The sequence below is a fragment of the Erythrolamprus reginae genome, chromosome Z (genome assembly GCF_031021105.1).
Source record: "Erythrolamprus reginae isolate rEryReg1 chromosome Z, rEryReg1.hap1, whole genome shotgun sequence".
Taxonomy (NCBI): domain Eukaryota; kingdom Metazoa; phylum Chordata; class Lepidosauria; order Squamata; family Dipsadidae; genus Erythrolamprus; species Erythrolamprus reginae.
In genome coordinates this window covers 92,959,389-93,024,755 of record NC_091963.1, presented here as the reverse complement: position 1 = coordinate 93,024,755, position 65,367 = coordinate 92,959,389, and the positions used below count along the sequence as shown (strand labels likewise).

At 39.4% G+C, this 65,367-nt stretch overlaps 2 protein-coding genes and 1 non-coding gene across 7 annotated transcripts; 2 read left to right on the top strand and 1 right to left on the bottom strand.

The window, feature by feature from the left end:
* The first annotated feature begins 1,191 nt into the window (after positions 1 to 1,191).
* Positions 1,192 to 1,265, top strand: TRNAN-GUU (transfer RNA asparagine (anticodon GUU)). The gene has a single exon. It is a non-coding gene; the product is annotated as a tRNA-Asn (tRNA).
* Positions 1,266 to 10,737: 9,472 nt separating this feature from the next.
* On the top strand, positions 10,738 to 19,577 carry PSMB3 (proteasome 20S subunit beta 3). The gene is made up of 6 exons (XM_070729483.1): positions 10,738 to 10,834; positions 12,950 to 13,134; positions 16,055 to 16,162; positions 18,024 to 18,201; positions 18,700 to 18,794; positions 19,441 to 19,577. Exons 1-6 carry the CDS (start codon positions 10,832 to 10,834, stop codon positions 19,487 to 19,489), a joined length of 618 nt encoding a protein of 205 aa, XP_070585584.1. The 5' UTR covers positions 10,738 to 10,831; the 3' UTR covers positions 19,490 to 19,577.
* A 1,694-nt stretch (positions 19,578 to 21,271) lies between these two features.
* Positions 21,272 to 60,434, bottom strand: PIP4K2B (phosphatidylinositol-5-phosphate 4-kinase type 2 beta). Of its 5 annotated transcripts, none has more exons than XM_070729726.1 (10): positions 59,419 to 60,192; positions 55,719 to 55,816; positions 47,778 to 47,874; positions 44,634 to 44,786; positions 42,521 to 42,667; positions 39,630 to 39,668; positions 36,613 to 36,726; positions 35,980 to 36,238; positions 33,663 to 33,766; positions 21,272 to 22,625 (listed from the first exon to the last, which is right to left on the bottom strand). In XM_070729726.1, the coding sequence occupies exons 1-10, from the start codon at positions 59,593 to 59,595 to the stop codon at positions 22,596 to 22,598; spliced, it is 1,218 nt and encodes a 405-aa protein (XP_070585827.1). In that variant the 5' UTR covers positions 59,596 to 60,192; the 3' UTR covers positions 21,272 to 22,595. The 5 variants fall into 5 exon arrangements, with proteins under 5 accessions (XP_070585827.1, XP_070585826.1, XP_070585824.1 ...); XM_070729725.1 differs by having other exon boundaries at positions 33,663 to 33,769; positions 59,419 to 60,191; XM_070729723.1 differs by lacking the exon at positions 21,272 to 22,625 and adding an exon at positions 27,257 to 28,364 and having other exon boundaries at positions 33,663 to 33,769; positions 59,419 to 60,434.
* Between the last annotated feature and the right edge of the window lie 4,933 nt (positions 60,435 to 65,367).

The following is a 65,367-nucleotide window of genomic DNA, read 5'->3' as shown; positions in this document are numbered from 1 at the left end:
AAAGAAAGAAATGCCCCAGACAAATCTGGCGGCGTTTGGTTTGACCCCGCAGAAATGTTGCGCGAGGCTGTCGCGGCCACGAAACGGCCTGTCCAGTTTCGGGCTCTCCGAATGCGTGGTGTTACGGCAGCCGCTCTCCGCGGTAGCAACGGGCCGCCAGCCAGACCGACGCTCGCTTGTGGGGACAGGAAGAGAGACAAGGGAGGGACTCCGCAAGGCAAACTTTCCCAACCGGCAGATTTTTCGCTCACGTTGTCGGGTGAAATGGCTTTGCCCAGATACTGCCACCCATTCAGGGCACCGTAATCTTTGTAAAGCGTGTATTCTCTTCGGACTACAAGAAAATAAATAAATCGGATTTTTAAACCGCCCCGAGTCCTCGGAGTGGGGGGGGGGGCAATAAATAAATAAATACATGAATGAATGAATAAATAAATATATACATGCATGCACATACATACATACATACATACATACATACATACATACATACATACATACATACATACATACAGTACCAGGGCTGGGCTACTGCCCGGATGGGGGGTAAACGCAGTGGGGTAGCGAAAATGGAGCTCCACCCCAGAGCACCCAATTTGCACTGAAAGATGTTGAAAGAAACCGCCCACAGTGTGGTAGTAAGAGTTTTGGTAACCCTTCAGTGCATACATACATATATACATACACACATACTGTACATGACGAGTTGTTTCAAGAAATGATCCACCGCCACTTTGTATGGAAAGATTTGACAGTTGCCTCAAAGAGCGGCCAAAGCTTTTCAGTTTTCACTTTAGTTTGATTAATTTTTTCCCAAATGGAAAACTCACAGAAACCGAGTCTGGAGAGCCCCCGTCTTTTCCGGGAGAGGGTTAAAGTAACAACAACAACATGTATTTTACTGAAGGGGGGGGGGAGACGATTGAGACAAGGCCATTTGCAGGGCAGTTGCAAACACTTAAGTTCCGTAAGGAGGCTTTGAACCCTTTATCTGACATGGAATCGTCTCATTTGGAAAAAGCTCGAAATCAAAAGAAACTTTTTCCTTATTTTTGTTCCACGCTATTTCATATCTCCCCCCCCCCCCCCCATCTTCCCCGCGATTTGTTCTGCCCCCAGCGGCGATATGTAGAAAGCATATTTCAGGTTACAAATGGCTACTCCAAAGCAAAAATAAGTGCCTTTAAGGAAGTCTCTGTGGCGCAATCGGTTAGCGCGTTCGGCTGTTAACCGAAAGGTTGGTGGTTCGAGCCCACCCAGGGACGCGAGTCACTTTTGGTTCCTATTTATTACCCAGTTGCCTTAATCCAGTAACCTCTTCCAAAGAGAGAGAGAGAGAGAATTCAAGAGGAAAATGTAAAGTGTAAATTCTTTGTTGTCGGTAGCCAAATCTACCAGCTCCTGCTTGTTACACTGGAAGTGCATTTTAGTGACAATTCTTATAGTAATTTTATTCAAAATTACTAATGCACACTGAAACACTAAAAAGAAAAAAAGAGGCACAGGAAGGGAAAAAAATGAAAAAATGGAAAATAAAGACAAAATAAGAATGTAATAAAGAAAAAGAAAAATATATAAAGAAGTTACTTCCTATTTTCATCACGAGTATAAACAATTATAGTAATATCTTGGCATATTCGGTTTCTTCCCATGTAAGTTTCAGAGATTTCTTGCAACATTTTGACAAGGTCCCACTCGTCATCTTCAGCCTGGTGCTTTTGTCCTTGTGCTAAGTAGTAGATCCTTTGTTCCAAGGATCTACTACTCTTTCAGTGAAATAATGTTTTCTCATGTTGCTTTTGATCTTTCCCCCAACTAACTTCAGATTGTGTCCCCTTGTTCTTGTGTTCACTTTCCTATTAAAAACACCCCTCCTGAACCTTATTTAACCCTTTAACATATTTAAATGTTTCAATCATGTCTCCCCTTTTCCTTCTGTCCTCCAGACTATACAGATTGAGTTCATTAAGTCTTTCCTGATACGTTTTATCCTTAAGACCTCCCAGCATTCTTGAAAACTGTCTTTGGACCCGTTCAATTTTGTCAATATCTTTTTGTAGTTGAGGTCTCCAGAACTGAACACAGTACATTCCAAATGTGGTCTCACCAGCGTTCCATATAGCGGGATCACAGGCCCTTGTGGCACACCGCTTGTAATCTGTCTCTGCTCAGAATACTCGTCCTTAACAACTACTCTCTGATGTCTATGCTTCAGCCAGCTGCAAATCTACTGAACTATCTAGGGATTAAGTCCAATCTTCACTAAATTATCTATCAGCTCTTTATATGGAACCGTATCAAAGGCTTTGTAATAAAACAAAGCCAAAATCTATTACTATTAAAACTATAAAAAAAGAGCAAAAGGAAAAATAATATTAATTAACTATTAATTAATCCATGCTTTTAAATCTTCATTTCTTAAGCATTTATCATAATATTTATAATAATCTAATGATATTATGAAAGTCTATCTGAACAGCAATGCATCCATTAATAAAAACTGTTTTGTAAGGTCAAGCATTTTTTTTTCTGATACAGTATGTGGATTACTGTTTTTTTAATGTCACCAGTATATTTCCTATATTTTATAATAATGATGCTGCTCTGTTGAAACTATACCTGCTACAGAAAAACTATATACATTTTTGAAACCAGAACAAAAACTTATTCAGAAAAGTACAAGGTCAAGTCCAATGATTACAAAAAGTATTTTTTGTAAACCTGTGATTTGTGCAGCCTGGAAGGCAGAAGGGAAAAGGGGGGACGTGACTGAAACCTTAAATATACAAGTTTTCTTTTTCTGCCATCACTTTTCTGCATTTCTACCTTTTTTTTTTAATACAGTTGATTATTTAAAAGAAAACACAAATTTATACAGTATCACCACCGTGTTGTTACAAATATACATATATAATCATATGACATGAAAAACAAAAACAAAAAAAGGGAAAACATAAACACAGTTAAAAACAAGAGGGATATTCTTATTCCCTCTTCACTATCTTATTTTTACTATATTTTATGCAGTTATACATATCATATCGTATATATATTTACAGTCTCACATGTTTGGTGTACTGTATTGTGATTTTATAATCCTAATAGAAGTTCTTAATTTTAATTAATTATACTATAATTAGTAAAGTTGACCTTTATAAATTACTGGTAGGTCATCCTTAGTTCTAATCTTTTCTGTCTGTCCGCTCTTCTGTTCTCTATTTAATCTTTCTATCACTATGTATTTTCCATAAAGGTTTTCAGAAAGCGCTTGGGGTTTTACCAGACTCATTTGTACACAGTTCGGCAGAATCACTTCCTGCTTCCAGGAATAGAGCCGGGGTGACGCAGCAGGTAGAGTTCTGTATTGCAGGCCACTGAAGCTGACTGTAGATCTGAAGGTCAGCGGTTCAAACCTCATCACCGGCTCAAGGTTGACACAGCCTTCCATCCTTCCGAGGTGAGTAAAATGAGGACCCGGATTGTGGGGGCAATATGCTGGCTCTGACCAAAGGCTGGCAAATGCTTATGTTAAGACTTACCAAGTAGCACTCAGGGCAACAAGATGCGGGAATCATGTCACCTTGATTGCATCTGTGCAATCCTGGTCAGCCACCCTGTTTAGGATGAGTCGCTCCCTCCTTAACCAGGGTGGGTGGGTGTTAACAAGTTTTTCCCAGATAAAATTGTTCAGATCTGAACAAACCTTGACTCCAAATGAAACACAGTGTCGGATGACAATGAGTCAGTCAAGATGACAGGGACTCGTCTTAGTCCTGTTGTGTGTGTGGAGTTTGACCTGGTAACACCTGATGAAGTGGGCAAGGCTATGGGAGCTGTGAGCTCCATCACCTGTTTGTTGGACCTGTGTCCCCCCTGGCTGGTTTCGGCCAGCAGGGAGGTGACATGGAGCTGGGTCCAGGAGATTGTCAATGCTTCCTTGAGGGGTCCTTTCTGGCTCCCTACAAGGAGGCAATTGTGAGCCCCCTCCTCAAGAAGCCTTCCCTGGACCCAGCTGTATTTAACAACTATTATCCTATCTCCAACCTTCCCTTTATTGGGAAGGTTGTTGAGAAGGTGGTGTTGCTCCATCTCCAACAGTCCTTGGATGAAGCCTGGGCCCTCAACAGTCAGGATTCAGGCCCGGCTACAGCATGGAAGCTACTTTGGTCATGCTGATGGATGATCTCTGGCAGGCCCAGGATAGGGGTTTATCCTCTATCCTGGTGCTCTTTGACCTCTCAGCGGCTTTCAATACCACTGACCATGGTATCCTTCTGCGCCAGCTGGAGGGGTTTGGAGTGGGAGGCACAGTTTTACAGTGGTTCTCCTCCTACCTCTCTGGTCGGTCAGAGTTGGTGTTAGCAGGGGATCAGAGGTCGACTCCTAGGTCCCTCCCATGTGGGGTTTCTTAGGGGTCGGTCTCTGCCCCTGCTGTTTGATATTTCCATGAATCTGCTGGGTGAGATCATCTGTGGGCACAGGGTGAATTACCATTAGTATGCTGACAATACTCAGCTATACATTTCCACCCTGTGTCCACTCAGTGAAGCAGTGAAACTATGGAAGTAATGTGCTGGTGTCTGGAGGCTCTTGGGGTTTGGATGGGTGTTAACAGGCTCAGACTCAACCCCAATAAGACAGAGTGGCTGTGGGTTTATGCCTCCCAAGGACACCATCTTTCCATCCATCACTCAGGGAGGAACTTTTGACCCCCTCAGACAGGATCCGCAACTTGGGCATCCTCTTCAATCCACAGCTGACCTTAGAACACTATCTTTCAGCTGTGGTGAGAGGGGCATTCACCCAGGTTCAGCTGATATGCCAGTTGCGGACAGGGACTCTACTCACAGTCACTCATGCCCTTATCCCCTCGAGGCTTAACTACTGCAATGCTCTCTACATGGAGCTACCTTTGAAGAGTATTCGGAGACTGCAGGTAGCACGGCATGCAGCTGCAAGAGTGATTATAGGCCTCCCGAGGTATGCCCATGTCTCTACACACCATCCCGTGGGCTGCACTGGCTACTGATTACCAGTGTTCCCTCTAATTTTTTTGGGGGGTGGTGGAAAAGTATAGTGTCTGAGCGGCAGTCCCTTCGGGACTGGGCGGCACAGAAATATTAAATAAATGAATGAATGAATGAATGAACGAACGAACAAACAAACAAACAAACAAACAAACAAACAAACAAATAAAAAACCCACCCTGTTTTGCCTCAGAGAATTTCAAAATAAAATACTGTACTGTGTGTCTATAACAGTGAGCTCATAATAGGGCAACTCTATCAATATCAAAATGCCACTTAAATAGTTGAGCTAGTTTCAAACTAGATTTTGATTTTCTTCCTCTCTTCCTTACTCCCATTCTTTTTCTTTCTCTTTTCCTTCCTCTCTTTTTTCTATCTGTTTCTCTCTCTTCCTCTCTTCCTCTCTCTCTCCTTCCCTCTCACTCTTTCCCTCTCGGCTTCTGGGCAGGTTTGGAAAACTCTGAGTTGATGATGATTTTTAAGTGAGCGATTGCTCACTGCTCAGCTTAGAGGGAACTATGCTGATTACTATAGTATATGAATTTTGGCACAAGATTTCTTCACATTATTGAGGCAATATATAAAAAGCAATTGGCTAGGATATTGATTAATGGAGAAATGACACTGAGGCTCTTATCCGGATTGTGCCGTTATGACCTGTCTGTGGCACTAGACCCCGGAGAGCTCCTTGGTTCACTGAGGAACTCCAGGAGTTGAAACGCCAGAAGAGACGTCTAGAGAAGCAGTGGAGGAAAAGTAAGTCTGAGTCCAATCAAATACTTGTAAGAGCTCATATTAAGTCTTACAAAGGGGTGCTCAAAGTGAAAAGATGCGTGCATCATGCCGTCTTGATTGCATCAGCGGAATCTCGCCCGGTCTCTCTGTTTAGGGTGACCCGCTCCCTTCTTAATTTGGGGGGGAAGTTAGGGAGCCCTTGCAGAATAGTGCCGAAGATTTTAATACATTTTTTGCTGATAAAATTGCTCGGATCCAGATGGACCTTGACTCCGATTGGATAGCAGAGTTAGCTGACGAGTCAGTCAAGGCGACAGGGGCCCGTCTTTGTCCAACTGTCAGGGAGGAATTTGACCTGGTGACACCTGATGAAGTGGACAAGACCATTGGAGCTGTGAGTTCTACCACCTGTTTACTGGATCTGTGTCCCTCTTGGCTAGTTTCGGCCAGCAGAGAGGTGACACTGAGCTGAGTCCAGGAGATTTTCAATGCTTCTTTGGGGAGGGGGCCGTTTCCAGCTCCCTACAAGGAGGCACTTGTGCGCCCCCCTCCTCAAGAAGCCTTCCCTGGACCCAGCTGTACTTAATAACTATCATCCAGTCTCCAACCTTCCCTTCATGGAGAAAGTTGTCAAGAAGGTGGTGGTGCTCCAGCTCCAACGGTCCTTGGAAGAAGCTGATTATCTGGGCCTTCAACAGTCGGGATTCAGACCTTGCTACAGCATAGAAACTGCTTTGGTCGTGCTGATGGATGATCTCTGACGGGCTCGGGACAGGGGTGTGTACTGTGTCCTGGTGCTTCTTGACCTCTCAGCGGCTTTCGATACCAGTGACCATGGTATCCTTCTGCGCCGGCTGGAGGATTTGGGAGTGAGAGGCACTGTTTTGCAGTGGTTCTCCTCCTACCTCTCTGGTCGGTCATAGTTGGTGTTAGTGGGAGGCAGAGGTCGACCTCTAGGTCTGTCTTCTGTGGGGTGGCTCAGGGGTCAGTCCTCTCCCCCCTGCTATTTAATATCTACATGAAATTGCTGGGTGAGATCATCCAAGGGCATGGAGTGAGGTATCATCAGTACGCTGATGATACCCAGCTGTACATCTCTGCCCCATGTCCAGTCGGCGAAGCAGTGGAAGTGATATGCCGGTGCCTGGAGGCTGTTAGGGTCTGGATGGGTGTCAACAGGCTTAAACTCAACCTTGATAAGACGGAGTGGCTGTGGGTTTTGCCTCCCAAGGACAATTCCATCTGTCCATTCATTACCCTGGGGGGAGAATTTTTGACCTCCTTGGATAGGGTCCGCAACTTGGACATCATCCTCGATCCACAGCTAACATTAGAGAACCATCTTTCAGCTGTGGCGAGCAGGGCATTTGCCCAGGTTCGCTTGGTACATCAGTTGCGGCACTATTTGGACCGGGAGTCACTTCTCACAGTCACTCATGCCCTCATCAACTCTATGTTCGACTACTGCAGTGCTCTCTACATGGGGCTACCTTTGAAGAGTGTTCAGAAACTTCAGATTGTGCAGAATGCGGCTGTGAGAGCTATTGTAAGGCTACCTAGATTTGTCCATGTCTCTCCAACAGTTTCTAGTCACAATTCAAAGTGTTGGTAATGACCTATAAAGCCCTACATGGCATCGGACCAGAATACCTCCAGAACCATCTTCTGCCGCATGAATCCCAGTGACCAACTAGGTGCCACAGAGTTGGCCTTCTCCGGGTCCCATCGATTAAACAATGTCAGTTGGTGGGCTCCAGTAGGAGAGCCTTCTCTGTGGCGGCCCCAGCCCTTTAGAATCAACTGTCCCCAAAGATTAGAACCGCCCCCACCCTCCTTGCCTTTCGTAAATTGCCTGGAGGCTGTTGGGGTCTGGATGGGTGTCAACAAGTTCAAACTCAACCCAGACAAGACGGAGTGGCTGTGGGTTTTGCCTCCCAAGGACAATTCCATCTGTCCATCCATTACCCTGGGGGGGGGATTATTGACCCCCTCAGAAATGGTTCGCAACTTGGGCGTCCTCCTCGATCTGCAGCTAACATTGGAACACCATCTTTCGGCTGTGGCGAGGACGGCGTTTGCCCAGGTTCGCCTGGTGCACCAGTTCCAGCCCTACTTGGATAGGGAGTCATTGTTCACAGTCGCTCATGCCCTCATCACCTCGAGGTTCGATTACTGCAAGGCTCTCTACATGGTGCTACCTTTGAAAAGTGTTTGGAAACTTCAGATCGTGCAGAATGTGGCCGCGAGAGCTATTGTGGGGCTTCCCAGATTCGCCCACATTTCTACAACACTCCGTGGCCCGCACTGGCTGCCGATCAGTTTTCAGTCACAATTCAAAGTGTTGGTAATGACCTTTAAAGCCCTACATGGCATTGGACCAGAATACCTCCGGAACCGCCTTCTACCGCACGAATCCCAGAGGCCAATAAGGTCCCACAGAGTTGGCCTTCTCCAGGTCCTGTCGACCAAACAATGTTATTTGGCGGGCCCCAGGGGAAGAGCCTTCTCTGTGGTGACCCTGGCCCTCTGGAATCAACTCCCCCAGGAGATTAAAACGGCCCCCACCCTCCTTGTCTTTAGCAAATTACTCAAGACCCATCTATATCACCAGGCATGGGGGAACCGAGACACCTCCCCCAGGCTTTTATATTTTATGCTTGGTATGTATGTGTTGTATGGTTTTAATTGCGGGGGTTTTATATATCTTTTTCTTTTAATATTAGATTTGTTTTCACTGTTATAATGTCTTTTATTATTATTATTATTATTATTATTATTATTATTATTATTATTATTATTGCTAAAGACCCACCTATGTCGCCAGGCATGGGTGAATCAAGATACACCCAGGTATATACAGTTTATGCTTGGAATTATTGTATTGCATGGTTTTAATTGGGATTTTTAATGTTTTTTAATATTAGATTTGTTATACTGTGTTATTTTGTTGTGAGCCGTGCTGAGTCCACGAAGAGGGGCGGCATACAAATCTAATAAATTATATTATTATCATTATTATTATTATTATTATTATTATTATTATTATTATTATTATTAAAAATAAAAGACTATTGGTATTAGAAGGACCCGATTTGCAAATGGGATGGCTTGCATTTATGTGGTATGAGAAGAAGAAAATACATAGTTACTTTCAGAGACATATTATAAGGAACTCATTGGCAATTTGGAAAAAGAAGAAAGTATCATTTTGGATTTTGACAATAGAGGTTTTTATGTACCCCAACAGATTATAGACTCACATTTTAAGATATAAGGATATAACAACACAGTCATTGAAGTTAAAATCATATCTACAGTTACTTATTTATTTATTGTTGGAGTTGAAAGGGATCATGCAGGTCATCAAGTACAACCCCCTGCCTGAGCAGGAAATCCTATAGCACCCCAGCCAAATGGCAGTCCAATCTCTTCTTTAAAATATCTCACGCGATCTGGCTAGGCATCCGTCCTCGTCGCCATCTTGGATCCCTCCAATATATCTATCCGCATCTGAACCGCCAGGGCTTGGCCACTAATCAGTTACCGATTTGAGCTGCAAAGCTCAGGACGCCTAGAAAACCCCCTTTCCCCCGCGCACCATTGACACAGTACTCCAAAAATGAGTTAGAAAAATAAAGTCTAAAACTGTACTGGTTTATGTTCTTACATTTACAGTCAAGGTTGAAAAAGATGTTAAAACAGAAGGTGTTAATTTGCAAAAAAACAGAACTAGATCAAATTCTATTTGGTCAGGATGATAATTTGATTATTTTTTTAAATATATACTTATCTATTGAATTAGAATTTGAGCAGCTCAAGAATACAATGATAAAATGGATGAGAAATATAGGTTATACAATAGATATGGATAATAATAATAATAATAATAATAATAATAACAACAACAACAACAACAATAATAATCATAATAAATTACTAGATTAGTATGCCGCCCCTCTCCGAAGACTGAATAGCTGGCAGCAATTATTGGAGAGAAACTATAAAACAATAACATCAAGTGCATTTAAGGAAAATATGTATAAGATGTTTTATAAAAGGTATATGTCACCAGAAAAAGTAGCTAAAATGTTTAAGAATTTGTCAAGGAAGTGCTGAAAATGTAGCGAGTTACCTGGCTCTTTTTATCATGTTATGGATTAGTGTAAACATTTTACTTTTTAGATTATGTATTGTATAATGAGAAGCTTCCTTTACTTTATATATATAGAATTTTATTAGTATAAGATAAGCTGATATTGGACTAATTAGTTTAATGGCAATATGAAAATTTGAATTAAGATTCGGATAAATGAGATTTTGTTAATGTATATGTGGTAATATTTTATTGTAAAGTAGAGAAAATATTTTTTTGGGGTTTATAATTTATAATGCCGTATAAATTTTATAAAAATTTTAAAGAGGAAAGAGAGATAAGAGCCTCCATTGAATGATCAACAAGAAAAAGAATAATTTTTATATACAGTATGTTTCAATCAGTGAAAGGCTACCAAAATTTTCGCTACCCCACTTTGTCCGCTCCCACGTCCGGGCAGTAGCCCACCCCTAGTTTGAATATAAGCATTGTTGTAGTGTTTATAGTCATTTTTTTAAATTTTATGGTGGAGAAAAAAAATATCACAGAATTTTCTTTCTATCTTTTATTTTTCTGTGGTATATTTTGTATTGTTTGTTTTTTTTCTTCAAGAAAAGAATCGGAGCTCGATCTTCTTTTTTAAGGGCCACTAATTTCCGAATTGGAAATGTAAGGATGATCTAAAAATGGCGCTTTAAAAATTCGAGCTACAAATCCCGTGTTCATAGACTGCAACGAACTACTGTACTCTTAATATTTTATCTCTATGACCAAAAGGTATGACTCTTCATTTCCTCTACCCGAGAGCTCATCTCCGGTCTTAGATTGACAGAGGCAGGCCGTCCAATCGCAGGAGTTTATGTTGAAGTACCACGTCCCGGTAGAGGCGGGGCTTAGTAATAACCGCGGAAGGAAGCTTGACTTGCGGCGGAGTTGTGCGTGAAGAAGGGCTATTCCCCCCGCTAAGGCTTTCATCATGGTGAGTCGATGTTGGAAAAAGAGGGCGGGGGAGAACGGAGAAGGAGAAATGGCTTAAATCTAAGGAGGGAATCACCGGCCACTTTCCCCTTGATGGCGGTGTGAGATATTTCTCAGCACCATCATGCTGCACCGGGGTCGTCGGATCTGTTGCCCCAACTCTTGCTGATTGGCTTCTCAGCGATGCCCGTTGTAGAAGCCGATCGAAAATTGGGGGAGCGTGAGGGAAGGGGAGGCTTTTGCTTTCTTTTCCCCCGATTTTTTATGGAGGCGATAGCGAAAGCGGTTTGCGCGCATGGCCTTGCCTGATAATTGCGCGCCTGTGACTTGGTCTTAAAAAATAAAAATAAAATCTGTGTTAGGGTTGGAGCAAGAGCCAGATTTTTTTCACCATTGCTTTAAAGCCGATGGTCCCTCACACTCAATCAGCACATTGACTCCTTTATGAAGTTTCAAGTTGTTCCTCGGTACCTCACCCCCCACCCCCAATCATCTATTATATGAAAATAATGTAATAAATACTACCATTAATAATACTACAAATAATGACTATACAGTGGATAGTCCCTTGGGATTAATATTAACCATTTTAATAAGAACTCTGCTTGGAAAATATAATTGTTATCAAAGGTATTCTGGTTTGATAACAGTGATTTGGATAACCTGTGCTTCACCACAGTTAATTTACATCAGGAGAGATTTAAATTAGGGACTGTTTCATTATAGCTAAGCCTTACAGAATGCTTTCCTTCCATCTCTGACTCAGCAGAAATCTAAATTGGCATAGATTTTGTTGTTTCCATTACCAATCCAAATTGCTTCTGTTCTGCCCTGAAGCCAGAGGATAATGCTCTCAGTTGCTCTGCAAGGAGATCTTGAATCTCCTCACCTTTTTAATATCCACCAGTAGTAATTGCTGATCCCTACTAGAATTTTGTCTACTTATTTTTCAAAGTTATGCAGCATCTTAATCCTGTTAGACTCTGTCAGATAATTTATAAGGTTTTGACAAATAACTACACTCACAATATTAGCCATTTATTAGAACCTGCCCTGGCTTCACCTGCTATCTTTCCCTGAATGAGCTAGGACAGTGATGGGAACTTTTTTGGTTCCGGTGCCAAAAGAGTGTGCACGCACATGATACCATGCACTTGCGTGCCCAAGCCCATAATACAATGCTCTCCCCTGCCCATGTGTACAACCCCCACACTACCCCCTGCACTGCCCCCCCACACATGCGCATAGGCCTCACTAAAGTCTCCGGACTTCCAGTAGGCCCATTGGGCTCTTTTTTACTGTCCCCAGGGTTTAGCAGGCTTTCCTAAAGCCTGGGGAGAGCGAAAATGGCCAAAAAAGAAGGCTGAAAATCAGCTGACCAGCACACAGTTGCATGCTGGTCAGTTCACCAGCTATAGGTTTGCTGTCACTAGCAAGAATAAGGAGAGAAACTTTATTCACCAGGTTTCCAAATTATCCCTGGTTTAGACATCCAGATTAGCCAAATTGCTGATAGGCCAGGTAATAGTTTACTGATTTGGAGGGAAGGGATTTGAAGCAGTAGAGAGAAGTCTCTCTCCCTCCCTGTTTTTGGAGGATGATGTCCAAGACTGGAAGTGACAGGTGTGTCCACATGAGCCTATACTGGTCAATAGACACCATGCTGATCCCACTTTCATGAGGTGATTTTACAGTACCACCAATTGTATTGGGATTTGTAATATTATATTCATAATTGACTACTTGGGGCAAAGGCATTTTTAAAATAGGAAAGCTAAGGATAACTTAATGCTGTCTGGAGCATGATTAGGCATTGGTTGAAGGCAACATCATGAGAACACTGAAAAAAAAGTACTAGAGGTTCTTTGTACTGTGATTACAATAAAGTGGGGGAAAACCTAGTCTCTGAACCAAAATAGAACATTTCTTTTAGCCCATTCTATCTGTGTCCAGTATCGGAATTAAATTTTGGAATATTTTGCACTGTGGTTCAAATATGCTTATTCTAATGTTCTTCATATTCATAAGAATAAGCCTTGATGTGTGCAACTTAATAGCCTCTAGTAAAAAAAAGTGTTGCATTTGACATTATTTCAATTAAACTTTTTCCCTCTAGTCTATTATGTCCTATAATGGAGGGGCTGTTATGGCCATGAAAGGAAAAAACTGTGTGGCTATTGCAGCTGATCGCAGATTTGGTATTCAAGCTCAGATGGTGTCCACAGACTTCCAGAAAATTTTTCCAATGGGAGACAGATTATTCATTGGCTTGGCTGGTCTTGCCACAGATGTGCAGACAGTGTAAGTATTGCATTAAATAGATATAATCAGAATACTCATAAGTGCTGTAGTTAACTTGCAGTTAGTTTCTTAGTTTATTCTTATTTATTTTTAATCTTATTCCAAATTGGGAAATGGATACGTCATGATTGGCCAAGTTACTGAAAAGTTGAAGCTAGGTCAATTTATTCACATCCGTAGTGGTAGGCAGGAAAGTAAATCAGATGATGGTTTTTGAATCTCTTGCATCAATCAAGAATGGCTAAAATGGCTCTTGGAAGAGAGCTTACAAATATCAGGAGTTTGCAGAAACAAGTTAAATTCCAATACAATGTTTTAAAGCATAACAATATAATTTCTTTCTTCACCTAAAGTGCAGATAGCAATCAATATGATGACTTTTTTAGTTCACAGTTCTTGGAAAAAATGACTTACCATCTGTTGTCAAAGTTGTAAGCATATGATTGCAGTTCACGAGCCTGGCAATCAAGTCACATATACAACAGTTGGAGCATCCTGTAGTCATGTGATCATGTCCAATGGGAAAATTGGACCATAGTAAAATGATCGTAAAATCATTCTTGACATCTTGGCAAATATTTATAATCCAATTTATAGTGTGGTATAATGGTCCAACAAATGAAAAGGAGGAATAACAGGCAGCCAAATTAATCCCATAAAAAACTGCTATAAGGGGGACGAAACCCACAAAAATTAAGAGAGAAAAAGAAAAAACAAAGAAGAAAAAATAGTAAAAAATGATTGGGTTCCAATATCAAAGTCCCAATATAGATATCAAGAAGACGAAAAGAAAAAATTGAGGGGAAATCCAAAAAATTTAAATGTAGAGGAAAAGGAGAGCTCTAAAAAGGGAAAAGGACAAACAACTCCAAAAAAGAGGACAAATATATATAGAAAGAACCCCCCCCCCAAAAAAAAGAGTTTAAAAGATTCCAAATATTCAGGCTCTTCTTTTCCTAATCCATTTTTGCCAAAAAGTAATAGTTAAAAAAAGAGGACCCCCCCTCCCAGAAGAACTCTAAAATATAGTTCAGAGCATCAATTTAAAAATACAAAAGAAAACAATCTCCAAGTAGTAAAAAGCCGTATGTTTGCAGCCACAGAAGTCAGGTTTCAAATATGCTAATACACTCTTCAGTTCAAAACAAGTAGATATCTCTCAAAAGTAAAGTAAAATAAGAGTTGCATAATCCCCAGATGTACTTTAAGGCAAACGTGTATCCAAAACAGACACTAGATGTCACTGTATTTAAATATGTCTGCTACAGTGTTTCAACACAGTATCAAAAAGGATAGAAAAAGCTGTAAAAAATTCCAATAATAAAAGTGAAATGCCGTAGTCCAGTAATTAATTATAATGTTTTAGTGGCCAAGGTTTTATCCTTAAAATGGTCCAGAGTAAAATCTTTTATTTTATGAAGCTTTTTCCACCACTTAAATCTGGAAGTGGATCAAATTTCCACTTCCCCTTTTTGGGATCCTTTAAATTTATTGTCCAAAGTTAAATATATCTGTAAAGTTATTCCCATTATTTAAATGTTTTCCTCCGCTAATATTATTAGAAAGGTGTTGTCACCCAGATGACTCCAATCTTCCGGTCCTCGTTTCCAAAGTTTCACCGTCAGAGGTAATGGCGTTCCAATCACCTCTGAAACAGCTGATGGGTGGGAAGCTAGGCTGTGGCTGTCTTAGGGGTCTGCGATAACCCCCTACAGCTCACCACAATGTGCTTTCCTTCTCCGATGCTCACCTGAGCGGCTCTGACCCTAGTTAGGGTCTCCAATCAGCTGGGGTTCCGCACTTCCCGTGGAGCCTTCGAGGAGAGCGACCGTACCAATGCTGGCTCCACCTCTCAAATTTTCATAAAATCAGCCCCAGTCATATGCTTAGTCCCAACTGTAGTTGTAAAGTTCTACCTGTAAGTAGCTAAAACAGTGGTTCTCAACGTGAGGGTTGGGACCCCTTCAGGAGTCGAATGGCCATTTCACAGGGATCGCCCAAGACCATGGAAAAAGGCAAATTTCCCATGGTGTTAGGAACTAAAGCTTCTATTCTGGCGCCTTGGCACATATTTGACCAATCAAGTGTTTACAGTAGGGTGTGTCCCTCTGATCTTCCTGCCAATCAGCTTAAAGCTCAGTTGGGAGAATTAGTGCTAGACTTATGGTTGGGGGTCACCACAACATGAGGAACTGTATTAAGGGGTCACGGCATTAGAAAAGTTGAGAACCACTAAGCTAAAATGAAAAAATCTTGCAGTAGCTAGGGATAAATATTTATATGAAATAAGCTACAAGTTTACTCCTCTGATACTCGAAATAAATTTGCAGTCTCTGTATTCTCAGGGTCATACTTTAACTGAAGGCATCTGGCGGGTGCTAACCCTGGTCATTTCTGCATATGGTTTGAAATAGGATGTAAACTATTCAGAATTGTGGGTTTAATATTCTAAATTTCAATGTCCTTTTCAGAATTAAACTGGTTGCTTGAATTTAGAAAAATTTAAATTGTAATTATTATTTTAAAAACCTCTAAGCAGTCATCTCTAGATTCTTTACATGTATTTCAAACTCTACAATGAAAAGTGAGGTACAGCATATTGATTGCTTAACAGAACAAAGTTACTAAATCAAATTCCCCTGATATTCCAGAATTATAAACTCTGGTTTATATTGATTTATTACTTTGCCTTGATCGTAGTAAAGGATGTTAGGCATGTAGTAATATATTTATATGTTAATCGCATTAGTGGGAAATAACAGATTTGAAGAAATTCTTCTTCATCACATTTCTATTTTATAATTGCTTTCTGGCACAACTAGTAGATTTTAAACTATACTTCTGTGCAACCTGGATGGTAAATAGAAGGATCATTTCACCTTAAAATGGATTTGAAACTCTCTTGATTTTTTTCTTGCAGTGCTCAAAGGCTCAAATTTCGACTCAATCTCTATGAACTAAAGGAAGGGAGGCAAATTAAGCCACAGACCCTAATGAGCATGGTGTCTAATCTCCTATATGAAAGACGGTAAAGAGGCAAGACTTCATAATATTTGGATATAGTTGTTTTTATTAAAAATAAATTTCAGTAATAGATTTGATAAGGCAATTATTTTTGAACTGAGAATCAGGTAGCCTTAGGAACTTACTGTATTTTTGGGAGTACAAGACACACCAGAACAGGGGTCCCCAAACTTTTTACATAGGGGGCCAGTTCACTGTCCCTCGGGCTGTTGGAGTGCCGAACTATTAAAAAAACCCTATGAACAAATCCCTATGCACATTGCACATATCTTATCTTAAAGTAAAAAACAAAATGGAAATGTACTATTTAGAGGGGGGGAAGAAGTCTGAAATTCATATATGTTTATGTTTTTAATTTTCTTTTGTTAACATCTGATTGGCTATACAAGATTTTCTTGGCTTATAGAAAAATGTATAAAGAAAGAAGGAAGCACTTTGGCATAATGGTTAATAAGTTAGAAAAATAATTGGTATTGTACTTTTTGAAGGAACATTAAGGAGGGAATTTAATTTAAAAAATGAATGTAACTGGATGACAAAATTAGAAAAAAAACTTTTGCAACTTTTTGGATGATTGATATTAGTTACTAACAAAATACTGCATTTTATTCATGGGAAATTAGATGGCACACTGTATTGTTTGAATGTATGGTAAGAGAAAAATTTAAAAAATTACCCCCCTCCCCAAAACAGTCCTTCCTTCCTTCCTCTGTCCCTCCATTTCTCCTTCCTTCTTTCCCTCCTTCATTCCTCTCCACTTCTCTTTCCCTCCCTCTCTTTCCCTTTTCTTTTTTTCTTGCTCTCTTTTCCCTGTGCTCCTGTCAATCACCAGCGGGCCGGATAAATGGCCTCAGCGGGCCTCATGCGGCCCACGGGCCGTAGTTTGGGGACCGCTGCACCAGAATATAAGATGCACCTTATTTCAGGGGGAGGGAATTAGAGAAAAAATTACCTGCCTACCAGGTATTCATCTGGCTTGTCTATAATCTGGTCAGCTTCAGCACATTAGTTTGCTAGTTTTGAGCCCATGTGCTTGCTTTTTATCCCCTGGTTGAGGATAAAAAACAGTTTCTAAAACACTTCATTTCTCTCTGTCTCCAGAGAGAAACAATGAAAAAATTAGGCAAAGGGACAATCGCTTCGCTAGCAAAACAGCAAAGAAGATCGTGTTAGCACCTTGTTAGAGCTTTAAAAAAAAGCTTAGTAAAAGCTACATTAGGAGTATAAGATGCATCCAAATTTTCAGCCTCTTTTAGAGGAAAAAACAGTGTGTCTTGTACTCCGAAAAATACAATACTTGGACGGGCACTATTTTTTAAAATTGACCAGGCTCATATAGACAAAGTGTCAGAACTTATTCTAGGCTTTACTCCTCATGTTTGCATTATTGCAAAATGTAAGACCCCTGTGATCAAGGTATAAATATCAAAATTGGTGTATTTCTTACCTATCACTAACAGAATCATTGCTTTTAATCATGGCTGTGTGGAGCATACAAATTCATTTATTTATTAGACTTAATGTTTTCCACCTCAGGATTTACTTTCTGAATATTTGTTTGTATCAGGATTATTGCTACATTAGCTGGCAGTTTTTGCACCTTCAGATTTAGCTGAATTCTAGTTCCTATCAGTTGCATGGCTAAGATCGAGAGAAGATGGGGGTTGCAATTAATAACAATATTTCTCTGCTTGAGATGATAGTAAGTAATTTTCAAAACTGATGAGGATCTTCCCCCAGCTTCTTAGTATTAGAGATAGACAAATTGGGGACATACTTTAAACATTTTTCTAGTCATGCCAAGAAAAATTTATAATTTTAAAATGCAGTTAATTGTAATTATTTTATTTTCTTGCTGCTTTCAGGTTTGGACCTTACTATACAGAACCAGTAATTGCTGGATTAAACCCAGTCACTTATGAACCCTTTATCTGCTCCTTGGACTTGATTGGTTGTCCGATGGTAACAGATGATTTTGTGGTCAGTGGGACCTGTACAGAGCAAATGTATGGCATGTGTGAATCTCTTTGGGAGCCAGACATGGTAAGAAAAATACAGAGCTGGTCATAAGAAATATAACAGCATTAGCTACTTTAATAGCACTTTTAATAATCCAGCCTTTGGACTTCAAAAAGTAGGTGTTAATAGGCCTTTAGGGCATATGTACAAGTTCTTCCTAGTATTTTTCACTTTATAAACCTCTCCTCGGCACAAAAATTATATTTTAGTTTAAAATAGCTTGTTCATATGCTGCTTTGCTTAGAATTCTGCTTTATCTCTACATACTGATATGGCCCAGAGATAACTTGTATGAGAAGCGTCATAGCTGTATTCTTACATTATCTGTAAATACCTTAATAGAGATCTAATATGTAATTCCTCTCCATCCTCATCAAACTTGTTCTGTAGGGACTTTCAAAGAGACAACATGGCTATATTGTTTCAGTCCATTCTTTTTATACTGAATATATTCACTTAAGTTGAACAGATGCTTAAAAATTAGTCTCTATAATTAAAGTTAACTCTTTTTTTTTGATGCAGGAACCTGATCACCTTTTTGAAACCATAGGACAGTCTATGCTCAATGCTGTGGACAGAGATGCTGTGTCTGGTATGGGAGTGGTAGTGCATGTGATGTAAGTAGAAATTTGAGTGGATAAAGATCAGTTCTAAAAAAATTATGTGAGATAGTATCTTTGGTTAATGTTCATGGTTTGCCTGGAAAAAACAATAGCTGTAATTGGCTTAAAGCAAGGTTAAGCCAGTGAAATTATTTTCTCGATTAATTTGGCCTTCCCTCTGGGTGTAGTACTGCTATTATGGGTAATTCTTGGGAAAACAGCTATGGTTTTAGATATCTTTTTTACCTGTTGATGGATAAAATTGAGATTTAACTGTTAGACAATAAGAGATAATTCTTGACTTGATTGCAATTGGGACTGGAATTTTGATTATAAGTGATAATGGTCATTGACGCACCCTCGTGACTGGCTGATTTTACTAATTTTTATGGCAGTCATTAAGCTGTTGTAATTTTTGGGAAAATCAGAAAAAATATAGTTATATATAGTTATATGATGGCAGGAAGCTGCAGCCGGTTGTAATATCTGAAATGCAGAGGAATGTGGCTTGATATTTCATGATGGCTGGATATTTATTGAAGGCATAAAGAACTCTTTCTGAGGTTGTCATAAATCTGAATGGTCATTAAATTACTAGTTGTTAATAGAGGATTAACTAGTATAATTTTCATCTTGATTCTCTCCTTTTTCTCTTTACCAGTGAGAAAGACAAAATAACTACTCGGACATTGAAAGCTCGCATGGATTAAGTTAAATTCCTACTAAGAAAACGGATTATCTCAAAATAGCAAATAATGTACTGTTAATGGAATAAACTTTTTTTTCTTAAAAGTACAACTTTTTCATTTTTATGCATATATATTCTGATTTATTTAAAATCAAAGATAAAGGGTTGCTTTGAAGAAAATAATTTTCAGATTATGTAATAATGTATCCTGTCATACCTACCATATTTTCTCGGAGAGGGGCGGCATATAAATCCATTTAATAAATAAATAATAAATGAATTTTTCTGAGTATAAGAAAGACCTTCCCCCATCCCCTGAAAATTTGGGTGTGGCTTATACCTCCCAGTTCTTAGGCTTTTTTCATTACTACTCCCTTCGAAGGTGTTTTTTCTTTCCCCAGCCCTCAGTCTTTGCAGGCTTTTTTTCATTGATACTCCGGAGGAGGTTTTTTTGAAGTCCTAACGAGGGATAAAATAATGTGCTGACGCTGACCCGAATAAGGATGCTAGTCATGAATACCTGGTAGGCAGATTTTTTCCCCTAATTTCCTCCCCCAAAACTAAAGTGCATCTTATACTCTGAAAAATGCGATCCACCAAAATCTGCAGATCTCATTTTTTAATGCTACATACTGTTAATGTAACCTGAGAAAAGTCCTGCTGAATTCAGTGTGTCCTATTGCATGTACTTGAGTAGGATTGCAATAGAGATATTCAGTGTGAGATTGGATCTAAAGTGAGCAAAAGTGCTTCTGATTTTACTTGATCATTCTTTCATGCCAACTACAGACTGCTGAGGAATATATTTGAGTTTAGATAGTAGTGGTAAGGGAGCCACCAAGGAGTTGCTCATGGGTAGTGGTGGTAGAACCCAATTTTGGTACAAAACTGTACATCTACAAGTTGCAGAGTTAATATACATCCAAAAAATATGATGACAGCATCAAGGTAATGTTTGTTGAGCTAAGCTAAGTTCAACAAAGTATCTTAATTTCAAAAGTTTATAATTGAATTGTTTTTTATATGCTTGGAGCCTGACTTATTTGCTTTCTCATTTCAATACACGTTTAAAACTTGGGCATACCATAAAACAGCTCATATTTAGTTTTCTAATCCCATTCCCTAGTTAAATAAAAAAGCTCATATTTCAAGAACACTAAATAATATATAGCTTTGAAAACCCCAAATGCTGCATTATAAAATAAGCAGAGATAAATGGTGCCCTTAAACTTTTTATTCATTTCAGTGGGATTCTTTTCTAGACTAAGCTGTTACCGGTAATTTGTTAAAGTTCTTTTGAAAGTAATAGATAGCTGTAGTTTTCAAATGGTGGGCAAGTCCTTTTTTCTTAACTTGATTTATTAAAACAGAATGCCAGCATTTAGAGGGAAGTCTTATTAATGGGGTGAGTGAACATGGCTGGATCAATGGACCTTATATATGCGTGGGTAAACTCATTTGCAAATCAACACAATTTTGTGGAGATATTCTTTGCTTACCTGGGAACAGGCAGCTAATCCTCAATTACTAACCTGAGTGATTATTAATTGTCCTTAAAGTTGTGGCCTTTGTAGTGTCCCCATAGTCTCATAATTGTGATTTGGGTATTTGACAACAAACTTGCAATTATGATAGTCGCTACATCCCTACTCACAAGATTGCCGTTTATAACCTTTGCTACCAGCAACTAGTAGAAGGTTGGAATGATTGTGTGATATTGAACCCAAGAGCCACAACTAGCACCCACTAGCAAGCTTCTTCATTCTTATAACTCTTGGGGAGAAAAATAAAACCCTGAGAGCAGTTTTACACAAAAAAAATCATTTTTATTTTGTTTAACCCACCTGAGAGACTTCACACCTTATTAACATACATGCATTTCAAAACAGTGTCTCATACTTTATAAGCACATTGACTTAAAATTTTTATTTTAAAAAGGTAAGAAAAACCTAAATTATTTTTTAGTAGTTGGCGAATCGAATTTGTAATTGCCTGCTTGCCATTATGCACCAGCTTTTATAATATATTTAAATGCCATATGATTATATGTATTAATATGTTGAATATATTCATATGGTATTCAAGCATACGATTAGGAAGAGATTGATAATGGCTGGAACACAAATGTCTTGTTTCCTTTATCTTTTAATAATATATGGTTTCACAATTAATACAATTTTGAAAAAGTACCTGGGATGGCATTGCACACTCATACCAGGTTCTCAAAGACTTAGATAATGAAGAAGTGCAAACTTATACCTAGCCATCAATATTTATGTGTGTTTATAAGATTCCATTTTCACCCAAGTGCTTTCCAATGATACCCTCCCCAAGCCCTTTCTCTACACATGAAAATAACAGACATGATTAAAGATGATTGTCACCATCTACTGCAGTTTAGCCCTTAAAAATCCCACATTCAACATTTTTCCAGTGCAGGAAATTCCAGCTTAACTGCCTGGATGTAACCACCTAACAATATAGACCGTGGGGATACATCAACGATTGCAGTGAAAGTTACTATATACTGAACAAAATTAAGATATTCTTCCTCAAACATGATAACCAAAGCTATAGTTATTCCCCTGAAGATACCATAATATTTTTAGATGATGAACAAAAACATTTTAGAATGTGAGTTCCATCTCACTCTAGAATGGGCATGTTAACAATGCTGGGAACTTTGCTACAATATATCTGGAGAACCCTGGGTTGGGGAAGCACATTCCACAAAACAGGAAATGAAGAATCTAAGACTACCATCAACACCACACATTCTTTGGCTAGACATGATCCAACTGAGAATGTACATGTGTAAGTCTACTTGAGAAAAAGACTAACACAGGCCCTCAAATCTTCCAAATAGGTCATTAACTTTCTTAAGCTATAAATCTGCTCCAAATATGTATTTTTAAAAAGATAAAATCACAAATGTACTGAAAAAGTACTTCCTTTCTGCAATGTGTTAGCAAGATGCACACTAGGAAGAAAAGGTGGCTATTGACATTCCCTTGCATGAATTGGTGAACAAGAAATCTGTTCGATTTCCAAAGTACTTGACCTAGAAGATTGTAGTTCTATGCATCAATGGCCGTACATTACTGCTAAATCTCCAAATAGTTTAGTATTCATCTGCTTCTGATCCAATATGGGCTCTTCTGCAACAAAACAAAGGATGGGGACAATTTTCAGATGGATAAATGATGGATAAATTGTGCCAATATGCATGTCCTTTATACGAATGAAACTTGGGGCAGAAAAGCAAATTAATGTGTTTTAAAAGGTCTCTTGGGCATATTAAATTGGAAATAAAATTGCATTACCGGTGCTATTCTTAAGAGTTACAGGAAAAACATGTATAAGCTATTTTTAGAATGATTTCAAGATGTTTGGCAGGGAAGAATAACCGATATGGAAAATAGGATCAAGGAAGGAAAAGCAAAAGACCGATCAGGTCTAGGTTTAATCACAGCTCTTCTGTCAAAACTAATAATACTCTGAAGAGATTGTATGTGTTCCTTTTCTCCCACATCTCTTGTAGCCTTACAGGCAATGCTTTGATCAAAATTTAGTGTGTACATCATGCTCACTGTATTGCCAGATTAATATTAATAAGGGGGTATTCTAATATAGTGTTGTAGAAACAAAAGGTTTACATCGAGTGCAGTTAGTAGAAATAAAAAGAGGACACATTTTCTTGTGGGTGACTCGACTGTTAGAGATGTTGATTTCGGACAGAGTAAGGATGTGGTGAAGCTGATGAGGTGTCTCCCAGGGGCCACTGCCAGCAGGGACAGGAGGAGGATTACAAATATTGTCAAGGCTGTGAGTCAAGGTAATAACGTTGATGTGGTGGTGCATCTTGACACAAATGATTTGTCCCAGAGAAATGTTAATGTAGTAAAAAGAGATTTCCAATGTCTAAGCGTGGAGCTGGGCAGAATAACTGATTCAGTGACTTTTTCAGAGGTGTTACCGGTTTGTGGCCAGGAGGATAAAACAACTTGTATCAGAGAGTTTAATGTGTGGTTAAGGCAGTGGTGTAAAGCTGAAGGTTTTGGCTATGTAAGTCATGATGTCAGTAGGTGGTCTAATAGGGAGTTGTTTAAGAGGGATGGTTTGCATCCATCATACAGAGGTACCCAAGTGCTCGGTGAGGAGTTCAGAACTTTTTGGGACAGGCATTTAAACTAGGTAAAGGGGACAGAGATGTAACTGATGTGGATGATTTCTATCCCTGACCAATGAGGATAAATCAGTTTCTGGAAGCTTATGAAAAAGGAGCTGTAAATAAAATAGATGTAGTTGTTGATGATGAGGGGCAAACTAATAATGAAAATAATTTTCTTTGGGTAATGTGCTCGAAGCTTGAGCAACAAGCTCCGAGTTAATGGCCATAATATCTAGAGATAATTTGGATCTGGTTGCCATAACTGAGACATGGTTTAAGTATTCTAATGAATGGAAAATATCCATACCAGGATATGCATTGTATAGGAAGGATAGAATAGAGAGAAGGGGAGGTGGAGTAGCCATTTATGTTAAGGAAAATCTAAAAACAACACTAATTCAAAATACATGTAAAGATCTGGACACTCTCTGGGTTTGCATGCAAAATAAAGAAGGTTCTGTCATTAGAACTGGGGCCTCCAGGGCAATCTGAGGAATATGACAACAAGATATTAGATGAAATTACCCAAATGGCAGTAAAGGGAGATATTGTGGTTATGGGTGATTTCATCATGACTGATGTTGACTGGAATATCCCCAGTGCTCTTACATGCAAAAGTAAGAATATACTAAAGGCCTTTACAGGAGCAGCTCTGGCACAGCTGGTTAAGACACCGACTAGAGGGGAGAATATTCTAGATTTAGTTTTTATGAATGGGAATTGGGTTTGAGAGGTTACGTTGGGAGAAAATTTAGGTTGCAGTGACCATCTGTTTGTGGTTTGATGTAAAAACTGATTGTGAGCAATCGTATACTGCAATCTAAGTATTGGATTTCAGAAAAACAAATTTTAATGCAATGGGGGAATATTTAAATAATGAATTAAAGGGGAGGGATAAAATGGCAGGAGCGAGCACCCAGTGGACTGTATTAAAAAAAGGCCATCTTAAAAGCCACTGGACTGTATGTAAGGCAAATAACTAAAGGTAAAAGGAAGAAGAAACCGCTATAGTTTAGCAATGATGTAAAGGCTATAGTCAATGCAAAAAAGGCTACCTATAGGAGGTATAGTCTGGAAGTATAGCTGATAGAGAAGTCTATAAAATGAGACAGAAGGAGGCGAAACAGATAATATATGCTGCTAAAGCCTCAAAAGAGGAAGAAATTGCCAAATCTGTAAAGAAGGGGGATAAAACCTTTTTCAGACATATTAGTGATAGGAAGAAGAAAAACTGCAGCATCACGAAGCTTAGTACCGGGAATAATACATGCATTGATGAGAACAAGGAGATCGCTGACCACTTCAATAGCTACTTCTGTTCAGTTTTCTCAAAAGACACCTTACAAAATAATACTATAGAGGGATATAGCATTGCTTCCAGCTGTACGGATTCAGCTCCAGTGATGTTAGAAGCCGATGTCTTAGAAGAACTTGAACGATTAAAGATAAATAAGGCAATGGGTCCAGATGGCATCCACCCCAGAGTTCTTAAAGAACTCAGATTTGTCATTGCTACCCCTCTGACTGATTTGTTTAACAAATCCTTGTTAACAGGATATATTCCTGAGGATTGGAGAATCCATTTTTATCCATCCTAAGATAAAAATACAGGAAATAATATAAGGGCAGACTAGATGGATCATGAGGTCTTTTTCTGCCGTCACTCTTCTATGTTTCTATGTGATTCCTTATTTTGATTAGAATTTTGGGTGTAAATGGCAAGGGACAGGAATGTTAAAAGTTGTAGAAATTATCAGTGAACAAATATCAAGTGTCTGTATATGGGTATAACAAAAAGTTCCCTAAAATACATTTTCCAGACGTATAATGTCTACAAATCCCATGTTTAGTGGAATTGTAAACTAGAGCATCTCAATGATACTTGGTTTAGGAAAACCTGAGGTAAAAAGGATGATGATATACCTCTTGATCTCCCCACTATGCTTTTTCTGTATCTTTTAAAGATTTCAAATCTTTTAACTATTTTTCTATTAAGCAAATAATTCAGAGGGAAAAATTCCAAAACAGTTGGTAGATCCAAGTGTCATATGGATCTGAGCATCACCCCAAGGCAGGGCTCAGAAGTGAATATTAAGTTAATAGAATAGGGAAAGGATAAAATGGGACTAGAGGCAACAGGCAGTTGTACTTTTGCTGATATAGGACATTAAGATGAATTCAGATGAAAGCCTTAAAAGTTCCTGATAGAGGGCAGCATAACAAAAGGCACAAATATGGAAGTGGGAGATGGCAAAGAGGACATGTGGGCAAAATGATAGTAGTAAGAAGGAACAAGTCACTGCAATGTATGACAGAAAACAAAGTCAAGCGGAGAGTTAAAGTTTAGGGATATATTCCCAATCATCGTGAGAGATATATGAGTAAAATCAAATTCAACAAGCACAAAGTATGCACATCAAAGAGGACTTTGAACAAAATGAGCCAGAATAGAACCAGCAACAAGTTAGATGGGGGTTGGGTGGCTTTTGTCAGGGAATGAAGGAAACAAGACAAAAAACAGGATGTTAAAGCTGTTGAAGAGAAAAACCTCTGATGGGAGTGGATTGAGGAATGGAAAGTGTAAAGATGACAGACAAGAGAGGCAAAGGCCAGCGAAGATTGCGAAGAGAAAGTTAAGAGGTGGCCAATATGAAGTTTGGTTTTTTTGTCTGAGTGCCCATTATTGTTTGTTTCAAGTGTCTTCTATAAATGAATCCACATCTTTTCATGGTCTTTTTAAACTGTGTACTACTAGATTAAGGTAGGCAAATATTTGTAAAATATGTAAAAAACAACACTTTAGGTTGATGTTTACCAATTTTCAAAAAGAGATGATAATGAAATTTCCATGGGAGGGATAGATTCTATGGGAGGGATAGATCAAATTTTCTATTTTACATTGAACATCTTAAGTGCATCATTTCCTTTGAGTTTCAAGAAAAATATACAACCTATCAACATACCCATATCCATGGCTGCCTTTTGAAATAAGTTCCTAAATTCACATTAATGTTATCACAATCTTAAAATTGGGAAATCTAAACATTGTGGTTTCTAATAAAAGAAATTTGCTTTGAAATCTAGGTGAAAAGAGGTGTTTCAAATATCTAATTTATGCTTTAACAAAATCTTATGGTATGTACAGCATATTCCACAATTTTTAAGTCTTGCAAATTATTACATAGCTTTTGAATTGTGGAATGCTTTATGCATTTTTTGTTGTTCATAAATGTCAAAAATCCCATCTGAAAAAATGTGCATATCTGAGGACGAAGGAGAAAGAAAAATATTTACCTTACTTCCAAAAAAGATATAATCCACAAAGCAGAAGGCACAGGACATTAATACCCGAACAATAACATTTAAATAAAGCATGTGTAAGAAACGCATTCAGAAAGAGTAAGTGAAGTGTCTTGATTGCAAGTTGATGGTTCATAATTTGCCAAATTCCTCTTTTTTTAAAAAAGCCACCTATGTATGAACAACCCATCCTCACAAGAATACTGAAAAAAATGGAATGAATGAATTCAAAATCTTGAGTTTTGACAAGTACAGTTGTGAAATCCAACATTAGTCTGTAGATTACAAGAAATTCAAATGAGGCAAGAACAGTTTGGATTCTTTTAAGAAAATTGAGCTAGTGCAATTTATTCCAAAAATCTGGATTAGCAGGACAATCTGTCCTAGTGGTTAAGAGCAGTCATCTTCAGCCATTTATTATATTTCCCCACATTCTGAGACTAGATTCTTCCCCAATGGAATGATCAAAAGCTAATATTTCTAACACAATGGTTCACAGCATAAGATGTTACAAAGAAGTGATACCTTTTTTTAAAACAGTAAAATATCATTTTACAGCATTTACAAGCAGATCAAGGTATAAAAATTTGAACTCTGAATAATTTAGATCTGGTAGATCATTATATGATAGATAACTTAATCCAAGTTGTAATCCAACTCAGTACAAATGTATCTGCATAAAGTTATCTCATGTCTTCATGATCACCAAGAAATTGTATCGTATTTCATTAGAAATGTGGATTCTTCTGAAATTGCTTTTTTTTCTCCCTTGATTGCATAAATTTTTAAGCCATCTTAAATTGCTTAAATTAAAATTTAAAATTCCCTCATATTCTCTCATCTTTTTTTGAAATAACAATGCAAAAAGAAAATGAGATATCAAAAGACCACAAGTAAAAAGTCTTTGTTCAACTAATTTAAAATGGCTTTCCTTAATCGTTATAACAGTTCTTGTCCTTGAAATGACAGGTCATCTCTTGTCCAATCCTTAGAGAAAGTAACAAAGAGAATTTGCTCTGAGTGAACAGCCATAGTCCAATCGAAGAAAACCATTTATATCTTCTGTTTTCAAAGAAATGTGCAAATCTTAACACTACTTTATTCCTCAGGTTTACGTTTGGATATTTATTGTAGCAACCAAAAAAGAAGAGAGTAATAGTCTCATTTTTCACCAGGTTTGGAGGCCCATATCTAGAGGTTAGTTTTCTGCTAGGTCCGACTGTCATCCCATACTCACAGAATATCATATCCAACAGACTGGGCTGCATTCCTGTAGAACTGGAAACACTACCACCCACCCTCTACTATTCTTCTCCCTCCTCTTTTGCCAACAACAGGAAGACAACTATGTCAGGATATTGGACATAAATTCATTGAAGCGTTTTGAATACTGTTCGGGATTGACAGTGGAAATTTCTGCTCCAGCCTAGAAAACAAAATAAAAAACCTAAAGCACATATAACTTAATTCAAGCATAAAAAGTGGCATCAGTCATTTCTTTAAAGAGATTGACCCAAGTTGGTAAAACTTTGAGAGGTAGCAAATGGCTCTATACACATTCATCTTCACCAGAATCTGAAGGAAAAAAGGGCTTAGAATTTACATGTTTCCCATGGACATTTATGAAGAAAAATTGCTCAGCTGATGTTTCAAACATCTTCTGACTATCCTAGTCTTTTGGCAGCAGAGAATGTTCTCTAGACCCAGTGCTGTTTGAACATTCTAAGGGGCAATGCTTTCTTCCTGTGTTTCCGCTCAGTTTACAGATAACCAAATAATCACTTGCAGCAGAGAGGCAGAACACCTGAACAGGCACTTATATAGCCATCAGAAAAACGTGGTTACAATGTCTCTAATTGTGGTTACATCCTCTCTTTCATTCTTTTTGCGCAGGCAGAGGAACAACAAAGGCACTTGCCTGAAAGATGATGCAGCCTATTTTAGGATTATCGAAAAAGTAGGACTGCCTCCCCCAAAGAGATTTTATCACCTGCACAAAAGTATATTGTTACAGTGTTCAATTAGAATGAAGGGCTGAGAAGGAAAAAAACCTGGCATTTTATTAGAAATAAACAGGAAAACAATCAGAAAACCAAGAGACCTCTTATTGCTAAGGCAGATGAAAAGAAAAACTGAGCAGAAAGGCACTGGAACATGCCCATCTGAACAGGTAAATTGGACTGGAAAAGGATACATTTTTATCCTAATAGTCTCAGTTCCAGCTTCTGAATGTTCCAAAGATTCTTCTGCATTAATTTCATACCGGTTCTTATTTAGCATTTTGTAACCTATGGCTTTGGATGATGAGGCCCTGATGGATGGAGCTGAACTGGACAAAGTTATTTAACAACGAAACCATGTACACTGGCTAGAGATTCATTGAAAGGAAATATCTTGTGGATGGTGGTGATGGTAGTAAAAGACTCAGGAATAGACAGAAATAAAAGACACAACAACAACAACAACAACAGCAACAACAGAAAAATATCAAAATGTATATTTGGTGTAGTCATATTAAAATATTCCTGATAGATTACTTAGAAGCTGCGGGATGGTCAGAAAACAACAACCAAAATTATTGGAATACAAAGGATTATAATGTACCTGTGTTTTCTGGAAAAAAGGACCAACTTCTGTGTGCTTGCTGCAGAGCAGGCCATGCAATGTGCCAGTGCTACCACCATAAGGCAGTAGAGGTGGAGCTGCCCCATGTGCCCCACACCGACTTATCTCAGGGCCCTTGCAGCCAGGCCACTCACCCTGACACCTGCTTCACGTCGCAGTCATGGCACCAGCACTTCTCTAGACCTCCTCCTTTGTGGCCATGAGAAAGGAGAAGAAGAGGGCTAGTGACCACATGGACTCCTGCTGCACATGATTGCCAGTACTGTTACTGCAAGACAGGGTTTGCAGCATGGATGGCCTGGCTATGGGAGCCTTGAGATAAGCTAGTATGCATGGGGTAGTTCCATCCCGCCTCACCTTGTGGATGTGGCACTGCAAGCAATCAGAATGGCCGGTTGCATAGGCTCTTAAGTAGGGCATATTTGGGGGCAAGCCTTATATTAGATGCACACATTAAAAATATGCTAGGACTAATTTTCAAAATAAATCTTGTTTTGGGGGAAAGTGCTGGTGGATTACTTGGTCTTCTCTGTGCGCTGTGTGGAGAGTCCAAGCAATGGGATAAACTTTGATCGGTTATCAAGGGCCTCAGTCATTATAAGACTGAAGCATGCCCACTCTGTTCCACTGGGCCTAACTTGTCAGTTTCAAAATGAAGACAATAGGAGTCACAAAAAAAGGAGGACGTGCAGGAAAAAACACCTTTGGGACCTTGGACTGCAAAGCCAGGGTGGGTTTGGACTTTCCATGCAGCGTACAGAGAAGACTATTCAAGTAAGCCAACGGCACGTCTCCTATGCACTGCTAAGGAGAGTTCAATCAATGGGATATGCCCAATTTTAAGTCTCATGAGCAGGAGACCCATGCAGGGAAGCTGCAGTGGAACAGACCTTCAAAGTACCTGCCTACCAAATGCTGCCTCAGCCAAGGCAAACAAATCCAGTTTATAGTTCTTAATGAAGGGCAATGGTGTAGATTACGTGGCAATCCTACAAATTTCTTCAAGGGAGGCCTGAGTGGCCCAGGCTGCCAAGGTAGCCGTGCTGCAGGTGGAATCTGCAATTATCCTGGCCAGAACAGGTCTCGACTGCCCCTCGTAAGCATGGGCAATGCATGCATAAAGCCAACTGCTGATGGTCTGGGATGTGACCTTATAACCCATGGAGGCCAGTTGAAATTCAACGAACAGTGTTTCTAATCTCAGAAATGAAGCTATTTATCTGAAATAAATCCGGAGTGCTCTCCTTATGTCCAGCTTAAGCCTAGTAGAATCACCTCTTGGACACGGTGGAGCTAGGAGTTCACCTTTGGAAGGAAGGAGGGGTTCAGATGGAGAATGATTCTGTCCAGATGGAAGTGGCACAAGTCTTCACACACTGAGAGCGCCGCTAGCTCGGAAACCCTCCTGGCTGAAGTGATGACGACCAGGAAGGCTGTCTTGAATGACAGGAATCAAAGTGAAACAGTTTGAAGCGCTGCAAACAGCGAAAAAGTTAGCGCTTGCAGCATGAATAAGAGATCCCAAGAAAGATATCTATGAACAACCGGAGGTCTCAAATTGGTCGCCCCTTTTAAGAAAGGAGCCGATGCTCAGGTGGTAATAGAGAGAATGCAAATTGTCAAATCTGATAACCGTGGACAAGGCCGTAACCTGTCGCCTGAGAGTGTTGGCAGTCAGGACTTTGTTTAGTCCTTCCTGAAAAAAGGTCAAAAGCTGAGGAATCGACGGAGACAGTAGATCAAAATTACATTGGCTGCAAAAGGCAGACCATGTAGCGTTGTAGATGCATCGGGTAGATTCCTGTTGAGATGCCTGTATGGTGGCGATCACATCATTTGGCAGGTGGTCCGCCTTCAGGAGATTCCCCTCAAGTGCCAGATGGTCAGATGTAGCCAGTGACACTCTGGGTGCAATAGAGGCCCCTGAGTGAATTCATGGAATTGGGAATCCACCACAGATACAGAGAGTTCAATCAGATCTGATTACCAAGGTCATCAAGGCCAATGGAGAGTGACAAACAGGACCTCTGCCCTCTCTGCAATTAGCTCCTGAATCACCTGCAGAATGAGAAGAAGTGGGGGGAGAAGCATATAACAGTCCCAGTGGCCAGGGACTATAGAGGGCATTTCCCCCTTCTCTCCCGCTGCTGGAAATCTGGAGAACCTCAGCAGCTATGTGTTGGTTGGAGTGGTGAACAAGTCCGAACACTGCAGATAAGGTATGGAATAGCGACAGATGCAGGCGCCACTCCACCAGATCAATTGTGGCCCGACTGAGCCAGTTTGCCTGTATATTTGAGATCCTTAAGATATGTTTTGCACATATGACTCTGCCCACCATCTGGTAGTCTCTGCTTCCCACATGAAGCATTTTCATCTCATGCCCCCTTGATGGTTTACTATTCATCAGTACAAGAACATGACAGTTCAACAGAGTTGGCTCGAACTATCATAGGGCTAATGTTATCGCCTGAAGCTCCAGCACTCCAGTTGGTGTTGACAAGTCCATCTCTGTCCAATGACCCTGGGTCATTTGAGAGTCTGTGTGTGCTCCAAACAAACTGGCATCAGTGGTAACAGTCACTCAGGTGGGTTCCTTAAAATGGCAACCTTTCTGAAGAGCTGGAGAAGATCACCAGCTGAGCGAATGAAGGACCTCAGGGGTTACTTTGACCAACGTGCAAGAGTGGCTGGTCCTGACTAACTGATATGGGAGGAGGTTCCATTGAAGACGCCGAGTGTGCAACCTTGCCCTTGTACCTTGATGTACAAGGTGAGTTTTCCCAGCAGTTGGGAAAGCATAGATAAAAGCACTGATTGTTATTGACAAACTGTGGCTGGCTCGACACTACTGAGAGAGCAACACCTCACAGATCACCATATTGATGTAGGAGCGAAGTGGGAGTCAGGTGACTTTCTGTAAAGTTCACTGAGAAGTCATGTGCCTGCAATGTTTGAATGGTATACAGGAGGTCCTCGCATGCTGGGGCGACGATGATAATTATGTCATCCAAATAATATTGGAGATGTAATGGACGTACGCAAAGATATACTGTACTGCCATAACATCAAGAAGTTTAGTGAGGGTCCTGGGTGCCAATAAAAGGCTAAATGAGAGGGCTCGATATTGAAAATGAGCCCCAGTGAAACAGAACCTCAGGAATCTCTGGTGCGACGGACGTTTTGGTATATGGACATAGATTTTCCTTGTGATAGTGGTCCATAGGGGAGGAACTCAAAATGTGTTGTGCTTTAGGAAAGAGTATAGCCTCATGGAGCAGGGACTCCAATTTGTCCTCCAATTCGTCCTTGCTCCATTGGGCAGGTGTATAGCCTGTGGGGCAGGGACTCCATGATCATTTTGCTCCTCTGGAAGAGTATAGTCCTATAGGGCATGGACTTAAGCTGCCTATGCTGTTTGGTGGTGGCAGTTCTCTTTGGCGTACTGATTAACTGCACACCCACCGGCAGCATATGGTTCAATTGTTGAAATTCCTGAAAGTGAGAATCCAAGCAGAAATTTAGTCAATTGTAAGTTAACTGAGTTAGAGAAAGGCATGTCTCTCTTACTGAATTCTGAAACTGGCAATTACGACCAGTGGAACAGAGAAGGCATGCTTCAATCTAAAAATAACTCAATCGCTTGACAACTGACCAAATTTTATCCCACTGCTTGGATTCTCCTTAGCAGCATACAGGAGAACAGGATATCTTTCTTAAATGATAATCAGAATGGTAATTCAATTACATTTAAACTACTGAAACCTAGAATCTATTTTAGATGTAGACAAGCCATGCTTCTCTGATTGAATGTGGCTTTTATTTAACAAAATTTCTATTCCAACTTTTCATTACTTTTTGGAAATTCCAAAGCCTTTTACAATCAGATTTCCTGAAAAATTGCTATCAATTTGAGTGATACACACATAAAACGTTTAGTATAACAAACAAGTATCACATACTGAAAGGGGAAAAAATTAAACTCAGGGAAGTTTAAGCCCCATCAATTTATATATGAAATGGTTGCATCATATTATGAAACGTAGCATTGCTTGATTAAGCACAATGCGATAAATGCAAACAAATAGTTCTTTCTTACCCCATGTTTCACAGTTTTGGCAGCATGTGCTGCTTTTTTCTTTGTGTCATAAGGTGTAAGGATATCTATAATTGCCATGAAATATACTTCCTTCTTAGGGCCACCTGCTTAAAACAAAATACAGAAATTATTAGTACTGGAAGATACAGAACTATTTTTAGGGTTTGCTATTCTTATTAAACTACAAGCACAACTAAAGCACTCCAGAATTTTTACAGTAATTAAATGATCCAAGAAATAGATTTTTACTCAGCAGTTGTTTCAGGAAACACCTAGAACAGTGAAAATATTGAGAAAAAGGGGAAGAAGTATCTGATTTTATTATATGTAGAGCAGTTTTCTATTCAACTATGGTAGACTTGAGAATTATTTTTTAAAAAAACTTTGGAATATAGATAGTTCTCAATATACCATCGGTCATTTAATGCCTATTTGATGTTACAGTTCTGAAAGGCTACCTTCTGGACCTTAAAGCACTTCCAGCCATCAAAAAACATGGTGTCATTCCTCCTGTCTCTCTACCACCTCCAGTCTCATAATTGTGCAGATACTAGTCAACCTGTTCACATTTACAAGTAATTGTCAAGTGTTCAGTGACCATGCAATCGCCATTTATAATTTTCTCTGCTGGCTTCCTCAGAAAGTTAATGAGGAAGTTGGCATGGAGGTTAGACATTGCTACTACTTGCTGAAAAATTTACACTTTCCTCCATATAAGGTATGAATTGTTCTGGTTAATCCTTAATCAGGCTGCAGAACTAAAGATCAGATTTTTGCCCTCTCTGTATCATATTTCCAGTGGAGCACTCACGTTCTCTTCCACTTCCACTCATAGAAGTTGTGCACTAGGGAGGAGAGATGATGCAGAAATTAAAATCCTCATCTCATCTTTCCCATCCAACACTAGTTCCCTTCTATATATGGAGGGAAGAAGTATTTGTGCAAAGAGGATCTTTCTGATTTCCCCAGCCCAGCATATGAGTTTCCTTCCATATACAGAGGGGTGTTAGCTTTTCTCTTTCAGCAAGTAGCTCTTTTGCTCTCATTTAACAACTACAACTGGGAGAGCTGGGATTGTAGTTGTTGAGGGAAGCGGTCACATGGGCATCTTGCTTAATAACCATTTAATTCAATGAGATTCCAGTCCAAATTGTACTCATAAGCTGACTATACATCAGGCCATTTAAAATAAATGTAAATAATCCTCAATTTATGAGTAGATGTGATCTCAGTTAAGAAAAAATGATCATTAAACAAGACATCATGGGATTGCTTTGTTCAATGACTGCTATCTCAGCATTCCAGTTGTGGTTGTTAAATAATCATATTGGTTGTTAAACAGAGGGAGATAAGGAGGGGAGACTTGAGAGGTCTTGGAAGACTTTTACAAGCTACACTGCGCACTAAATTGCACATTTTTGGGATGCTTCTAAAGTATCATGAGAGCCAGCTCTATTCTCACAATCCTTTGGAAGTTTTCTTTTATAAATTGGACAACCTGAAGAAGGAGAATTTGAAAGAATGGTGCCCATCTGGAGAAAGGTCAAGGTAGTCTTAAAAGGAAGGCTGTACCTTACATAGACTGCATGATATGCTTGTCAGCAGTAGAAGAAAATTGTGAAGTTAAATAGACTGCTTTGTATGAGCTGATGGGCTAGGTAGCCAACTAAGTCCTTCGGGGCTACAGCATTTTTTTGCATGCTGGTAGGCACTGTAGGAAATCAAGGCTTTCTGGGCTGTGGAAAGTTTCCATGTACTGGTGGCCTACAGAGGTTGGGGGCAGATAGATGGGTGCAGGGAAGAAGCTGTACCTGCCTCTGGAATCATATCTGCTAACAAGCTGTCAAATTTTGTTCACACAATCACAGAGGAACTACAATGGACATAACTTTGGGGCATAACTTGTAAGTTATTTAATTCAGGACTGTTATAATTTCAAATGGTCGGAGATCAAGGACTACCTGTAGGCATAGTGAATACTGGGCAAAGCTGCTAAAGGACATGAAGATCTTCTGGACATTTGTGTATTAGAGAAGACATTCAAATGATTTTGTCTATCATCTGATTCTCAAATAGACACTCCTACTCTTTACTGTGGCTTCATGCTATGAGGAAAATTAAACTGGAAGCCATGTCTGTAATTAAGGCAACTTTATTGGATATACTGTTGTAGTTTAAGAAGTCAAACAGTCTTAAGATTTCCCAAAGAGTGAAGAAAATAATGTTGATCAATAAAGGCTTGCAATAAGACTCTGGCTTTTACAATTTTACACTTGTCTTCCATTCCCACTACCAGCATCCAAATCTCACTACTTACTTTCATGGCTTTTCATAGCATAGACATCCACAGATGGATCAAACTCCCCAGGCCCAAAGAAACGTGGGAAGTTGAGAAGGTTACCAGGACTGTCAGGTGGAGTCCCATAGGAACCAATTGGATTTCCACCTATGCCATCGTTTTCACATTCTTCATCTTCTGCCCGGTTTTCAACTTCCATCTCTTCTTGCTCAGCTCGATCAACATCATGAATTCCTACTAGCAAACTGTAATCCATGATTTTTAATTGTGCAAGGAACTGGAAGCGAACAGAAAAAAAAAATCCTTCTCATTTTCAATGTCTCTCTATCACCTCTGGAATTTGATTTAAACCATCTTTCATTAACTTGGCAGCATCTCACTCACTTCTATAGATGTTAAGTTATGGCAAACTCAGTTACTCTTGAATAAAATGAAATAGGAAATCTCCAAAGTGAGTGGAAAAGAAATAAAACTCCTCTGCCTGCTTTCTTTAAAAAAACAGATTTTCACTTTAGAGTCTGAGACAGAGTCTACCAGAAATGTCTACCTTATCTAGTTTTTAAAGAGTTTGAAAATTGTGGAGGGATTCTGTCAATCCCACTTCTTTAGTTATGCCCTGATTCCCAAAAATCAACAAGTTAGCTATCCTACCTCAACATCTCGCTTCAATTTCTCCAGGAAATTTTTTTTACATTCCTCTCCAACATGGAGCTTTTGGCCTTCATTTAGAAAATCGTTGTCTTTAAAGGTTGGTAGATCCTTAGCCTAGAGAGGATTGAACTCAAGTAAGTGCAAAACATTGCTTCCATATTCTACAATCCAAAGCAGCTCAATATACTATTTGCTAAAGTTGGGGCAAAGGCAATTCCAATCAACTTCAAGTAAATAATTAAAAAAATATAAAAATATTGAATGACAAACTGCTGGCTTAAAGTAAAAGTTTGTGAGAGATTGTGGGAAGGAAATAGAGAAGGAATGCAGGTTAGGTAAGAAGAGCAACACAGGACAGTTGAAGAAAGCATTTCAAAAAGAGACTCGTCCTAGGAACTGGTCTTTCCATTTTGTTGTCAAGACTCACACAGCTAGCAAGCCAAAGAACCAAAGCCACCTAGATTTCAGCATGTTTCTGCAATAAAACCAGAAACTTTTAAAGGCAATTCCTGCCACACCTATTCTAAATTAACTATGGTGGAGTGTCTTTAAAAAACCCTATCTTCTTTACCTACACATGTTCTTCCTATCTATCTGATGGGGCTACATAATAAGGACATCTTTTGGATTCCTGGATGATGTTGTCCATTTTGAACACCTACACATCAGGTTTTCCATAATTAGAAAGGCTGTAAAACTCCTAGTTCAGGACAAGTTAGTCTTTGTCTTTGTTTTCACTAGTTTTTGTTGTTATTATTGTTGGACAAGTTCTTGCAGTTTTATCAACAAGAGTTTTTAGATCTGGTTTGCCATTACTTCTTTCATAGGGCTGAGAGAGCATGACTGGCTCAAAGTCATTCAGCTGGCTTTGTGCTTAAGACAGAACTGGAATTAATGGTCTCGTGTTTTCTAGCTGATGCCTTAACCGCTACACTAAATTGGTTTTCTTTCACCAATTAAGTAATTAGGAAATATATTTATTGCTCTTGAAAGTGCTTGTCCTCTACTTATAGTATTAACTTCAGGTTCAGATTTCAATTATATATTATTATCCTACCCTATTGTCTGTCTAGATTGCTTACGTCTAACAATGCAATAGTATTTCAATGCTCTTATTCTGTAACGTTTGGAAGCCTTACTGTCCCACCTCAGAACGGGGTTGCAAAAAAGCAATAAAATAATAATTATTAAACCACTTTCCTTGTTTAAAAAAAGTTGGATTCATGAAGCATAGAACTGGGTCAGTTAAGGGTCTATATGTTAAGGGATCACACTAATACTAACTGCCGCAAGAAAAGCTAGGGCAAAGGATGGATACATTTAGAAATCAATCTAATTCAAATAATTCATTAAAGAATATGGTGGCAAAAGTAACATAATTAGAAGCTCAAAACAGCAATAGAAGGAACAAACACTGTTTTGGCTCTTTACATTTATAATCATGGATGTTTATAGGTGGCACATTCAGTCAACATAAGGGCTTCAGTTGTCCCTCAAGATGCATTCTTTCATTTCCTACTTTATTCTTTTCAACTGTGCTTTCTCTCACTGTTAAAACCTGCAATTTCCATTTTCTGTCTCAACTAGAGAGTCCAGAATGATTTCTAGAGCTATTTGACAGCTGTATTCATAGTGATGTATGGAGTGAAATGCAAATAATTTTGAATAACCATGTAATTTATAATACAGGTAGTTCTTGACTTATGACCAACTGCATCCAGAATCTCGAGCAAAGTGTCTGTTAAGCAAGGTGTCACTTTATTGCTTCACTCAGTGACCACAACTTTGGTACTCCTGGTAGTGGTCATTAAGCTATCTCACAGGTTGTTAAGTGGACAGAATCCCAGGTAAGATTGCATGAGACAGTTCTTAGGCGATCCAGGCCAGATGTGAGTGCCCCTCAGCTCTAAATTGTAAATTCTTTCTGCTGAAATCCCAGCAGGATTTTCAGGCCCTGAGGAGGGAAACAACTTGTATCTAAGCTAATGGTATAATGTACTGCAATGGTTAGGATGGCCAGCTCAATTGAAACCACTATTAAGAGAACAGTTATAAGTTGAGGACTATCTGAAAGGGAGAAGATCCAAAGAGAAAAATGGTGTTTAAATTGCCTTTGTCTGTACTATCTGTATTGCTCTCAATCCCAACAGGAGGAATTACTGAATAAATGTATTTTGGGGAATCTCAGAGGCAGACCCACTGACAGTTTTTTGTGTATAATTGGAAAGCCACAATCAATGCTAGCATGTTTAAATGTATGTCTGGGTATACATGCTTTTCTATAGGAGAGAAATGGAGCGAGGATATCCATTTTTGACTGATGTCTGAGTTTCTAATACTGTAATCTTTTATATGCATTTAGTCAACTCTCAACATTAAAAGGATACCCTACCCTTGCTTAGAACAAATATTCTACCCACAAATAACAGTTACAGCCATACAGAAGAATAGAAACATGTTTATTTTGATAAGCACTAATTGTTTTAAGAGATAGTTAACACTTATTTTATTATTATATCAAGCTTCTAATGTTATTACTACTGCCGGAATTTATTAAACTTTAATATTTTATATATGATTTTGATTATCAAATTCAGTGTTTTAAAAAAAACTGCAGCTTTTTTTAAAACCAAAAATTAAACTGAATTAAAAAAGAATACAAAGTCATAGGATAAGAACACAATCATTGTATGCTCTTTCCCATTTCTATCCCATAAATGTTGCAAGATAGCTATCCAAATGCAGTTTAATGCATCTTCTCAGCCCCTCAAAGTCACTTTCCTCTATTATCTAGCACAGGCTAATCCTTCCTAAACTGTCACTTTCCAAAACTTTGCTGGACTACAATTCCCATCATGCTCTCTGTGAGGAAATTGGGTTAATTTGGGGACTTGTATAACATAGGACCTTTTGTCTAATCCTGTTTGAAGAACTAAAAATACAGAAGTAACATTTTAGAGGTTTATTCAAAACATAAAGATTTTTATTTTAAAATTTTCATTAACTTTGACTTTTACCTTTTCTTTGTCGCTGGCTTCTCTTGCTACTGTTGAACCCTTTAGGAGAAAGTAAAAAATAGAAAGTGATTATGTATTTAAAGCCAAATGGTTTAAACAAAAAACCAAAAAAAACCTGACTACGCATTTGTATATTAAGGGCTAAGTCAATGCACTTTTTTTGTCTTATTTACTCTAATTTCATTTTCTAAATATTTAAACTGTTCTGCCGGGCTCTATGGAAAATTCAAGGGTAAAATTTTTAGACACACACACACTTGAAAGTTCAAAAACAATGTTCTTTATCACAAAATTCAAAAGAAACAAAGCACCGTTTTTGTAATTGCAAAGAGCACTCGTCCCAAAACAACCTTGTAGGTTGTACAATCCCCTTAATCAGTCCTTAAGTACTTAGCTAGCAGCTGTGAAGAAACGTCACAGCCCTCCTTCTTCCACAAAGTGAGACACACACACTTTGCTCTGCTTTGGTTTCAAAGTCGTGAAAAATCAACAAACAAAGTCCGCGAACAGCAAGGCACGGTCCTGAAGGAACGATCGATAATCTTCCACAACAGCCAAGCCAGCACGCTGCTATTTATATCAGCAGCTCTAATTGCTGGAGCCCCACCCAAACACAGGTGGCCTCTCTTATCTCCTGTAATATTTCTTCAATTGGTCTCTTCTATGCATAATTCTGCGCCTGTGTGGGTCTACACTTCCTCATCCAAATCGACCGAAGATAATGGAGATTGGCTTCCTGGGCTGTGTGCCAAGCCCCCCTCTTCCAAGTCACCCGCACCTTCTTCTTCGTCCGAGGAAACTGCACTACCTGACTCTGTCGGCAATAAAACAGGCCTATGACATGTTGATGTTTCCCCTGCATCCACCTCCACATTCCTTGGGCATTAAACCATAAAAAGTTTGTATCTGGGAAAATATTACAGCTCCCCAGAATTGAATACATTAAGTTAGCTTTACTATGGTATGTTAGCTTTAACTGATGCTGCAGAGAAAAAGAGGATTTCTGATCTCTGAGATTCTTTCCAATTCTATGATTCTATGATTTAGAAATGACGTATTTAAGGTCAACAGTCTCCTTCTCATTTTCCTAATTATCCTCTCCCGCACAAAGGCATGTACTCTCCATGGCTGAAGGAAGAATGCTTATACAGACTAGCAGGAATCAAAGAACATGCTAAATCTGGTCCACAATAATAAAATAGAACTACCATATTTTTATTTTATTTTATTTTTCTATCTGTCTGTCTGTCTGTCTGTCTGTCTGACTGATATGCCACCCTTCTCTGAGGACTCAGGGCAGCTCACAACATATAAAAGAAATACCCAAATAATTTCAAAGCCCAATTATAAATTGATCTTTAAAAACCCACTAATAAAACTAATCAGACTCATTCACACAACAATCATACTAATGGCCGGAGCAGCATGTTAGAGCTCAAAGGCCCCAAATCTGCTGGCAAAGGTCAATTTTTAAAGCCTTCTGGAAGGCCAGGAGAGTGGGGGCAGTGAGAATCTCCAGGGGGGAGTTGATTCCAGAGGGTCAGAGCTGCCACATAGAAGGCCCTTCCCTAGGTCCTGCCAGACGACATTGTTTGGCTCATGGGACCTGGAGAAGGCCGATTCTGTGGATTCTGAGCCATCGCTAGGATACCTGAGGCTGGAGACCATAAGTAACTTGGTCCTAAGCCATACATCCAATTAATGGACACATTATGGTTCTGAGGATAGCTAGGCTCATATAATGAACAAAAACAACACCTGAATTCTCTTGTCTCAATGAACCATAAACTTTAAAACTATCAGTGTTTGATCTAGGAAATCAAGTGCATCTATACAGTACTGTAATTCATTTTTTGGGATGTTTAGTGCAGGAATATATATGCAATAATATTTCCCTTCTGATTGTCAGCTACTCTTTAAATTATATGCAAACAGAACTTGGCAAACTGTCATAAAATTACCTAAAACCAAAAGATTTCCAAATAATTAATCTAAAAATTTCTGAATAAGTCAGTTATTCAATAAAAAATATTTACTTCAGTCTCCAATTTCTATTAGCAATCCCAATTTGGGGAGGAAAATGGGGAATACCAAATATTAATAGAATAGAATATTTCTATACTAGCAAATAACGGAATTAAAACACTAAGATATAATTAGTGAACACCACATCTCATTTTAAGTCTGGAAATAATCTTTCTCCTTTTATATCTGTGGTGATAGCTTTCCTCTTCCAGCATAAAACTCCTACGGAACGCAAATCAACACCAGGTCTAAATGCTTCAAGGTAGCCATGGTCTATGGGAACCCTCAGAGAAAACCAACATTCTTATACAAGGAAACCAAACCATGTAAATATAAAAGAAGTCTTTGACTCATGATTACAATTGACCCAAAATTTCCGTTGCTAAGCAAGACCTTAGTTAAATATGTTTTGCCCCATTTTATGACCTTTCTTGCCAAGATTATTAAGTGAACCACTGCAGTTGTTAATTCAGTAACACAGTTGTTAAGTGATTCTGCTTTACCCATTGACTTTGCTTTTCAGGTCACAAAAGGAGACACTGCAACTGTCATAAATGTGAACCAGTTGCCAAACATCCAAAAAATGATGATGTGGATGTTGCAATGGTCCTAAGTGTAAAAAAAAAAATGGTCATGTCACTTTTTTCATTGCCTTTATAACTTCATGTGGTCACTAAACAAATGGTTGTAAGTTGAGGACTATCTGCAGCAGCCAGGTGAATTACACAGAAATAATATTTTTCAAACGATATCTTACCTTTTTCAAAACTCCAAGATTCAAGTATCTGCTTATAATTCTAAACTTACAAGCGTGCACTTTTTTTGAGGCCAGACTGGGACAACAGTTGAACTTCAGAGATGCTCACCTTGAGATCATATTTCCGATGCACTGTCAACCGGTGACTAAATACATTCCTGGTGACTACCATGTAGGTTTCCACACCATCTACTGTAAGCCTGTACATGCTAAGAAACTGGGGTAAAAGTGTATTTCCATGACATTCCACAATGAACTGAAGAGAATAAGAAAAAAAAGGAAATAATCTATAATCAATTAGTGTAGTCTAAAAACTGCCAGATTTTTTGGGGTTGCCACAGAGGGAAGATTTAAAAGGATCTGAGATACTTTTCAGAGTATCAATATTTCAAAATAAAACCTAATATACTAAATTATTTGCAATAAATGAAACCAAAAGTACAAAATCTTTTTATTTTGTAGAATGATTGAGAAATATGACATTGAAAAAGTATAATTGTTTTGTTACAATGGTTAATTTTAGAAATAAAGAACATAGTTCTGAGAGTTATTTTACCAGAATAAAATTGGATAATAATAAAGAAAATAATTATTTTAGCTATATTTTTCTAAACTCAGATCTCTTAAGTCAGTGATGGCGAACCTTTTTTCCCTCATTGCCGAAAGAGCGTGCGTGTGCACTATTGCACACATGCAAGTGCCTACACACATAATTCAATGCCTGAAGAGGGCAAAAACAGCTTTCCCCAACTCTCCTGGAAGCCCTCTGGAGGCTGGAAATTGCCTGTTTCCCAACTTCTGGTGGGCCCAATAGACTTGTGTTTTGCCCTCCCTAGGCTCCGAAGACTTCCCTGGAGCTGGGAGAAGGTAAAAACAGCCTCCCCATCCCTCAGAGGCTTTCTAGGAGCCAAAAACACCTCCTATAGCCTCTGTGTGAGCCAAAATTCAGCTGGCCACCACCCAATGCACGTTGGAGTTGAGCTATGGCAATGGCTCACGTGCCAGCAGATATGGCTCCACGTGCCACCTGTGGCATCCGTGCCATAGGTTCGCCATCACTGTCTTAAGTTATCATTAAAAAAACAATTATCTACAATTAGACGATCTTCTAATTGTTGCACTAAAACTTCCACTGTCCTGAATAGACCCATATCCCTCCGTTCAATCCAAGTATGATCCTAAGAGTTGTCCAATAGAGACTATTGGTTTAGAATTCTTTGATAATACAGTGTTCCCTTGACTTTCGCGGTTCCAACATTCACGAAAAGTCTATACTATGGTTTTTCAAAAAATATTATTAAAAAAATACTCTGTGTTTTTTTTTGCACACCAAGGGTTTTCCGGGGCCACCCGATGTACAATTATGTGTGTTTTAATTCTCCTCCCCCCCCACCCCAGCCATCCTGCTTCTTTAAATAAAAGCTCCAGTTCCACCCCAGCTTCCCGATCCCTCCCCTTTAATTCTCGGAGCGTTGGTACGCTCCACTTGAAGCCAAGCCTTACTGCCGCCCGCTGCCGCCACGGTGAATGGGGCAAAGCCCCCAGCTTCCTGCCCCTTGCCCCTGCAGGTTCTGGAGGTAAGTAAAACCAGGAATGGAGGAGGGAGAGGGAGGAAGGAAGGAAGGGAGCATCTCTACTTCGCGGAAATTTGACTTTCACGGGCAGTCTTGGAATGTATCCCTCGTGAAAGTCAAGGGACCACTGTATAACCAGAATGTCCTGAATGAAGAAAATAAATTAAAACAAAAATGAGTTTCAGGATAAAATACTGTAAATGAAGCATAAAGAAAAAAAATATCCCCATGGTACAAAACAAAATCTGTACTTTTGGGTGGTAAAAGGGTTTAATGGAGCTTTTCCTTTTATATCCCATTTCCTCCATTTGGAATGTTGCTTCTTCATCACAAGGTATAAATTAATTATGGCAGGTCTTTCCAGTAACTGGAAAGTGAAAAAGAAATTTAGGAAAACAGTTGGGGCCACATCTGTATCTGATAATCTCTTCTAAATAAATTAATGCAGCATAATTAATAGGTTGTGCATGCAATAATTTCATAAATTAGAAAGAAACAACCTTTTTTTCAGCTTATTCTTTTATCTCTTGCTGAGAAAGAGCAGGAAAATTTCTGTAGAAGTCTCCTTCAAAATATGAGCATCTACCAAAATTCCCACCAAAACAGATATACGGTATATCCTACACTTATATCCTACATATATCTCACCTGGTGATACTTCTTTAAAATGTTGTGCATCTCTGCAACATCTTCACTTGATACTGCCTTGATGACAAACCGCCGGTCATAGGTGGTAAGAAAGCGAACTCCACACCGCCCGTGGCTATCATTATATACTGGAGCACTCCGGGTCACAGAATTCTATGTGGAGATAAGAGAAGAAGAAAAAATCCATACATGGAAATGATGGGAAAGAGCAGACCAACTGGTTATTTCACACTTGTACAAAACTAGAGAGCCCATAGCCAATATTTCTCTGCTTCTATTTAGGCACATAAAAACTAAGGGCAGGCAAAAAACAGAAAGAGTATGAGTGACCTCCAACTTTCTGCCAGCTTCCCCATTGAGTTTTCTAAAGCAGTGTTTTTCAACCAGAGACATGGTCAGGTGTGCCGCGAAGCTCAGATTCCGAGACTGGAAGCCGAGCTTCCTTCTTCACGGTTTTTTCGCACCTTCCTTCTTCGTGGCTTCTTTTTCACGCCTCCCTTCTTTGTAGCAGGTGAGCTTTGGGGCCCGGCAGGAGGGTGCCGGCAGCGGGAGGGTGTCGGCGGCAGCGGCACCAGGCAGAAGCCGGGGGGGCAGCGGCTGCGAGCTGGAGCTCCAGGGCAGAGGCACCGGCACTGGCAGCACCCCGCCCGGCTGGAGCTTCCCTGGTGGTGTCGGCGGCAGGTGACCTTTGGGGCCCAGCGGGAGGGCACCGGCAGCGAGAACGCACCAACAGCAGCGGCACTGGGCAGTAGCTGGGGGGCGGCTGCGAGCAGGAGCTCCAGGGCAGAGTCACCGGCAGCGCCCTGCCGGGCTGGAGCTTCCCAGGCAGCGTCTAGTGACCTTTGGGGCCCGGTGGGAGGGCACCAGCAGCAGGAGCGGGAGGGCGCCAGCAGCAGGAGCGGGAGGGCGCCAGCAGCAGCGGCACCGGACAGCAGCGGCACCGGGCAGCAGCCAGAGGGCGGCGGCTGCGAGCAGGAGCTCCAGAGCGAAGGCACCAACGGTGGCGGCTTAATATGTTGCTGGACACCGTACATGCTGGTGCTGCAGGGCTGGCACTGGCCCGCTGGCTGGGCCGGGATGGAGGTGTCAGCCCCACGACCATGCCTAGCGCAGCGCCAGCATATACGGAGTCCAGCAACATGTCCCGCCACCATCAGAGCTCCCGCTCGTAGTCGACTGCTTTGCCGCCACCACACGGCTACTGCCCAATGCTACTGTTGCCAGTATGGTGTACGAGAGAGAAAGAAAGAGATAGCAAGAGAGACAGAGAAAGAAAGCAAGAGAAAGAGAGAGAGAAAGAAAGCAAGAGAGAGAAAGAGAGAAAGAAAGCAAGAGAGAAAGAGAAAGAAAGCAAGAGAGAGGGGGTAGGGAAGGAGGGAGAAAGAGCAAGAGAGGAAGGAAGGAAGAGAGATGGAGAGAGAAAGAAAGAGGAAGTAAGGGAGAGAAAGAGGGAGGGAAAGAGAAATAGAGCCAAAGGGAGGGAGAGAGAGAGAGAGATAATTTTTTTGTCCAAACTTTTTTTAACCACCCCACCCCCCCGCTAAATGTACCCCAGGATTTTGTAAACATAAAAAATGTGCCGTGCCGCGGCTCAAAAAAGGTTGAAAATCACTTTCTAAAGGAATCTGGCAGGGACCATTGGGCAGCACCCCTTCCATTTCCAGCAGGCTGGTAAGTAGCTGCTGATGAGTGTGAGAAGGAGCAAGGTATTGCGAGACTGGCTGGGAACTCTTACAGAACATTCCAAATAAAGATCATGTGATCACAGAAGCAGCCAGTAGCACTAAAGCAACCACACCTTCCCCAAATTTCATTCCTTGTGGAGTCCTGGACTTGTGGACACATTCTATAAATTAGCCTATTAGAGGTTGATTCAAATATTATCCCCCTATGATATATCATCTTACCTAACTAAAGGTCAGGTCAATGAGAATTTAAAACTAAACAGATGACAATCAAGAAGTATAGGGAAGAAAATATACCCCTGTATCTGAAAAAGTCTCTCTGATTCAAAGGAATTTTTGTTCAGGGTGGGAAGGGAGAAAGAATATTTCTTCACATCAGGAGTCCCCAATCCATGGGTTACAGCCTACTATCAGGCCTTGAGCCATTCGGAATCAGGCTGCTGAAGTGATAGGCAAACTTGTGCACAAACCCATTTATGCAAGTAGCAGGCAAAAACATGCACACACTCCATTTGTGTAATTGGCAGGTATGCATGCTAGCTGCTCATGCTAATGGAGCTGCATGAGCATATACATGCTTGCTCACCAGATCCACAGAAAAATCCCTTCTCCCCGCCACCAATCTACAAAGCCAGAAAGGTTGGGGAACTCTACTTTACAATATTTATTCTTTAGTATAAGTTTCTACCATTTATTTTCAGCCTGGCACATTTTTAAATATATAATCTTTTTGGAGGAAAATAAAAATACAATCAACATAATAAATACCATATTTTCAGAATATAAGATACTCCGCAGTATAAGATGCACCTTAGTTTTGGGGAGGAAAAAATAAATATTCTATCTCTGCTTACCAAGATCAATCGGTCTCCATCTGGCTAGCGTCCTGTCAGTGTGCCAGAAAGTTCAGGACTGTTTGGAAACTGAGACAATAGTTGTGTGAGCAAGGAAGGAGACAGCAAGGAACCTGGACGTGGCTTAGCTATGCAGTTCTGAGTCTGTGCTGAACTGTAAACCAGTCTGTTGCTCAAAACTGAAACTGAAACTCCTCTCCTCTGCTTGTGTTTTGTAGGTTGGAAAACCTGCTTTTGGTATTGTATATTTACTTCATGTGTTATATTATATATAAAAAGAAGTTATTGAATCCTGCTGAATCAGTTAATTGTGTGTGTTTTCTGGATGTGATTCCTGCTGCAAACTCTGAGCCTTTGCAACAAATAGCAAACAGTCAGATCAGCTTCAGCACATTATTGCAGCCTGATTCAGCATGAGCAGCCAATACCCCCCAATCAGGCTGCAGGGATTGCCACTGTCTATTGCCTCCTCTATGCCTATATTTGGCTATATTCGGTGTATAAGATGCACTCATATTCTCAATCTCCAATTACAACAAAGCCAGAAATACTTTCATAGCATAAAATTGACATATCTCAATAAAAGCTATTCATTTGTTCCCTACCTGATAGTCCTGATCATCAATCCCAAATCTTTCCCGGAGATTTCGGAATACCATTGGACAATACTCCTTAAATTTGAAGCGGCTTGGGAGGTTTTCTCTGAAAGTAGTCACAAAAAATTGGTGATTAAATACTGAAAATAAATAGAAAATTAGAACAGGACAAAACAGAATTTTTTATTGGCTAGGTGTGATCAGACACACAAGGAATTTGTTTCTGGTGCATAAGCTCACAATGTACATATAAACATCAAGTAATAGATCATAGGTTATAATCATAATAACAATAATTAAATACAAGTTGCAAACAATAATTGATAAATTATAGGAAATCAACAGAATAGGAAAGATAAGAAGATGAAAAAAGATGAGATGTGAGACAGTGCTATGTTAAGTGTTCAGCAAAGTGATGTCACTCTGATTGTATATGTCTGATTCTGCATGCAATACTCTATAGTGGTGTCCTAAGGCGATAAATAGAAATGAATTATGTCCAGGATTTTCACGATGTGAGGGGTCTGTAGATATTTTCTCAGTCTTCTTTCTGGTTCGTGTAGTATACAGATCTTCAGTGGAAAGCAGGCTGGTTGGGATCATTTTTGTGCAGTTGTCCACTGAAGTCTATATCTGTCCTGTTTGGTTGCTGTGCAAAACCAGATAGTTAGAAAGGTATAAATGATGGACTCAATAATTCCTCTGTAGAACTGCATGAGCAGATTCTTGGTAATATGAGTTTTCTGATTTGACACATAAAGAACGTTCTTTGTTATATATTTTTAATGATGGTTCTAATGTTAAGTATCCAATTCAATCATCCTTAGAGATAACAGAACTAGAAACCTGAAGGTCTCTACTGTTGATATTAGTGTGTAAAATTTAAATATACATACTAGATTAATATTATTTGTTAAATTTATTTGCTGCTTATCTCACCACTGGACTACTCTAGGTGGCTTACAATAATAAAAAGAAAGAAAAATGAAACACAGAAGTTAAATAACAGAATAATAAACAACGAAAGAGGAACACAATGAGAATAAAACATGAATATAATAATCAAAAAGATGGATGAGTGGGAGCAGAGAGTAAGAGTAGGAAGGGTAGGTGGAGTATGACATCAATCTAGCAGCCACCTCCAGCCTAATCTCTATATCTCCAGTGCAGAACTCCCCTATTTGGTTCTCAGGCTAACCAGCGGAGCCTGATCTTCAGAGACATGTTTTGATTGAGAATATATCTTAACACTGCATGTCTAGTTCTACATTTTTTGCATGTAACTATTTTTTAAAATGTGTAACTAAGTACTGTACATTTGTGATGATGAATTCAGACTTCATTGGCACAATGTTCTCCCAGATATTCTGGAATTCTGATTGTGTTGTTTGGGAATTCTGGAAATGTAATGCAAAGCAGCTCAAAAACATTTGATAAAAATCAGGTTGGGTATGTGACTATTGGCTGCCTAATCAAAAACTGTGATTGACTCTTGCTGACTGATTATCCCTATAATGAAGTTATATTTGTTAATGCTGACACTGGCTCAAGAATTTTTAAAAAAATCTAAATGAATAAAAAGAAAGACAAAAATGATATATATACCACTATGGCATTAGAGAAAGATTAATCAGGTTTAATTAAAACAAATGAGTTGAAAAGTAGCAGTTGTAGAATTTCTGACCTCATATATTGACTGAAAAACCTAGAAAAGAAGCTAAAATTTATGGCCAACAGTTAATTTTATAAGTGAATTATATAGGCAAAATTGTTCAAAGTCTTCAGTAATTGATGTTGTCATGAAATACGTTTTTGTCATTTCATTTCCTTTTCTTCAGAAGGATAAATAAATTATAGTTTTATTCCACTTTACATTTAAGATTGTTTTTCTTTCTTTCAAATTACATTTGTCTTTTCAAATACATATAATGATCAGTCCTAAATTTTTCCCTTCATTAGATTAAGATTGACAATCTCTTCTGGGGACTACTAGTAGGAGGATTAGACTAAATCTACTCAATAAGTAATCATGTTGGATCAGCCATCTGGATGCATTTGGAGAGCTCACAAACATGGACTGAAAAGCAATAGGCCCTTTTAAAGTGACTTTCCACAAACCCATTTAAGGCAAATTGCCAATAAATAACCATAAATATTACTCACCCCTGATCCTATGTGTATTTTTTCAATCTCTCTTTTAACAAAACAAATAAGCCTAAATATTGTACATGTCTTCTAATTTATAGGGGAAGGTAATCCAAAGCTACATACTTATATGAGGCAAAAGTATAAGAACTTGTGCTTTCAATAACTGGTGTGACTTTCTTGGACAGCAATAATTGCAACCAAATATTTCTGACAACTGTTAACCAGTATTGTATATTTGCTGGGAAAAAGTTTAGCCAATTTCTCCTTACAGAATAGCTTCAATTTAGGGATAATGGGCAGCTTTCCTTGCATGAATTTGCTCACTCCAGATCTTTCTACATTTCTATAAGATTAAGATCAGAACATTGACTTTGGTCATTCCAAAACAATAACTTTCTTCTGCTTTAATTATTTTTTGGTTGAAATGACTGTGTGTTCTTGCTGAAGGACCCACTTTGTCTTGCGCATCATTTCATGGACATATACCCAGTCATTTCCCAGCACACGCACACACAAATACACACTGCCTCTCTGTCTAGTTTTTAAACTTGGGTGGAAAACAGATTATTTTAGGTCATATTTCTGCAGAAAATGAACATTCAAAAAGATTAATAAACTTTTAAACATTATTATATTAATATACTGTAATAAATATACACTGTTCAAAAAATAAAGGGAACACTCAAATAACACATCCTAGATCTGAATGAATAAAATATTTTCATTGAATGCTTTGTTCTGTACAAAGCTGAATGCACTGACAACAAAATGGCATTGATTGTCAATCAGTGTTGCTTCCTAAGTGGACAGTTTGATTTCACAGAAGTTTGATTTACTTGGAGTTATATTCTGTTGTATAAGTGTACCCTTTATTTTTTTGAGCAGTATATATTACACAGTTTTTATATATTAAATACTGTAAAATATATACAGCATTTCTATCATGTTTTCCCTTACCTTCCTTTATTCCAATATAAAGTGTTTGAATGATTGTGGCTTTTTCTCAACAGGATGTTATTCTGGCCTCCTTTTTTGCCTCTTGTCTAGTTCTAAAATATTTTTCTTAAGGGTGATATACAATAGCCCAAGTAAACTTTCATTGAAACTTTGTATAAGGACATTATTACACAATTTTAACAGCTTTATGTGCAAGTTGCCTAATGATTCCATGCATGGAAACTGCCTGAGGGGAGTTCTCTGTCAAGTACTTGTATGTAATAATAGTACTACAAAAAAGTAGTACAATGTAGTACAACTGTCCAGATGCAAACAGTTAAGTTTCATCTCTATTTGCTATCCCAAAGCACATTGTCAACATCTATAAAACATTTTATTTATACGAGATCAGATTATTAAAAAGTTATATTCTGTACAAATATTAAAGCAGACTATTTATTTATTTATTTATTATTTAGATTTGTATGCTGCCCCTCTCCGCGGACTCGGGGCGGCTCACAACAAGGCCTAAACAAATCGTAACAAATCCAAATAAATTTAAATATTTAAAAAAGTTTTTTAAAAAACCCCAATATACTAACAAGCACACACACAAACATACCATACATAAATTGTACATGCCAGGGGGAGATGTTTCAGTTCTCCCATGCCTGACGACAGAGGTGGGTTTTAAGAACTTTACGGAAGGCAGGGAGAGTAGGGGCAGTTCTAATCTCCGGGGGGGTGTTGGTTCCAGAGACTCGGGGCCGCCACAGAGAAGGCTCTTCCCCTGGGGCCCGCCAACCGACATTGTTTAGTTGACGGGACCCGGAGAAGGCCCACTCTGTGGGACCTAATCGGTCGCTGGGATTCGTGCGGCAGGAGGCGGTCTTGGAGGTATTCTGGTCCAATGCCATGAAGGGCTTTAAAGGTCATAATCAACACTTTGAATTGTGACCGGAAATTGATCGGCAACCAGTGCAGACTGCGGAGTGATGGCGAAACATGGGCATACCTAGGTAAGCCCATGACTGCTCTCGCAGCTGCATTCTGCACGATCTGAAGTTTCCGAACACTTTTCAAAGGTAGCCCCATGTAGAGAGCGTTACAGTAGTCGAACCTCGAGGTGATGAGGGCATGAGTGACTGTGAGCAATGAGTCCCGGTCCAGATAGGGCCGCAACTGGTGCACCAGGCGAACCTGGGCAAACGCCCTCCTCGCCACAGCTGAAAGATGGTTCTCTAATGTGAGCTGTGGATCGAGGAGGACGCCCAAGTTGCAGACCCTCTCCGAGGGGGTCAATAATTCCCCCCCCCCCAGGGTAATGGACGGACAGATGGAATTGTCCTTGGGAGGCAGGACCCACAGCCACTCCGTCTTATCCGGGTTGAGTTTGAGTCTGTTGACACCCATCCAGGCCCCAACAGCCTCCAGACACCGGCACATCACTTCCGCTGCATCGTTGACTGGACATGGGGTGGAGATGTAAAGCTGGGTATCATCAGCGTACTGATGATACCTCACCCCATGCCCTCGGATGATCTCACCCAGCGGTTTCATGTAGATATTAAATAGCAGGGGGGAGAGGACCGACCCCTGAGGCACCCCACAAGGGAGAGACCTCGGAGTCGACCTCTGACCCCCCACTAACACCGACTGCGACCGGCCAGAGAGGTAGGAGGAGAACCACTGAAGAACAGTGCCCCCCACTCCCAACCCCTCCAGCCGGTGCAGAAGGATACCATGGTCGATGGTATCGAAAGCCGCTGAGAGGTCAAGGAGCACCAGGACAAGGAGCACCCCTGTCCCGAGCCCGCCAGAGATCATCCATCAACGCGACCAAAGCGGTTTCCGTGCTGTAACCGGGTCTGAAACCCGACTGCTGGGGACCTAGATAATCGGCTTCTTCCAAGGACCATTGGAGCTGGAGCGCCACCACCTTCTCAACAACCTTCCCCATAAAGGGAAGGTTGGAGACTGGGCGATAGTTATTAAGTATGGCTGGGTCCAGGGAGGGCTTCTTGAGGAGGGGGCGCACAAGCGCTTCTTTATAGAGAGTTGGAAAAACTCCCCTCCCCAACTTACCTTGCCCAAGGTAAATTAGTTCTCATGAAAGGAGGCTCCTATATCTAAAATTTCATCATTCACACTGATTAAATTTCTTTTTCTATTTCACTAGATAAGGTAGGTACCAGTTGGAAAATATCATTGTCTCCAACTCTCCATGGAGGACAAATGATATTTATCAATTGAATAAACATGTTAGTGTAGGTGTAAAATTAAAACGTTAGACTGAGACTGGGGATATCCAGAATCAAATAATCTTTAGCTTTAGCCATGTAAGCTCACAGGGTACTTTGGACCAATTTATCTTTCTCAGACAGCCTATTTCACAAAGGTGTTATGGGAAAAACTGACAGAGGTACATATGATATGTACGTATACCATCTTGAACACCTAGAAGAAAGGTGGGATTACTTAAAAAATAAATAAATAAATTTGTTTTAAAACTATATGAAAAGCATTATGCATAAAGGGTATAGCCAAAACCTGGGTTGGTTACTGGACTGAATGAACAATGATTATTGTAAAATTATATATTTTTAATTAAAACAGTACGATGCTGTTTAAAAGACACAAGCTACAAAAAGCAATTTGGTGATTTCATAACAGTTGTCCAGAGCTCAAGAAAGAAAGACTATTTGCAGCTTTTTTCTAATTTGCAATTACTATCCTCTTAACTACATTAAAATGTCAGAAGACTTCTGAAACACATTCTGGGTAGATCCACAGATTCTGACATGCAAATCATATATAATTGCTAGAAGTATGTTCCAAGCAATTTTAATGGAAAATGTAGGCTAAAACTCCTTCTAAGATTGGGGTCTTGATGGGATTTCACAAGATGAACAGGCCGTGATGGATACCCTAGACCAGTGATGGCAAACCTTTTTTTCCTTGGGTGCCGAAAGAGTGTGCACATGTGCTATCATGCAAGTGCAAGTGCCCACACTCATAATTCAATGCGTAGGAAGGGCGAAAACAGCTTTCCACGCTCCCTGGAGGCTGGAAAAGCCTGTTTCCCAAATTCTGGTGGGCCCAATAGGCTCATATTTCACCCTCCCCAGGTTCCAAAGGCATCCCTGGAGCCAGGGGAGGATAAAAACACCCTCCCCCATCCCCTTGGAGGCTCTCTGGAAGCCAAAAATGCCCTGCCAGAGCCTCTGTGCAAGCCAAAAATCTGCTGGCTGGAACACACATTGGAGCTGAACTAGGGCAACAGCTCATATGCCAGCAGATATGGCTCTGTGTGCCATCTGTGGCACCTGTGCCATAGGTTCACCATCACTGCCCTAGACTAACACAGATCACATCTACCAACCCACATTGCGCCATTGTGCAGATTATAGTCTATTCCTTCCACATGCCAATACAACCTCAAAAATGGCCCTCATTTCCTCAAGGCCCTCTGGCAACAACGACTCATAGCAGTGGAAAGACCTGCCCAAAGGCAGAGGGTGCTGTCTTCAGACTTTGTTTGAATGTTGAACAGTCAACATTCAAACAAGGAAAACAGATGCTTGACTAGAAGAACTGCTGACTGAACTCAGTAATATGCATTATGATATCATTGGATTATGTGAAACACAACAAAAGGTCAAAATTTAATTGAACTTGATAGGATTGGGTATTTACACTAGAGGTGGCTTTTTCATCAACCAAAGCTGAAAGAATCTGCACTAAAATTTTAAAGTATATTAGATAAGAATAGCTGAATACATCATTCAATTGAACAAACAATACAAGCTTCAAATCATCCAATCTTACACTCCAATATTAAGCTATAATGATAATGAGATTTTGAAGAGTGTTATGACTATGTAGCCCACCTTCAAGATAAAAGAAAAATGCCAATACAAAATACTAATGGGTGACTTTAATGCAAGAATAGGAAGAATACCTGGAGAAAAAGCAACTGGCCCATATGAAAGTGTGACCGAGATAATAGAAATGACAAACTAGTAGATTTTGCTAGCAGAAGATGGATATAGAAGGGTCCATCTGGCTACACAAGCAAAGTTCTCTAAATCATGTCAAGTGATAAAACCATACTGTCATCAATAGAATGGTACAAGCTAAAGTGTAAACTACTGGAAAAAAGCACATAAAAATGATAAAGACATCATGGAAAGCAAAAATAATTAGTTATAAGCTATCAGTGCCAAGAAGTGTATAAAATGAAATAAAAAATATTTCCAACAAGCATTTTAAAATAAAAAGGACATAGATATAAAGCTAAAAATGAATGTAAATTCCAAAAGGCATCATAAATACAGAAATAGAAGGTGTCCTGCAAATCATTAGCTAGGTTAAAAAGCCACAATGAACAATCTATATGGCTCCTAAAGTACACAGCTAGATGCATCAAAAACAACGCTAATGCCTTTCTCCCTGTGCAAAGCATTGTAACCTATTATTTCTTTGATTTCTACTACACTGTATCAAACATGACACACAGGATAGATCTAAAGAATAGGAAGGCATAAAGAGAGGGAGAGAGATACTTCTTAAGTATGCTTATTTGGTACAGAAAAGATTTTATCCTCTATGTCCTGATTTTATCAGAAAATGAATTGTAGTCCCCAATCATATCTTTTCACGGCTGGGCATAGAACACATTCAAACAAATGAATCATGCTGAGTTCAAGTTCCTCTTTTATTATAGTTGTGTTTCTTTCATGCCACATTGTCTTCTGCAACGCTCTGATTCATGTCATTATATATTCATAACAAGCCATCTATTCAGATATGAAGCTAAATGGGGAATGGGAGAGTATATCTTAATCAAAAATATTTATTACTCACTTATTGAAAAGATGATTGTCCACTTTAATCTTGCTGTAGGCTTTAAAGTCATCTGGCATTAACATAACAGGGACAGGGACATTACTCAACTCATTAATCTGCAAAAGAAATGCAACATCTAAACAAGATGTGAGGGGAAAAAGAAAGGAAGTCACCTGAAATTTACTGGCAGTTTCAACATTAAATAAGTATGATCAAGAAAGTAGTGTTATGTTCTATGAAAGGGGTTCTTCTATTTCTTCTCAATAAATGAGAGAAAAAATCATAGGTATCTGAGTGTGCTAGACTATATCATTCTAGATTATCATTGTCATGAGCAATTGCTATCACCAGTTTATAGTTTGCATAATTTAGATGACAGTTCCTTTCTGTCTCAATTTTTAATTAAATAATTATTTGTCCATTTTAATAATTTCATGTCTGTCCTAATCATTCATACTTATAGTTAATCATCTGATTGTATTTTGATGTTAAGATGTGTTTGAAAGTATGGTAAGTACCTGTAAAATGTTATTTTTCTTATTGCCATGTTTATCCAAAAAGACGACTCACCTTGAAAAGAAGACCTATCCTGTTTTTGAATGCATGGGATCAAATTAATCTCCACCCACAAAATTAGCCCTAATTAAGACCCCGCAATGCAGGTGGTAAGGTGAGGTAGACAGGTAAAAAATAAGTTAGGGTGGGTGGAGCCGCCCTACTTACCAGGCCTCGCACATCCCGACACCTGCCTCTCCTTCTGCGGCCTTTTGCTGCCATTCGCACGCATCATCCTGACATCTATTTCGCATTCAGATGCCCAACAGAAGGCATCTGCAGCCAATAACAGAGTTCCGGATCAAAACAGAAGCCAAGGCAATGCGTGCGAGTGGTGGCAAACAGTTACAGAAGTGGGCCAGCAGCGGGCTCCTGCTGGGCAGGGTTGTTATTGCCACCGCCATGAATTGAGTCAATAATTACAACCCTCCAAAAAAGGCAGTGTAGACATTTTTTCGGAGAATCAAAAGAAAATAAGACCTAGCCTTCTTTGTGGAGAAACATGGTAATTTATTTTTTCTAACTTCGTGTGCTATACTACATATATATTTATATTTGGCCAATAATTTTCTAGCAGATAAATCATCCAAAACAAGATGATAGATGATAAATATATTCAACTCTAATTGTCAGGTATTTCTATATAATAGTATTTTTTGCTACTGCAATAACAATAGATGGTTTTTCACCACAATGTAGTATACAGTATAAACAAATTAAACTAAATAAAGTGACTTGAAGAAGACCGTTTGTATAAATAATAGTCACCAAACATTCATATTCACTGCAAATATTCACCAGTGATTTCTAAATAATTAAGCCTATTGCAATTGCAGTTGCATGAACCAAGTTTAATCATATACATAATTTCCCCCAATCCCAATGCAGCATCCACTTTTTCAGATCAAGTCAATATTGATTCATTAAGAATTGACTGACTTGTTTGTTGCCCGATGTGGATTGAAAGAGAAGTCAACTTGTATGTCTAAGACAGGATTAGAACTCAATGTCTCCTGGTTTCAGGAGAGTTGCCTTAACCTTAACCAATAGACCATATTCCCTGTCAGTTAAGCACCTACAGATAAATCTTGCTTAATTTCTATTCTTTAGCAACAATGGTGCCAAATAGACTTATTACTACATCTCAAATTTGAGCCCACTTGGATCAATCTTAATTTACAACTGCCCACTTACACACTGCTGCTACTACCTACCTGCTACTAAATTCACCATTACACCATAAGTCACTACTGCACTGACCAGGGCCTTGTTTTACATCAGTGTAGCTGATGTCATTCTTATGTCCCACCCAAAGCCCTTTACAAAAGATGTTTGGCATATGAACAAAACCCTCAGCATAAAAGAACCCTTCTAACCAAATCTTCTTTCACATGCCAGGCTTGTGCTGGACCTTCATGAGAGAAGGTCCCAGCTGAAGCAACTGGGGTGTGCATGTGAACCTGAGGCCCAGGTTGACATGCAAATCCTGGCTGGGGTGGGAGAGAAGTCTTGACTGCACTGGCCCAAAAGAAGGAACAGCAAAAGAAGGCCCTGGCTGGTACCGCATTGATATAAGATGTAGGAGTAAGGATTGGGTGGTTGGCAGTTAGTGGGTAGCCAAAAGGGGACAGATTAGAGAGAAGATAGGCAAATAAGGGAGTTCAGGAAGAGACAGAGGAGGCAGTCCCTTATCTTACCAAAGCATAGAGAGGGGAGGACATAGTTGGGAATGGCTTGGATCTGGATGGGTCCTCACCTAATGACCCGTGAAATTTAGTTAATGACAGCAATGAGAATTTCCAGAATTGACAGTGCTAAGCAATGTAGTCATGTGATGTTAAACATGCAGTTAAGGGACTGCATCTCTTAACAACTGAAATTATGGTCACATCACAATTAGTCTGTTAACCACAGACTACTTGTGTGCTCATTGTTGAATTAATATTCCCAGCAAACTCAGGAAGCATGATAGATTATAAAAATAGTAGGATTTGTAGTCTGTCAACACCATAATTTCCCATTCAGATATGTACATGCAACATACAACAGGGCTTGTAAGATTAATTTTTTTTAAATTGCCACTCCAATTGTCAGGACTGCTACTATGAAAAGAAATATTCTCAATTTCTTTGGGATCATCTTACTAACTAAACCTTGTGAAGTTTACTTGTAAATATTTTTTAGTAACCTTCCTCTAAACTGCACCTTTTCAGATATTCTGGGGCTACTAGTTGACAATGATCACTGTACTGGGGTACAGTTCTGTCCCTGGACTATGAAATGGCAAGAGCTTTTTATTGCATTGTACAACTGAAATAAAGCACAAATATATTCAGAATCCAACAAAATGATTTATCATAATATTTATAGATATTTAAGAATTATATAGTATTATTCTAGATATTGAAAAAAATTACCGTTATCCCTTCTTAACTCAGAGAACTTACATTCCTGCTTTATGAAGATAGCTATCCAGGCAAGCAATAATTTAAAATACAGGAAATCAAAACTCATCCTTGATAAAGAATATGCAAAAAGGGATTTACTGAACCCAGATGACAACATAGGTTACAAAAACCAGAATCTGCTGCTGAAGATTTGAAGCTACAATTCTATATACAGAGCAGTGTTCCTAAACTTAAGAGTCGACTTCTGAATAATCTCCTGGTTTGTTCTAGTAACTAAAATTGTGAAGTAATCCTGATTTTGAAGAAGGGTGATTCAACAAAAATATTGTTCCTTCTTAAATCAAGTTCAGGAAAAGCACAGCTTTTAAAATAAGTTAATAGGTATGTACAATACACACCCACATGCTACCTTTCCATATAATTCCCTCTACCATGTGTGAGAAGAAAGATGATAGTAAAGGATTTTCTATCTTCTGTAGAGGAAGACTGAAATTCATTCAACACAGAATTGCTTCCCCTGTAATTATTTTAGAAAAATCTACCTGCTGTCCAGGTATTTCTTTCTCTATTTTCCAATATTTGTTTTAATACAAAATATGGATTGTAATATTTATGTATGTATGTATACTCCAATATATATAGTAAATACATAATAGTTGCATAAGAGACAAATATTCAGCAGCAGAATGCGCCTTTCTAGTGGAAAGGTCTTAAGTTCAAAGAGGTGTGAGGTGAACTGTGTAGATCTTGCTCACCGTATGGTTGACTCCCCACATAAGGACACTCAGGAGCGGTTCAGAGGCTCGAAAGAGTTTCACTTTCTGGCAGACGAAATGCTTCTTCTTTGTCTTGGTCTTGGAAGCACTGAGAGCAGCACCTATAGCTGAGCCAGCGCTTGCAGCCACTGTGCCTCCAGTACAGTTTGAAGCCATGGCAGAGAATGGATCCTTGGGGCTGCTTGAAAAAATATTAGTCTTCTCCTAAAAGCAGAGTTTTTTCATGCCTCTCCTTGGGCCCCTCCAACCTGGGCAGTCATGTCAAAATGCTCTTCAAGAAAAGGCCCAGGCTTCTGCTCCTCCAGTACTCAAGCCACTCTCCCTCCTCACTCTTTGAAGATAGGACTAGTATCAGCTCAAAATGGCACCACTGGGTACATAAGCTGGTTACACTCGACACCTTGCAAGGTACCACTAGACTCTCATTGATACCGCCATTGATACCACCTTTTAAAACTTGAAGTGCTGCTGCTTCTTGCCTTTTCCCGACCTTCAGATTACAGTGGGCCGTTAAAGGCACCGCTTCTATTCTTCTCCGCTCAGCCGCGGCTGAATATCATTCGAATCCGAGGTACTTCTTTAATTCTCCCTATCAGTTCCCCAAAATGGTACCATCCAGCTCTCCCTTTTCCATCTAGACCAGTCCTTGCAATTAAGTCAACCTTATCCCTCCCCTCCCCCAATTAAAAAAAGCGTTCACAGCGGTACAACCTCCGCTCCACCCGTCGTTCTTCCGTTCTTTTCCCTCCACCTAATTCGGTGGAATAGATAGGAGATATACACACAGGTGCACATGCACACGCACCAATCACAACAGTACCACCCACAGGCACACACCCTTCCCCTCGGTGCAAGCAACAGTTCCGTTCAGAGAACCGGGCACCGCACCATAACTCCCCTTTCACACCATAGTTAAGATCCAAGCCCCACCTCCTGTCAGTTATCAAATAGTAATGTCTACCTCCCACCCCAAGTGAGACTAACCTTAAACCCCCTTTATAATATAGCTCGATTAGTTTCACCCGCTATGAATATATCGCCCCACCCCATCTTCCCCCCCATGCTTCCCTTTCCGTGGTTTGTTCCACCGCAGAACAAGTTGTGCCATCGACTCCTGCGCAAAGGAGGCATCAAGATGGCGACGAATAAAGGGAGGGGAGAGCGGAATGTTCCATTTCTGTTTGAGAAATTGAAGGAGAAAAGTGTTGTGCGAATAGCTTGATTAAAAAGAGTCAAGACATTATGTTGTGATAAAGCAATGTGGTTTGGATGAAATTTTTAAAACAATGTGCAGTTAGCAAATCCATCAACTTTTTCTTTAATTGCTTTTCTTGAAAAGATAGTTTGTTCCGAATAGAGTATTGTATCAAATAGATTGGCATTTCTCCGTTTTACGGACCAAATAACCAATCAACAACGGAGCACCCACAGTTATGAATGAGAAATTATGACTGTATGTCACAGAAGCGTTCTATTTAGAGACAACGCCACCTCTGGTAGGAGTAGTGGTTGCTATAAGAATAAATGAAAAATTATTCGATTTTCTGCAGAATATCCGTTTTTTGCCATCTTTAAATCAGTTAGACTAATGAACATGTTGATTGGGTACACATTTATGGTCTTGTCTTTTAGATGGAAAACCCAGTCTCTGTTTTTCTCTACTCTGACTTCCGATTCATTGGGAAGGAGGGACCTATCCCCCAAATAATTAGAAAAAAGTAGGTTTCTTTCATCTCCCCAAAGTTTTGGATAGGCTCGTTTTTTGCAAAGTCAAGATATCTATTACTACGATTACTACTACTATTCTAAGTTTTTATTCAGCAAACATGCAACTCAAGGTAACTGAACATTAAAAAATGCATCACAAATACCATTAACTGGCACTGATGCTTGATATGGGTTGCTTCCACTGTCCTAGGTATAACCAAGTACTTCTTAAGTGATATATGAAGTTCTAAGTAGGGTAGTCTTTTGCAGTTCCATTGGTGTTGCAGGAAGCTGCAATTTCTTTATGTATTTTATAAAATTCTTGGTCATGGTGCCAACTGCCCTGATTATAAAGAACATCACTATTACATGTTTCATCCATAATCATTTAGTTTTGGTGACCAGGTTGCGATATTTCGTGATTTTTTTTCCCTGTCTTTTTCTTTGACTCTGGCCTCTCCTGGTACAGCAATATCAATAAATTATACACTTTTATTTTTGACAACTGTGATATAAAGTTTTCCAGACAGCTGTTAATATAACTGTGGGATAATAAGTCAAATGCTTTCTTGTAATCAATCCACACCATATATAAATTCATTTTTTTTTCATTTTGTATTTTTTAGTATCATTTAGAATGAGCAGTTGATCTTTTGTTCCTCTTGACTTTTTATAATTTCCTTTTTGTTCTACTGGATATAAATGTTTTTCATCAGATTACTGAATACTGAATTTGCCAGTATTTTTGTAAAAGGTTTGAACACTATTGGTAGACAAGTAATTGGGCGATAGTTGCTTGGTTCGGTGCTCTTTTCTAGATCTTCCATTATCAAATATGTTTGACTAGCTATTAACCATTCTTCGCTTGTTGCATTTTGAAGCATTACATCAAATTTGGTCAGGTGTTTTAGTCTTCATCCAGTCCTAGTGCACTCCAGTTCTTTAGTTCTTTATTTGTTTTGCATCCATATCAGTTGTTATTACAATTTTCTCCATTCTGTTCCATGTTGCTTGTTTTTTAATATCTTTGATCCAGGAGGCAGTTTCATTGTGTTCCACTGGGTATTCCCTCAGTTCTTTCCAAAACTTCAAAAAAAAATTCACATGGGTGAACATTGGGTTGAACTCAATTTTCATCAAGTGACTGGTAGAAGCGTTGGTTTCTTCTGAACTGAACATGTTCAACCTTCAAATATTTCTATTTTCTTTGCTCTTTCTTTTCACATTGTTTTAGTTCTGCCATGATTCCCATTATTATTTTTTCATCCAGGTTGTATTTTTTACATAAACTTTTTTTCATAAACTGAACAATAGTTTTATAACCCAATTCTTACTTACCGGTACTTTCTTACTTTCAAGTACAGTATTTCAAATTGCTGATATCTCCTTGGAATTTTAATTTTTTTTAATTTTCAAGTGATATTTTCCATTGTAGTATATAGGAAGTTAGCATCCACCCTTCTCCTAGAAAAGTAAAACATTTTAGGAAATATTAAAAAGGTAGAATATTTCCCCTAAAGGAGAAATAGAATTCTTAAGACAGTAACTCAGCCCCAACTCTCTGCATCCAGCAGCTACTTTGGTTATTTACAAGACAAAAGGCTTGGCCAGCTTATCTACAATACAAAAGACCTTCATCCTCAGGATATAATAGGATTAGCCCCCTACCCATCTCACCACTTAGCACTGAGAAGATTAGTATATCATTTAGCAAGATTCAACCAGGCCTGGGACCTAAGTTATCTTGCACCCTACTTGATAATGATATTGTAGATAATTGGTTTGTGAGATTTTGCTGCAACCATTGATAAGGATATCCATTGTTTCATCTTTCTTGTTGCATAAGCAACGTTTGCTGTTGTTACTAACATGTTGGATTTTTGCTTTCATGGCTTGTTCTTGAGCAGCCAAAATGAAGCTTTCAGTTTCTTTCTTCAGAAGCCCTGATCTCAAACATCATGTTGGATTTGTATCTACCTTTCCTTCAATGCCCTTCAAGTATTGATTGTACATAGGCTTCTTTTTCCAGTTAGAAACTTGATGTGTAATTGTTTCTTTTCAATATTCTGCTTTCAATCTCATAGTTTTTAAGAGGTTTTCTTAGTTCACCTTCTTCATTAGAGACTGCTTTGCTTTTTTAATGTAATCATTTAAGCCATGTTTTTTTTTCTTCCAGTTTGTTTCAGCTGTAAGAGTCCTCTGCCCCTTGAGATCTAAGCAAGTACAATCTCCTTAGACTCAAGGTGGCTTACAACATGTTAGTAATAGCACTTTTTAAAAGAGCCAGCATATTGCCCCCACAATCCAGGTCCTCATTTTACCCACCTCAGAAGGATGGAAGGCCGAGTCAACCTAGAGCTGGTGATGAGATTTGAACCGTTGATCTGCAGATCTGGTCAGCATTAGTGGCCTACTCTACCTGCTGCGCCACCCCATCTCATTATTACAGGCACTGCCAAGGTATTAAGTGCCTTTATGTCTGCGGAGAGGGGCGGCATACAAATCTAAATAATAAATAAAATAAATAAATGATATTTCCTCCACTTAGCTTTGATCTCAAAATTTTCTGAACTCACTTTTGCTGAAGATTCCTTGATGTTGTTATGCAACAGGTCAGAAGCTTCCAAAACTCCCAAGTATTGTATTTTCCTGAAAATATGTCTATTCAGAAAATAAGTCCTAGCTTGATTATTTGGGGTGGTCCTAATATGTACCCTACTCCAAAAGTAAGCCCTAGTAAAGGGGAGGACGTGGCAAGCACAGGAAGCAGCCCTTCCCTTCCTCGGTTAGCTAATGGCAGTTGAAACATAGAAACATAATGGCAGAAAAAGAGCTCAACTAGTCTGCCCTTTTACTATTTTCTGTATTTTGTTTTAGGATGGATATGTTTATCCCAGGCATGTTTAAATTCAGTTACAGTGGATTTACCAACCACGTTTGCTGGAAGTTTGTTCCAAGCATCTCCTACTCTTTCAGTAAAATAATATTTTCTCACATTGCTTCTGACTGTACCCCCTTGTTTTTATATGTTTTACTTTAAGCATGGTTTTAGTGTTTGTACTTATGTATTATTTTTTATTCTGTGTGGGAGAAAAATAAAATTTCTGTTTGAGATTGTGCCCCCTTGTTCTTGTGTTCAATTTCCCATTAAAAACACTTCCCTCCTGAACCTTATTTAACCCTTTAACATATTTAAATGTTTTGATCATGTCCCTCCTTTCCATTCTGTCCTCCAGATTATACAGATTGAGTTCATTATGTCTTTCCTGATAAGTTTTATGCTTAAGACCTTCCACCATTTTTGTAGCCCGTCTTTGGACCAGTTCAATTTGATCAATATCTTTTTGTAGGTGAGATCTCCAGAATGAACACAGTATTCCAAATGTGGTCTCACCAGCGCTCTATACAGCGAGATCACAATCTTCCTTTTCCTGCTTGTTATACCTCTAGCTATGCAACCAAGCATTCTACTTGCTTTCCCTACACCCTGACCACATTTTGAGACTGTCAGAAATCACTACCCCTAAATCCTTCTCTTCTGAAGTTTTTGCTAACACAGAACTGCCAATACAATACTCAGTTGGGCCTTTAATCGTGACCTGCGGATCAGCTGAGCTGATTGGGAGCTGCCTCTCATTCTCTCTGGACACCTGGTATTTCTTGCTCTCTGCCCTGCTGTGGTACCAGGCAAGTTTGCAGCTGAGGGCCGTTCTCTTCCGCAGTTCACCTTGTAGCTCTGGAACAAGGGACAACCAGTCTCCTTCCCTCTGACCTCTACCCAACTGCACCTGCTCTTTCTGGCCTTGCAAGGATTCTTCGGCCTCTTGGCTGCCTGCTCTCGACCTGTCCTGCAGCTTTGGCAGGCAAGAGCTTAGTAGTGGTCCTGCAACGGGATGGAGGAAAGGGAGATCATTCTTCCTCCTCCATCCAACTGCTCCTGTCTGGTGTGGGGCAATTATTTTGAGTGCATATGGGGAAGGGGTGATCCTCCTCTCCCTTTTCCAGACAGATGTCCCTTCCTGCAGTGCGACATTTGTCTGCAAGAGGGAGGGGAAGAATACCCATTTTTCTGCCCCACATTTGTCAATCCCAATGCAGGGACACCTGCAGGGACCTGCAAGGCTGCCATGGAGCTGCTGCCTGCCAAAGCTGTAGCTAACCTAACCAACTTTCCATTGGCTTTAGGCTCAGATCTTATCCTGGACTCAGGATAAAATGATC

Bases quoted from the DNA above. Each gene is read 5' to 3' on its own strand.
- PSMB3 (XM_070729483.1), top strand. The intron at 18,202-18,699 runs GTAAGAAAAATA...TTTTTGATGCAG, and splicing joins CTCTTTGGGAGCCAGACATG to GAACCTGATCACCTTTTTGA. The intron at 18,795-19,440 runs GTAAGTAGAAAT...TCTCTTTACCAG, and splicing joins GGAGTGGTAGTGCATGTGAT to TGAGAAAGACAAAATAACTA.
- PIP4K2B (XM_070729723.1), bottom strand. From the start codon at position 59,595: ATGGCTTCAAACTGTACTGGAGGCACAGTGGCTGCAAGCGCTGGCTCA. The intron at 36,727-39,629 runs GTAAAAGTCAAA...AATCCTCTCTAG, and splicing joins AAGCCAGCGACAAAGAAAAG to GCTAAGGATCTACCAACCTT. The intron at 36,239-36,612 runs GTAGGATAGCTA...GTTCGCTTCCAG, and splicing joins AATTGAAGCGAGATGTTGAG to TTCCTTGCACAATTAAAAAT.